Source organism: Setaria viridis, chromosome 3, assembly GCF_005286985.2.
Source record: "Setaria viridis chromosome 3, Setaria_viridis_v4.0, whole genome shotgun sequence".
In the NCBI taxonomy this organism is placed as follows: Eukaryota; Viridiplantae; Streptophyta; class Magnoliopsida; order Poales; family Poaceae; genus Setaria; species Setaria viridis.
The window spans coordinates 45,108,175-45,180,263 of NC_048265.2; the positions used below are offsets into that span (position 1 = coordinate 45,108,175).

Genomic DNA, 72,089 nt, shown 5'->3' on the forward strand with positions numbered 1-72,089 from the left:
CCTCATCCAGTGGGAGAACAGGCAAAGATGCGATCCTGAAGGTGGGCCGTACTAGCAAGCAGGACCAAACAATGAGTTCATACGATGGTACTGTGCTTCCACGAGAACTAAAGCGAAGTCATCTTGGAGTAATGTGCCCATTGAGGATGCACCGTACGACTCATCCGATGACATAGCTGACGTGTACGACACGGTGACACGCTATGGGACACAGCCTGAGCGTGCACCTCTCCATGACTATATGGTAAGATTCCAGTTTGTCTAATTCCGTTTCGAAGGAATATAATCACAGTATCGTAACATTGATAAATTATGGAATCAAAACTATGTGTACAGGGATAGCAGCTTGCAAGGCTTGCAAACGAGGTGGGCGTGGTCATGGAGCGTGCAGTCGGATCCGGTGATGGTGTGCTTCGTCAGTTCGCAGAGGTAGAAGCACAACATAGTTTGCACTGATGCCCATACTACCTTTGTAACCCTCTCAATATCATAATGGTGAATCTATGTTGCTTACATGTTGCAGAGGGTTCGAAGAAGCTGCGGGCGAATGGCCATGAAGATGAACTGCATGTCAGCCACAAATATGCACCACGGGGGCAATGGCCAGGGCACTTCTTCAGAATCACGGCGGACTCCATTGGCGACTCCCCCAAGGACTGCATCACCATCCACTGTGTAGGTCCTAGCAGGAGGTCACGAGGCAAGGCACCCGCGTCCCCTCAGGCAAGCGAGGACTTTGAAGGTTACCAGCCTGAGGATGACAACCCTACCTATGGTGAGGAATTGGAGATGTCCGGCATGTTTGATGCTCCACCTATGACTCAGACGCAGGGAGAGTCCAGCTAGGTAGATTCACCAGTTTCCCCCAATTCTATTCTGAATTGTTAAGTTTAATTCCCAAAGAGTCATACACCTTCATGCTTTCTCCTGAATTTTTTCCTAGGAACCTGCAGCTCGTACCTGGATGCCCCGCCGGCATCGTTCCCGGGACCACACCGACGTTGGCAGCGGCAATGTGCTGCCCACACATCCAAGGAGGGAGCGTCGCCTGAGAGATCCTTTTAGCCCTCCGGTTCAGCGGCGGCCACGACAATTAAATTTGCATGTCTCAAGTGTGTTGCACTAGGTGTAGAATACTGTAGGACTATGTTGCAATTTGTGCTATCTGTGTGTACAAGACTAGTACAATCATCATGTGTGTAAAAGACTAAGCTGGATTTTAGTTGGATTTCTGTCCGTATAATGATTTATGTTTGCTTGGTGACATACTTGTGCTTCCTGATCTTTTTCCTAAACATATTCCTCATTTGTAGGTCAATATATCACTAAATGCTGGTACAGGTTGGCTCACGCAACCTAGAGAAGAGAGGGAACAATTTGATGAAGCAAACAATCACATCATCTACAACTGCGTTAGAAAATATGAGAGGCAAGGCCTGCCGCGCCAGCCGGAGTGGCGCGGCTGCCCCTCTGACCTACTGAAAGTTCATTGAGTTTGGCGCGATAACACACCCATGCCGCGCCAACTAGGGTGGCGCGACAGAGCTTGCCACGCCTGCTAGAGTGGCGCGGCTACCCCTTGCTCCTTCGATCTACTGAAAGTTTGGTGCGTTTGGCACGGCAGCACAGTCCTGCTGCGCCAGCCAGGGCAGTGCGGCAGAGCTTGCCACACCAGCCGGAGTGACGCGGCGGCCCCCTCCCACATACTGAAAGTTCGGTGCATTTGGTGCGGCAGCACACCCCTGCCGCACCAGCCAGGGTGGCGCAGCAGAGCTTGACGTGCCTGCCGTGCTGGCGCGGCAGAGCTTGCCGCACCTGCTGGGCTGGCGCGGCGGCCCCCTCCCACCTACTAAAAGTTCAGTGCGCTTGGCGCGGCAGCATATCCCTGCCGCACCAGCTAGGGTGCCGCGGCAGCTGTTAGGTCCTATTAGGTATGTAACAGTACATCCTCTCAACAGTACCTCCTCTGAAGCTGTTAGGTAATGTTGCAAAGGGTTTCTAGGAGACTAATAAACCTAAGAGTGAACAAAGAAAAACCTCACTTCAATTTACACAAATCAGTTGCTTATGTCTAAATTATCAATTTTCAAAGTTGGTCGTTGATTAAGGAAGAAAATAAGGACTGCCTTGGTGGTTACTCTATTTTTGCCTTCTGTATGAGATCACAAGTGCTAAATCACACACACTTGTTGCCTTGCAGGTTTCCAATAATATCATGAAACTATTCAAGTAGTTGCAACGTAGTGTGGTATTAGCAATAGTAAGTAATTTTGTTCCCTATGTATGAACAAAGTAAGTAATCGTTAATGACTTGTGATATGGAACGAAATAGCCCTTGTAATAGTATATGCGAATAATGTACTATCAAAGTGCAAACATTGACCACGACCACGCACGCACACCCAATGCAAATAACATATTACATATTTTGTCAACAAATAATCATAATTCTCACAATAAACATAGTTCTTTCACAAATGAATATAGTGTTCACAAATAATCATAGTTCTCACAATAAACATAGTTGTCTCACAAATGAACATAGTTTTCACAACTAAAGAGAAATATGATCCAACTCAATCAACACGTTCATCTATTCGGAGTCACCTTCACATAGTAACTCATCATCATCATCATCCCCCACAATAACAACTCCCTTACTTTTTTATCGACATTAACCTTATCGAGTGGTAAATTAGTAACAAGTTCCTTCATTGCCTCCATTTGTGCCTCTTCTGCTTTTTCTTGTAACTCTTCCATTAAAATCCTTCTCTTCTTTACCCTAACCTACTGCAAATATTCTTCCCATGAACCCTTAGGGTATTTCGCATTCTAATCAACCACAAAACCTATATAATCTCTCTCCTCCCTCAACCTTTGTTTCTTCAACTTCCTCTCCTCCTGCAACTTCCTCCTATTTTCTCTCTTCTCATTTTCAGTTAAAGGTCGTGGATACTTGGTTATGTTCTGCCTCCAATACTTAATAATAGTTTCCTTCGCATAAAGTCCTTCAGGCTTCACTGCAGTCTCCCGAACCATGTCTTGGTATATTTTCCCCCAAAGCAAGTCGCCGTCAGGTATAGGCACATCATACTCCTTCCTAATCTTTTCTATCAGTTCTTGTGTTTGTCTTGACTTCCATGGTTCTGATGTACTACCCAACTTTAACAATAAACTAGAAAAGTCTTCCCAATCACATGTCCTTCTCTCCTGCAACAAGATTTTCATATTCTTACAAATTTGAAACAAGATCCAAGCTCAGTAACACAAAAGAGACAAGTAGTTACTCACCCAGTACTCGCCATGTGCATTGCCACAGAATGAACCATATCCAAGCTCAGAAGGCACCACACCTTTTGTTGCCAATATACCACACTTGCATCTGCGACTAGGAGAGAACACACATGGCCATGGTACCTTTCCACTCTCGAACTCCCGCACTTGCTCCTTCGTTGGCCACATTGCCTTTGGCCCGTAGATATACTCATTGAAATCACATAGCGGCCACCCATCCTGCATAAAACCGGTGACAAGATTAAAAGTGAGTATAAATCAATAAAACTATCACTACTTGCTACACGTCATACTAACATTCTCCTAATAAACTTACATGAGTCTTTAGCGAGCATTGAAAGAATGGAGTGAACTTAGGTGGAACCCCTAAGTTAGGACGCATAAGCTTAGCAGCAACTCTACACTTGCACATGGGAGGATCCCTCACACGCCTACAAGCAGCCTCCTGCTTCTCCTCCTCGATCATTCTAGGTGGGTTTGGTGGAGGAGGAACCCAACGCCTAAACTGATGGTATGGTTTAAGCTCTGTGCTATGGTATGGGAATAGGCGGATCCTAGGATCATATTTGTCGGGTCCATCTATCCACTGAAAGAAATCACAAGGCGCAGTAGGCATTGGATCAAAAGTTCACTTGCACACATAGAAGGCTCTTTCGACTGTCTTTGGATGCCTTGATTGTTTCACCTCAGCTTGCACGCCACATCTACAAAGAGGTACCGGAAGGGCAGGACGTCGGGAGCACCAGCATTGGACTCGCCCACGTAACGCACGTACCACCTACGCCGCCTGTATTCACAATTGGACGACGTCATCTCACCTACACATCAAGTGCCCGTAAATTAATACATAAATAAACTTTAAACATGTAATCCATCTACTTTACCACATGAATTATATACATCAATTCGACAAAATACAAATAATCCATCTACAAAATACAAACACTTAACCATATAAACTATAGCAACTATATTAAGAAATAAAAATATTGGACAAATTAATTGGACATATTGCAAAAAAAAGTACCGACGTCATGTACACTACACAATTGCATACCAACTTTCACAATCCCACCATCAAACATACAAATTAAACAATCCATCTACAAAATACAAACACTTCACCATATAAACTATAGCAACTATATTACAAACTAAACATATTGGATATTAAGTGGACATATTGCAAAAAAAACTACACATGTCATGTACACTATACAATTGGATGAATATATACCTAAATCGAAGCATTCAACAAGTTCTACATGTCAATATCGTGGGCAGAGACTCTATTGCGTATGAACTATGCATCATCTAACACATAACAACATTGCATTTCATCAAAATTTCAAATCAACAACTTAAACCTAGCTCACCTAAATATCCTCCGATCTACCAAATGGAATGCTAAACCAAGGGAAAAAGTTGTGGGATACCTTCCACACGAAGCGTTGACCAATTCTCACTCTTTTCCCCCACCAAAATCGCCGGATTTTAGGTGGATTTGGGGGTGGAGGCGACCGGCGGCGTGTGCAAGGGTTGGGCTCGAGGTTACTGGAGGAAGAAGAAAGGAGGGAGGGAGGGAGGGAGGAGGGAGCCGGCGCGGGCAAGCGCCTGCCCACGTCAGCGCCTAGCTAGCCCGCCTGCCGCGCCGCACCAGCGTGGTAGCATCCGCCGCGCTAATGCAGAGGCTTCCTGCCGCGCCAGGTGCGCTGGCATGAGCAAAAGGGTCATCGGGTACAAATAAACTTCCGGGCAGGTTATTTTTAAAATTTTATTTAAAAATAGGTTAAAAATAAAAAAAACTTTCCTTGAAATTGCGGTCCTTGAGACCTGGGTTTGAACCCCAATTGTAGCAACTTTTTAAAAATTGCCGGTCGCGGTTCGATTCCTGTGAGCCATCTTTTTTTTTTCCTTTTTTTAATTATGTTGTACACAGCTAATTTTAATATGATTTTTAGCATGCAGGTCTCTAATATCTTGCCAACGTTATAAATATTAGGTTATATGGTAGTTGTTTTTTTACCAATTCAAATATATTATTTCTTCATCCTTCAATGATTACAAATATTAGGTTCTCTTGTTGCGAATAAGTGTATCATTTCCGTTTCACATCAAAATTCATCTTTACGTGCCTATTGATGGTTATTTGATATACTTTACGACTTGTCTACATGCTATTCATGATTGAAAGCATGTCAAACTTTGTAATGAATATCAAAATTCATCTTTACAATCATGTATGCTGCTGGGACCTAGACAAAGAAAGGCCCACTAAATACATTAGTCTATAGCAACACAAAAAAATCGTGACAATAGTAACATGATATTGCGTCCATTTAGGATTGTAGTTGCAATAAGTACCTAACAATTGCAACGCCACAGAAGATTATTACAACCCCAAAAAGCCGTGGTAATAGGAACATGCTATTGCGTCCATTCAAAATTCTTGTTGCAATAACTACCTAACAACTACAACACCATGGAAGATTATTGCAACCTAGACCAACCATGTCAATAGTTACAAGCAAAAGCAACCAAATCCAATATAGTTGCAATAACACCAAGTAATTGCAATGGAAATCAATACTAATGCAACTCCAAAGTGCCATGTCAATAATACCTACTAATTGCAACACAATTCTAAATTAGTTGCAGTAGCGAATGCCTGTTGCAACAACTAATCACAAATATTGCAACACTTTTAGTCCGTTGCATTATAGGCGCATATTGCAACCATTTTACGAAATGGTTGGAATACGACCCCCCTATTGCTACCAAATTAGTGGTGTTGCAATGGTGTGGCGTGACATTAGGGGGAAAATCTTGTAGTGTATGTATTTAAGTGCACGCTATGCCTAAATACATAGTAAAAACTAAAAAAGGCAAAAGAATGAAATGTTAACCGGAGAAGCACTCTTCATTGCAGTATAATTTTCGTGTTTAATTTGATTTCTACTGAGCTGCTGATTTGCATGCTTGCAGCTGACACAAAGCACTGCGTTTATGTCCTAGAGTGCATATACGGAGTACCTCAGGAATGCCGACAACTCTGCCATGCATACCGAAGCAGGCAAGCGTGGATGGTCATGGTCCAAGCATGCTTGCCACAGGTGGCCTACTGAGTGCACCTGCACGTTTGGTTCTTGGTCACCCCCGCCACCACCGGCACCCAGAAGCGTTGTTGTTGGAATAATATAATATATATAGAGCCATGGCGGACGATGATCAGCGCTCGTGTGCCTCTATCGGCTTGCAAGTCCAGCGATCACACAAGAATAATTCGTCAAAGTTAGCATGTCTTAAGATATTTGGGATATATGAAATATATTGGAAGAATAACCCGTCAAAGTTAGCATATTTTAAGATATTTGGGATATATTAAATATATTGGAATAATAACCCGTCCAACGTTTTTAGTCCCGGATGATCTTGAGCTTGTGACTAAAGGGTCTTTAGTCTCGAGTCAAAAATCAGCACCTATGGTGTCACCCTAAAATTTTTGAATTTTAGGATGTGACTAAAAGGAATAATTAAACAATGATTTTCTCATAATTTTAAAATTTTTCCAACATTCTTTTCTTGACAAGAAATTTAGTATAGGAAAAATATTTATTTGTTTTTTGTAATTAAGTAATGTTGTTATCTGTTTATGTATTCATACCGATGCATATTGATTTTTTTAGTGCAAAAGGTTCAAAAATGTGCCTAGACGATGACCAAGTCCTTCTAAGAATTTTCTAGGTTTTTCTAAAAATTATTCTCATTTTTTCTAGAGCTAAATCTATTTGTTATAAGGCTCTACATTCTTTTTCATGGGTTCCAAGTATTTCATTTGGACTCCTCGTGTCCCAAACTATTTCTAGAATTTTTCTCGGAAATTATAGAATTTTTAGAGTATTTTTCATGACTTAAATAAATTATCTAAATTTTTATTTACATGGGAAATATTTTCTAAAAAAATAAAAACCTATCCTATCAGTTTGGGTCGAGCCCGTGAGCTCGACCCGCGTCAGGCTGCCCAGCCCATTTGGGCCCAGGCGCCGCCGCTGCCGCCGGCAGCGGTTTCCTTGGCGTGCGCGCCTATCAAGTGGAGGCCCGCGCCCGACCGCCCGCCCTCCGCGTCGCCTTGCCTTGCCGTGCGCCTCACCTGCACCGCTCGTGCCTCCCGCTCCACGCCCCAGCTCCTGCGCCGCGCCGCCACCAAAATAAATCTGAGAGCCCAAAAATTTTATACCTACTGATAAGATGATATATAATACCCTAGGTACGGAATAACTTATTCCGTACCCGGCTTCCGCTTCGTTAGAACCCAGTCGCCAGCCCACCACGCTGGTCAAGACCCAACCGAGCGGTTCTTCAAATAAAAATCGCAATCTAATTTAATTAATTCAATATTTTAGAGATCGTGGGTCTTTTCTTTAGTCAAATGAAATCGTCAGTTCGTTCCTCGGCTGCCGGTTCCCCATCTCCGCTCTGCTCCGCCGTCGAAGCCGCCGCTGGTGGCTCCGGCGCCATTCCCCATGCCTGCAGTTCGGGTATGGACACGGCACCAATGCCCTCGTTGCCGCGTGCCGCAGGTCGATGGGTCATGAACGGTTTGCGGAAGTGGTCGAGATCGCGCGCGGGATAGGCGGGGTCGCCGGACGTCTCGAGGCCCTCTCCGATCCCTTAAGCTTACTCCACATGACGCCGCTGTCCTTGACGCTACCTGTCTCCTCCAGGTTGTGATTCCGTTCTGTGCTTTTCTTTTCCCCCCTAAATGTTTTGTTCATCTAGCGCACATGTTGAAATTGCTTCCCCAAGCAGATTCACTTTGGTTCCTTCGCTGCCATCGGCAGCTTCAATGTGGCTCAGCAGATGGTCTTCTGCCCAGATCGTTCCTAAAGGATGCCGGCGACGCGGACGAGAGCGACGGCCAGGTCGAGCGACTGGAATCCGCTTGGATGCCGGCGGCGGGTGTATCTGTGCAAGATAAAGCACATGGATATCGAATCTGTATTGGTCAAATCACAGCAGGTTCTGATTTTTCATTTCCTAATCTCCCTTATTTGCTGAGTGATTAGTCAGTACACAGTCCTAATTACCCAGGTTCTCGCGGATTGGATGTTGGTGAAAGAACACTGCACACGTGTGATAGATTGACCTTGGTATTGCAGTATTCTGTCTGTTCTCCTTTCTTATGATTCTGCTGTCATGGAATTTAATTTCAGATGTGGCATAGTGGCATCAAACATATACTTCATGTTTCATTTCGTGGCCTTTTGGTCGTATAATTAGCTGTATGCCAAGGTTCAGCTCACACCGGACGTCATCTTCTCTCTGGATTGGTGGATTAGCTGCTCATGTGGTATTAGCCTGATTTTTTTAATCCAAACACATGAATATAATCTTAATCTCATCATCACTGTACTCCACTTTCAGAAGCTGACTATTAGAGTTAATCGTTATAGTTTCAATCATATACTGAAATTGAACATTGCAGTGCCTTAAAAAAGTATTGTGGCTGGCATGTATATACTGCGCGCCCCTCCGCTCTATCCAGGGTAAAAAATAAGTACCCGAGCCATTCCCCCCGAGCCGGCGAGAGCTCCCCCTAGTACCGCGCCCTCTCCTCGCGCCTGGTTTCCTCTACGCGTGCGCGATGCAACCGGTGGTGGGCTTCTCTGGTTTCCCACATCAGATGAGCACAGGCCGGTGTGGGCTTCTCTGCCCGTGGCCCAGCAACGATTCTTATGGAAAGCTCTCTCTGTTAAATTGGGTTCTGGATAGTCAAAGATGAGGGGATCTCTCTTGCTTAATCCGTTTGCTAATTCTTATTGCAAAAGTGACGATGTCATGTATGTGTAATGTACAAATCAGATCGTGTTGGCTGGCATCATATGTGTAATGTACAAACTAAGATGCATGACGTAATGAGCCACGCGCCGGCAGTTTTCTGCTCACCGAAAACAATCAGGACGTAATGAACCATGCAGAATGGATAAGCTGCCTGGTTATTTTGATCACATCATGCAGTGGTCAACCGTAAACATCGTGCCAACTTCTTCGCGTTGTAGCGAATAAAGTGTTTCTACTCCCAAATGAGTAATTTATGGTTCAACAACAAGACAACGTGGGAATGAAAATCTTATTATCCAAATTCATTCTTCAATTTATAACAAATAGGCTTGAAATGTGTTAAGACAAAACACTTGAAATGTACGCATTTTAGCATCAAGTTAATTTTCTGGTCACAATAATGATGTGCGCGCGCATAAAAATAGATTATGGGATCTAGTATCGTGTTTTTTTTTCCGGTGGCAAGTAATGACATGTAGATGCAAATTATTTGCGTCAATCTAGTGTGAAAGTAGTATTTTTTTTATCCTGAAGGAATAACATGTGGATGCAAATAGTAGTGTGCTAACAAAAAAAAACTATAGGAACCTAGATTCAATGTAGTAGCATCAGATAATTATGCATTTGCACATAGGAACTTGGATTCAGCATCACGCTCCCAAACACAAGTAATATAATTGTACAACAATTATAGCACCTAGTGATCATTACAAGGAGTGAAAAAGAGCCAGTAAGTCTTGTACATGCAATCGCTGCACTGGAATACTGGATAGACTTCCCTAAGGAATGATAAGCTTTTGACCATGGATCACAGAGTTCTCACTGTTGCAAGGCCAGAATGCCACACACAAAAAAATCTCTATAGAACTGAGCATGTAGGAACCAATTTACAGATCCTGAACCTACAATCTAGCCAATGGTTGGCATACAACTTCATCATCTGAGAGCTTGTTGTTATATCTTCCATAGTGCAAACAGAAGTCAAGCATACTCTGATGCAATATTGGAGCAGCAGGCAGATAACTGTAGTTCAGAAGAAAGCATACTTGCTAGCTAAAGATACAATAGGTTCAGCAGAGTCACACGCCCAATAAGAACATACTATAGGTTCAAACTATGCCAGTTTACAGGGCACCGCACTCTCAACTGCCACAGTATATGATTGAAACTATAAAGGTTAACTCTAACAGTCAGCTTCTGAAAGTGGAGTACACTGCTGATGAGATTAAGATTATATTCATGTGTTTGGATTAAAAAAATCAGGCTAATACCACATGTACACTATATTTAAAATATTGCATCATAATTTTAAGAAAAGGCTACCAATAGTTGATGAATGGAAGAAACAGCTAGAAAACCATTTATAGCTCTATTATATATATGTAAAAACTTACTATACAGCAGATTGAACATATTAAGTAATAAGCTATGATCAACACAAACAAAGTGCTTCATTTCTGCATATTCTTTCACCATATGGCACATACAATGATACAAAGAATGAACTCTGGAGATTTAGTTAAATATAGTGACAGTCCTAGCTGAAGAAATCCTCTTTCAACTAGACAACACATAAGAAAGAAACGTGAATATTGCTCACGTAGCAAATCAATGTTTATATACTATATTAACTAATGCACTAAAATCTCAAGGACATGTGGACATGCCTAATTTGATCAAGCAGTTATCAAGACACCAATTTTATGAATATAATTAAATAACAGAAGCATATTGTGGAAGAAAGGACCTTCTAGTTGAGCAGTCACATAGTCATGCCTGCCGAAGATGCTTTGACCCTCTCTCCAATCTGCACACAGGGAAATTAGTAATGAATAATAGAGTAATCATGTGAAAAAAGAACTTCATGATGATTACATCACTAAATTAGGTTCCTCATTGCAAATAACAAATGTACTGGCAAAGACGCCTATGCTAATGTACTCATGATCTGCACTGAGAATTGAAAAAAATATTACTAAACTGAACAATGGAAAAGAAGAAATTCAGAAACTTGAGTCAATATGCATGGTCCATAAAAAATATGAGAAGTGATACGATTATGAGAAAACTCATATAAGAGAGAACATAAGTTTTGGCTAAAAAAGTATCTACTAAAACTGCAAGAACATTGAGTAAATAAACCACGCATAACTGAAGCACATGTCTTAAATTTAACTCCGTGTAGCAGCTAGTTCATATCATCCATCCATCATGAGCAGCTATTCCACCAATCCAAATAGAGAGAAAAGAGGGACACAGCTAGTAATTCAGCACAGGTGCATTCCCTCTGGTAATGGAAGATGACGTCCGTTGTATTCATATGAGATAATACTGAAATGCATATACTGATTTCTGGATACAGAAGATAAGCACTTCTAGTTCTCAATCAAGTTTTTGTGTGCCTCTGTTAGCATATTTTCTGACCAGCATTCCAAATTCAAAATTAGAGAAAAATGTTGAATCCTGGAAACAAATAACATGTCTACAGGGTGATGGAGGTGCATTACACCAGGCGGCGAATTCTTTCACTGAATGAACTAGCATCTTTATTAATGGTATAAAAACTCTACTTCGAGGGGTACTTATGGCAGATATAATATCCTAATAGAACGTTCTGAGTCTAATACTCACACACCCCAATAATACTAGTTTCAATTCTAATGGCGTAAGAAAATTAGAATGCCTTGTGTAGGGAGCTCATACTTTTGCAACCATGTGAAACAAAAGATTCAGTTCAGTATTGTGGCTTACGTGATGCCTGCAGTTGGTCGCCAGTCATGATAACCTGCTGCAAACACACCCTAGAAAACAAAGCTAACAATCTAAACTGGTTCTTGAAATATTAAAATATATTGGTCATAGAAAACAAAGCTAGTCTGATTGCTTCTGCATCTAGCCATCACTAAATCTGGAACTGTTGTTGACTGAGAGAACCATTAGGTTTGCACACTTCTCAATTTAATTCTTTGATCTCTACTCATTATCATAATATCCTAAAGAATACAAAAGGCACACATCCATGTGCAAGCATCAAAGGTGCTGGCCTGGTACTATCAGCTCATAAAAAATAATAAAAAACACTTCAAGCTAAAGCTTCAGGTCCAGGCACCAAAACAACTCTACTGATTTATCCAATCCATCGTATTACCATTCTATGTTTTTCTTTAGGCAGGGAACCTTCACTCCACCTCTCCATCCCACGCCCGTTGTCACAGTTTATGCGGAGTGTGATGAACTAGATAAAAACATGAGCAGAAAAGGGAAAAGACAGGGACATGGACAGAGTTTGGCGGACGTTGGGTCAAGACACCCTAAATGCATCCTTCAGGAGTAATATACTCTGATTTATATGGACAAGTTCGTGGAGGTCCATGAGCAACTGGTAGAGGTGCCACTAAAGATTGTCGTAGGGACCTCCCATGCCCTCAGATGATGGACATTAACGGCTGATGATGGCTCTGGGCCTCTGGCAATGAGCTTCATGATCTTCATGGGAGCTCAGGCTGTAAACTGACATAATCCAGCTCAATCATCCGCTCCTTGTATACAGGTGAGAGATAAACTGAGAGGAGAGGAAGCAAGTCATCCCAAATCATGTATTAAATGCAGAAAACAAAGCAGGAGTAGTGAACTAGCGCCAACACTTGATGTACATATCAACTACAGAAGTTCAAATATAGACATTCTCCTCCAAACCCATTCGTACCACCTTTCAAAAATATAATTAAGAGGAAGCTACTTCAATTTCATAAACACTGAACAGAAGGAATTGCATAGCGCAATTCTATGATTAAAAGGCATGGAAACTATGAAAAAAAATGTGAACAGTTGATTCAATCAAATGATCAATATCCTTCCTACAACACCAGAAGAGAGTTGCTTGAGCTTAGAATAATTTGACTAATAAATTAATGTAAATGACCTAGTATCAAAATGATTTCTAGATCCATAAAAACAGATAACTTATTGGTAAGGCTTAAACATAGTGACAAACAATTTAATCAAAATTCTCAAACACGGAAGTTTACAATTCGTCCAAATCCAATCTATTGGAAATGAAAAATTGCTCACCGTCATGGCGTCATGAATACTGTTTATCCAAAACTCAAAAATTTGTTGATAAACAAATTTTGACAGACATACTAAAGATCTCCAAAACCAAAGCAACAGTTGGGAAAAGTTACTTTCTACTCTGGTACTAGAAAAAAAGGCGATAATGTACTTTGTTACTATGCTTCTGCGTTTACTTTTTCAGTTTTTTTTTCAACACAAGCCTATCGATCAATCGAATTATAGTTTTATTTCATATAAGACTTTCCTGAAACAAGATCAGGAACTCCTGTACTATAGAGACAATATTTACTAGTAGGCAATTAGTAAGCAATGTTTATCCAGGATAATGCATATAGGTACAGTTGGTACTGTAAAGCCATCTCACTCAAAAGATGGCTCGTGAGGTCAGACTTTCTTCAAGGATAGAACTGGAAGCCATGCCCTTGACAGCTAATCTAGGACCTCTAACAGTTGCAAGGAGAAGACGCGCGCGGCGTCGCGGGTGCCGGGCGGAGAGGCCGTGGGATCGGAATCCGCCAGCATGGTCCCGAATTGAATTTGGACCGGGTTGGTGAGGAAGTCCTTCATGCTCTCAGGAAAAACGACGTCGGGACGGGATGCCATCAAGATCACCAAACGGATCTCGCAACCACCTCTACCTGGCGCACCAACTGTCGAATTTAGTAGCCCGACAGTCCACCAGGGGGTTACCTAGGTGGTAGATTTGTAGGTGAGGGCGATTACGAAACTAAGAAGTCGAAGGTGATCGCGAGAACACAAAGGGGACACAAGGGTTTAGAGAGGTTCGGGCCTCTAGAGAGTAATACCGTACGTCCTGTATGCGTGGGTTGTATTGCTTCGTATGAGATTGGCTTGCCTCGGGAGGCGCCCTTGGCCGCCTTATATAGGCTGATGACTAAGAGTTATAAGTTGGTTTGAATCTAATCTACTCGGTAATTACATGGAAAGCAATCTGAGTTGGACTGATGGCGGCGGCGCCAGCACGCCCCTCTCCCGCACCTCTCCTCCCCTCCCTTCCCTCTCCCAGATTTGGCGCCGCCGTGGCGCCCCAGGCTCCGGCGAGGCAGCGGGGTGGCGAAGGCGGTGGTGGGGTGGCGGTGGGAGGGGGAATTTTTTTTTCTATTAATAAGGCTTCAACGGCGGTGATGGTACCCCATCACCGCCGAAAACTATTTGACGGATCTACAACCAGCGTGAAGGTGGTTTTGGAGCCGGCAGTGATGTTGCTCTATGGAGTAGTGTTGGTTGCCTTTCCCTGGATCACCTGATCAGTGCATGCGGATCTTCCAAATCTCTCATGATTGACGTCTCTGATATGTGTAGTAGTTTTCTTATTATGACTCATTATTGGAGATGTGATGCCCATAATCCACGTCTCATTGGAGTATTTTCTAAAACCCACGCCTCTCACGTGCATGCACCCATCAACCCTCTATATATGTCAATAATCAATAAACTAGATTATTTGATAATTCCGAATTCAGAAAGATAAACTGCAAATACAAATTAAGGTAATTAGATATGCTAACAATAAAAGTTCTAGAAAACATTAAGGTCCCATATAAACAAATGAAAGCTGCTATTTACCCAGGAAATATGTGCTATCGCCTAGTTATGAAAAATAAATGACTCAAGACACTTTGTGCAACCAAATCAGTTTGACAAGAATAACTCTATTGCTGCAGACGACTACTAATGAATGACAAACGCGCTAGGCCTATTGATGAATAATCTGACCTTCCGGAAGGAGTACATGTCAATTGCTTTGTCAAATAGTCATATGTAACCAGGTACAGTTCAGAAGCAGAATGCAATTGATTAATACGGACAAATTTGTGTACTGAGCTTAGCAGAGAACCTACTTTCCATCCAACCCCTTTTGTCCCGGTTAACATTGGGCCTGTGACTAAAGTAGCTTTAGTCCCGGGTCAAAAATAAGGCACCGAAAGGACAATGACGGGAGGGGCTTTAGTCCCGGTTAACCGGGACAAAAGATTTAGTTCCGGTTGGAACTACCAACCGGGACAAAATGCCCCTCCACATGCGCGACCTCTCTTTATTTCTCTCCCGCGCGTCCTGCTCACCTTATCTTCTCCCTCTCCTCCTCTCCCTCCACCTCCAGCGCCTCCTCTCCCTCTCCTCCTCTCCTTACGCCGCTGCCACCCCCTCCCCTCTACTGCCCCTCCCCTTCCCCCTCTGCTTGCCCCTCACTAGGAATGAGGAAAGGCAGCGGAGGTGGGCGTGGGCGGCGGGTGGATGCGGGAGGCGGCGGGCGGCAGGGCCCATTTTTTAGTTTTTTTTTGAAATTTTTTTAGTCCCGAATGACTCGGTACTAAAGGACACCCCCTTTATCTCGAAAAATTAGTCCCGGTTGGGCATTGGAGAGATATGCTCCTTCCCAACTGCGACTAATACTCAATTTTCTACCAGTGTACCTTTGATCTTTAATTCCATGCTGGCGATATAAGACAGTTCTCTGTATCATTGATATGTTCCAAACAGTCCCATGAATGTGACCACTTCATAATCAAATTAATCCACGAGGGGTTCAGAGTTTAACTTTGCTTCAAACGTGAAAGTTGTCACAACAGAACCACATAACCCAGACAATTTGGCATACACCGTGAGAGCACAATAAACTGAAGAAAATTAAAAACCACGCACACCAATTCAGCTAATTCTGTTCCCCTGGAAAAACATGCATTTCTTATCTTGTTCTATGGGTCTAACAAAGATTTCACCAAAGATCAGTTTGATGGATTCCCACCTGTATTATTAAATCCATCACGTGGTGCGTGGCCTCTGCACACAGTGCCTCCTGCTGTTGTAACACAAAAGTAGGAAAGGGATTTGCCACCAAACATCATTATTAGTTTTGTTTTTGTGGAACCACCTTCTTGATCAGCACATAGCAAATGACAAACACAGTACCGCACGTCGGATCAATCCGCACAAGTCGTTGGCAAGAAAGCCATGACAATCCGCAGCGCCTGGCTCTCTTTTTAGTGCCTCGAACGACGCGGAGGTGCCGTGCCTCAAATTGTTTCAGTGAAAACACGAAACAATTGGATCAAGTCTCGGGGGACTCCGTTTAAACTGATAAGGTCACGGAAGCAGATTCCGTCTCCATAGCTTGCTTTTTATCTCTGAGCTCACCACAATAGTTGTCATTATTCCCAACAGTTTTTAAAGTGGCCTACAGTGTTTAGCATGTTAGTAAGTGGCCAACAGTGTTTGTAGTATAATTTTCCATCATTCCTGATAGTTTTGATGAATTGCCAACAACTTCATCCCCCACAGTTTTAGAGTTAGGGAATCAAATATATTGGAAGTGTTGGCCATTTATAAAAGTAACTGTCGGGAAAAAGGGTGACTCTTGTAGTGGCTAGTGCACACATGTTTGCCACATAAATAGGAAGTAGGAACGGATGTCTACCAAGTTTAATTTACCTCTGGGACACATGGGCACATGGCACACCTGAACACCTAGAGGAGAGGTACCCCCAGCTGATCGAATTTAGCTACCACTCGTACTTCTAAGACATCCGAAAATATCTTCATACAACGGGTGAGAGCTGCTGCCAACGCCGGTAGGTATAGAACCCCTCATATATCCCCCACTACGTAATTGATTTTTGAGACACCTAGAGTTCCATAATTCCACTCTACATATGTGAGTTATATAACTAGCTGCTTGTTGAAAGGATTTTGTGCATCTGCTCTAAGAGGGGACGTGGTGAATTATGATAAAAAAAATAAATTTAGGCTTTGATTATACTTTGCTCAAGATAAACGTAACCATCCAAGTAGATGTAACTATGCTACCGCACAAAAAGTATTACAACCACTACTGGAAAAAGTGGCTTTGGTCCCCCCCCCCCCCAAAAAAAAACATACTGAACAGGTTAGACCTAATACTAATGCTAGCATTTCTAGTGGGTCCAAATTTTATCGTCATTGGAGGCCTTAATGTGTACCCTTTAGTATCGGTCGGTGTACCGGGTATTAATGCTTGCTTTAGTACCGGTTGGTGTTACTAACCGGTTAGTATTAAATTAGGTAGCTAAATACTATGAGGCAGCTATGCTGTTTCTTTTTCCTTAGGAATTCCTATTGTCACATGTGGTCCACATATGGAACTGGGGGTGGAAAGGAGATTACCACGGTAATCCACTCACGAAACTGCCTCTAGAAATACGACTACTATAGATAGTCTATTTTGGGCCTGCAAAAATTGTTGATTTCAAAACATATTCATATGGAACCCATGTTGCTGTGACATCCGGCTCAAATTTGGACGGCCCATTAGTGGCCGATGAGCGCAGGTACGCATATTTAGTACTGCCTTGCTAGTTGATTAAGGTGGAGCCAAGTTATAAGCCTTTGTCCTCCGGTCATAGCACATTCGGCCCCTTTTACACGAAGCGAGGATGAAAGTGTAAGCAAGGTACTATATGTATGCGTGCCCGCCCCTCGGAAGGGCTGAGCGGTGCGGCTTTGAATGATGGGGTGTTACAGGTGGAATCAAAGCCGACCCTCACGGTTTCATGTACGTGTCAGTGTGTGGACATATGGTCAATGGTGGAAAACTGAGGTGTAGTCCCAGTTGGAGAGACGCACAGGTCTTGAAAATCCAACCGGGACTAATCATTCGGGGCTCGGGTCTTTTACCAACCGAGACTAAAGGGTTTTGCACCAAAAAAATATTAGAAATTCCCGGGAGGCTCCCACACATGCGCAAGTCAGAAGTAACACGATTTTTCACATGAAATATGCGCATGTGCGGTGCGTGGGATTTGAACCCACGACCTCTTGCCTCGTATGATCCTTTCTTACCATCTCACCTACACAGCATATATGATAGAGTAGGGGATGCTATCCTTTGGTAGTCACCCATGGAAACCCCTTTTGTCCTGGTTGGTGTTACAAACCGGGACTAAATGGGTCTCCATGGACAATGAAATTTAGACCCAGGACTAAAGCCTCTTTAGTCCCGGGTCCAAATTGTTCCGACATTTTTGTTGAGGATCGAAGGTCATTTCTCTACTAGTGGGTGCATGGCGCTTGTGGGTATGGAGGGGACACACAGCATGCCATATGGAGCCAGCACTCGACGTACAGTCATGTGCTAAGAGGGAACGTTTCTGGACATTTGTCCAAGTTTGGATGAGTTGGATGGACGAGGATGTCGGATCCTTTGAGGGGAGGTGTATGTGACATCCGGCCCAAATTTGGATGGTCCATTAGTGGCCCATGAGCACATGTGTGCATGTTTAATACCACATTACTAGTTGAGCAAGGGTGAAGCCAACTTATAAGCTTTTGTTCTCCAACCATAGTACCTTCAGGTCAACCCTTTTACACGAAGCGATGATGAAAGTTTAAGCAGGGTGCTATGTGTACGCGTGCTCGCCCCGCGGAAGGGCTGGGTGGTGTAGCTTTGAATGATGAGGTGTTACTGTTGCTAAATATGTGTACCAAAGTCTAAATTGAGAGGGCTCTAGATTTAGGCTTAGCCCGAAAGCCCTCCTAATTTGGAGCGACGAGGAAGATGAGGGTTGTTGGAAGAAAAAAAGTAAAAGAGACAGAAGTAACAAAGCGCCGAAGGAAGTAACACTGGCCTACCTGCTGCTCTGTTGATCTTCTCCGTCTCCGACAAGTTGTTGGCAGGGTGGCCGGCGGGGCGTGTGTGCAGGAGGAGTTCGGGTTAGGGATTTGGGTTTCTGGGTTTGGGTGCTAGGGTTCCATAGCCGGCGGGTTTAAAGGGATGGCGAGCAGTGGTCGCGAGTTGTGGGTGGCAATGGTGCTGCTGGTCACATGGTGGAGGAGGCCAGTTAAGAGGGGCTTGTAGCGAGGCCGCCGCTTGCTTGTAACCGTAGTGGTGTTGGGGGCTGTGGGTGGCAACTCTTGCGCTGGCGCCACCGGAGTCGGACGGGCTGGCCGGGGAGGTGGGGGATCTCTGGTACAATATAAGATGAGGTGAGGGGAAATAGGAGGGAGCATACAGAGGAAGACGAGTGTGGCACATGGAGGAAGAAGAGAGAGCGACGTCACGAAGGAAATGAGAGGAGTCCTGGTGGGTTTTTTTCTTTTTTTCTTTTTGTCATGTGGCGCGTGAAGGTGGAGAGGGGTCTCGCCCAAACGTTATCTGGAGAGTGGCCTCCATATGTGTATACACTAGTAGAAAAATGACCTTCCATCCTCAACAAAAATCTTGGTTGTTTTTGGACCTAGGACTAAAGAGGCTTTAGTCCCGGTTGGTAACACCAACAGGAACTAAAGGTGATCCTCAATAAAAAAAAGCTCGTCCATAGAGATACTTTAGTCCCGGTTGGTGTTACAAACACGGACTAAAGTTGATCCTTCGGTCATTTTAGACATCTACACCGGGGGTCTTGGTCTTGGTAAACCGTTTGTTCCGATTTTTATTAGGAGAATCTGATTAGAGATAGTTTTAAACGTGTTTCGTGATGTATATGGACTCTTCATGGGGTATGACCTCCCAACCATATAAATATAAAAAGCTAAAGCCGATCAGGTATCAAATCAATCAAAAACACTATCTTTTATCTTTTTATCTTTTCATTTATCCTTGCTTTTCCAATCTTATACTTGATGTTCTTCCTTCATCTCTACAAATCGTGAGCATTCTAGGTGCCCTGCCGATCCTAAAGCAACCCAAGGTACGCTTGCACTAACGGGTCCCTCCCGACGAGCGTTTGATGGTTTTCCATCGGGCTCCTGATGAAACAAGATATTCCGGTTTTTAGAATTGGAGGTTCTGGTTTTGCGCAGCGGCGCTGCAACGAACGTCCCTACGTGCTCCACGTTCAAAGTGCTTGTACAACAGCGTGACACATTTTCAGGTCAACACTCCTCGTCACCAAGAATCTCCCAGTCACGGCTATTGGGCAACCACCACGATGGGAGACACTATGCTGGATGACAAGCTTCCCACCACCAAGGGAGGTTGCTGTGCTGCAATGAGGTGGTGAATAAGAGAGGACATAAAACAAAACATAGCTGAATCAAGGTAAGGTGAAAACGGTAACAACAATTAAAGTTAGTCTTGTATTTGTAAGAGTTGGATTTTGCAGTTTTGCACTTTACGGAAAAGATAACCTGTGATTCCAATCAAAGCTTTACCAAGTACCTTGAGCTGGACTATTTTGCTCACTACTGTACCAGTAGTTCATATGGAGCCTTCGAAATCGACCGCTTAGCAGTTTGTAAGAAGAATAATGTGGTGCATGTTTCTTAAAAACTACTCTATCTCTAATAGTCAAAATTTCAAGGGTGGTTCAATCTCGTTTCAACTCTCCGGTCAGTTTCACTCCTACTTTCTCCTCCAATGAGTTCTTTTTGGTGGCCTCCTTTGGGCGTTCAGTCATTTGTCTGAACCCTGAATCGGTGGCACTAGTAGAAAAATGACCTATGCTCGGAGTTCCTGTCCGGCGGCCCCGACTCGACGGCCACGGCGATGCAGTGGACCATGGCGAACCTCATCGCGCGACCGGAGGTCCAAGCGAAGTTCCGAGCTGAGATCAATGGTGTAGTAGCCAGCAGCAAGGGCGGGCGCGTCGACGACATGCACCTGCCGGAGATGCCGTACCTCCGGGCCGTGGTGCTGGAAGGGCTGCGCCGGCACCCGCCGGGACGCTTCATGCTGCCGCACGCGGCGGCGGAGGAGGGCGGGGCGACGCTCGACGCCTTCAGCGTGCCGAGGCACACGCCGCTGAACTTCACGCTGGGCGGCATGGCGATGGACGGGACGGTGTGGTGGGACTGGGACCCGGAGCGCTTCCGGCCGGAGCGGTTCCTTCCCGGCGGTGAGGGGAAGGACGTGGACCTCACCGGCGTCAAGGAAATCAAGATGATGCCGTTCGGCGCCGCGCGGAGGATCTGCCCAGGGATCGAGGTGTCGTTGCTGCACCTCGAGTACTTTGTGGCCAACCTGGTGGGCGTTCGAGTGGAGGGAGGTGCCCGGTGAGCCGGTGGACTTTGGCGAGAGGCTGGAGCTCACCACGGTGATGCGTCGACCACTCCGTGCCATTGTCGTCCCATGCCATTAGTTCAATCCCTGTCATGTAAACAGTACTGCATATAAAGCTGCATGTGGTGGCCTGAGTCATGCCCAAGCTAGTTCAAGGCATGGCTGGAATAATCCATGTCTGAGTTTGTTACGGCCACGATGAGACACGCTCGGATCTTTAATTAGAATGGTGTAGTGTCCATGTTTTGCATATCTATGTATCTGACCAATCTATCAATCCATCAACAGATCGATATAGCTGCTGGAGGATACAGAGTTTCAGTGTAAGGGGAACTGGTGATGACCTTTCGCCCACTGATTTGCTTTTGCCTTCGACTGGTCCGGTGGGAGTGCTTCACATTTCGAGGTGACCCTCTGTGGGGGGACAAACCCAAGCCCAGATGCAGGATGGTTTCAAAAGTATTAGGTTCATCATCCGGTAGGGTGCGGTTCACTCGGTCAACGGACTATTTGGACTTACCCCGAGCTGGATCCAGTGTACACATTCTGCAGAGTTAAAACTATACATATAGCCACGTCCTCAATCATGGACAACCCCATGATGCATTCATTCCTCATATTTTGGAAAATCCTTACCTCCCCTTTAGCTACATATGAGTGTTGTGAGATCGAAATTGCAGTCGGGAAGAGGGAAAGTTTCTCCCTTTCCCTTTAGGATCCGGTTGCAGTTGTTGAGGTGCGAAGAGAGAAGCCTTCACATCGACCCTACTGATGGAGATAGGATGATGGTGATAGGGACCCTAGGGTGCCAGGATGCTCCCGATGTGTTGAGAGATGGGATGATTGTTATGGAAGTTACTCTTTATGCTTCCTACTGCATAGGAAACGTGAGCCTATTCCTTGACTAATAGTTCTATGCCACTTTTAGCTTGCGCATATAAGGATGGTGACTGTTGACGGCAGTTAGTGTGGAAATTTGTAAACCGCAAGCGTACGAATCAGTTGTAGCTTTTCCCTTAGAGTATTCATCAAAGGTTTATCAATCCGTGGATCAGCAGCGACCTGACTAGGGTTTTCCATCTAATCTAACAGAGCGATCCTAACATGAAGCATCGATTGCATATAAAGGCAAACCTGTTGTAAAGATCAAAGGCATGAATAAGTGAAGACCACACACACACACACACACACACACACACACACACACACACATATATATATATATATATATGATATAGCACCACCAAGGTAGCAAGAGCCTATCATCTTCTTGTTGTAGTTCTAGCCAACGAACAAGTACATCATGCATCTCATCCAAAGAAATCTTTCAACTACTAACTGCGGTCAACCTCCCGAAAACCCCCACCCTACACAGAAGCAGACCTCGTCACGATCCCCCCTATCGGCGCAGGCAGTTTAAGGGCACGAGCACAGGTGAACATGTCTAGCTATCATGAAGGGTCAACATACTAGATCTAATCACCATGATCACAGAAAGCATGATATATAGTCTAAACTATAGCATTAAACTAAGGAACTAGCATATTCATGATAAATAGAAAGCATAAAAGGAAGCATTAAGTCACTAATAGATCGGATGACATGAAGAATATTGCTCACATAATAGCTGTATTAGATCATCACCTTCGAGTACATACCATCGACGATCTACTACTGGCTCTCCTGAACTACACCATGGCACAACCATGCAGGGAAACCATGGCGGCTAGGGTTTGGCCTAAGCCATCTCCCAGACAACTCCAGAGACTTGCGGCAACCGTTAGCTCCCTCTGGTGAATGCCCTAGGTTTCGTTGAATTCTGGTGGATGGATACGCATGCTGATGGAGAATGGGGATATTTATAGTCCAAAGGTGCCGTGGAGCAAAGGTAACGTTGATCGGGGCTGAAAACGGTCCAGGCCGATCGGCCTAGACCCCCGTAGGCTGATTCACCTGCCCTTTGTAGGCCTCCAATGCCCGAGCGCTTCATACGAAAGTTGTAGATCTTTTCAAGGCATGCAATTTTCTTTGCAAATTCACCCCTACTGGACTTCATGTGAGGAATATATGGCCCGTGCAAGTTCAGCTCCTCCTACGGGCTTGCAGTTCAATGTTTGTGTTTGGACCTTCCAATATCCAAAGTCCATGCCCAAATCGAACTTGTAGAAAAACCCTTCATTTATATCGTATTTCCTGTAATTTTGCAATATGGTTCAAAACACAACATATATGCGAATATGGGGTTATTTCAGGTGCCAAGTAGTGGGTTAGTATAAGAATTAGTCCAATAATACCACATAAATGACACTAAAAAGGTGTCAATAACGAGCGTCAACAGTGACATGGACCTGTCCCATTCCTTGGGGATGTTCGTGATTTTGCAAGTTACAAGAGTCTGACCACGAGTTCAACCATGACGGATGGTACGACTAAAGGTTGCAACGCTACACTTAAGTGATGCCTATAGTGGAGATCGAGAAGATGGAGTTGCTATCTTGAAGTTTAGTTATCGCTGCATTGGTTTTAGTCATGTCATCCTCTCAAATTTTGGGATGTAATAAATATTGATGTGCAATTATCGTGGTATGGATGTGATATTATGCTGGAATGAGTTTTGTACGTGATAGCTACTGATCTAGGTACTATCACGAAGATATAGGGAGTCGGATTCTCTGCCACGAGAACCCAGTTTTTTCAGTGCTTCTTTATGTCCTTGTCTGCAAAAAGCAATCGGAACGGAGTTAATTTGGTGAAAATTGTTACTGGTGTCCAAATTGTTTGTTTCACTCTAAAACTAGAAACTGATTTGAGTTATCCATGCTCAAGTACCCATGTGTGCAAATCAGATTGGGGCCTACACATATGAACCCAACTGATCGATATACTCAAATACTGGAGAGCTTCTACATTTGTTAGCAGGACTGACAAGTGTCAGTGACGGAAAGCAGAAGAGAAAGCTAAATAAATCATTAGCTTACCTCGAAATGTGGATCTTCTAAAACTACCCTTAACTTTCCAACCAGCGACCTGAGCGTATCCTGCGCTCACGTGCATAATATCTCCAAACCCTATCTGCATACATCCAATTTGATATATTATCACGAGTGAACAATGTTTACTTACTGCGTAAGAAACCATACATTAGTGACAGATAAAATTTATATTAGTGACGGATATTTCTCGCATCACTAAAATATCATCACGAATGTGATTCACATTACTGACGGAAAATCAAATTGCCATTTATAAATATTTACCAGTGACGGTTTTGATTTAACTCACGTCACTAATATGTATCAATAGTGACATGTTTTATAAATTTTCACGTCACTAATGTCAATAGCAATGACGCGTTTTGTAGTAAACCACGTCACTAATGTGACCTATAAGTGATGGATTTTTTACAATCCACATCACTAATATGTATTAATAGTAACATGTTTTATGAACGTTCGCGTCACTAATGCCTAAATCTTTAAATCTGTGAAGTTTGAAAGTCTTTTAAGAAGTAATAAAGGAAATTGGTGCTGCCATGTACCACTTGTGGGAGTACAAGTACAGACTCAGCGATTGGAGTGTAGAACTCTAGAGACTGAGTGATTGGAGCGTAGAACTCTAGAATCAGGATACTGACCGCTGTTAGCCATGTTGTCGTCGTGTTGGCTTTTGTAGCCATGTTGTCGTCGTGTTGGCTTTTGCTTGCTCACGGAGCGCCGGGCAAGAAGAAGCGCCGGCGATGAGGATGAGCCCACGAGGTGGTGGAGGATTGGACTACTCACTAAATAGAGCCCACGAGCCCATGAAGGCGTGGAGGTGAAGCACCCAGCCGGCAACCGCAGCCCGCCGACCCCGCGAAAGCCAGTCCACGCAGTTGCTGCCGATTGCCGCCCGCTGATGTACACCAGCCCCCATGGCAGCTGTTGACTGCCGGTGAAGAATGAGCAAGGGACGAGCCAACCTGCACCCTACCCCTGCACCACGCCCGCCGCCGCCGCAATCCTGTGCCTAGCCACTTGCGGCCCTGACCCTATCAGCCATGTGCTACCCCACCTACCACTATGGCCCCGCGAGGCCGCGACTAGCCGCCTGCCCCCTCTACGCAAGCCGCCATGGCGCCACGCCATCAGCCCTCCACACAGGAGGCTTGCCTCACCCGCCTCCAGTCGGTTGCCACCACACCTGTCCTAGTTCGTGGTTGAAGATGGGGGAGTGCCGCCGCTACAGGGTGATGGGGGAGCAAGCCTAACGGGCTGAGGGATAGGAGACTACAAATTGGACCGGGCATTGGGCTGTTTAGCCCATTTAGATCTATGTTAGCCCAAGCTTAAGTATGTTCAATCATATTAGTGGCCCGATATCTGTCACCATTAGCTTACACCAATTATTGGTGACATGTCTCAACAGTAGCTGTCACTCATATGTCCGAGGTAATGACATTAATGACACGTTTCTACAACCCGCGTTACTAATTCGGCATGCAACAAAATAAGGAATAAACACCAAGCATTTGTGATGTGGGTAGAGAGAAGCCACGTCAGTGATGACGTTTAACATTGGTGACGCAGGTTAAAACGTGTCACTGATATATATTTGGGCATATTAGTGGCGCAAGTAATGAAAACACGTCATTGATGAGGGAACACATTGGTGACACGTCTCAACAAGAACTGTCACTAAGGATTGGTCACCCATCATTAGTGACGCGACTCAACAAGGGCCATCACTAATACTTCAATGCACTTGCTCAGACGAAGATATTAGTGACCCATAGAAAAATCTATATTATTAAGACCACACTAGTGACGTGTTTTTATTTTCCGTCACTAAATAGAGTGTCACTTATGTTGGATTCTTACGTTGTGACTCTAGCAAATGATGCGTCATAACCTCCCAAGCCTTAAAGCCGCTTGGAAGCAAAATACCTCTCCCATTTATATTTTTTCTCCACAATTTAACATGGTGTATTTTAATAATCCCATCTACTTAGATGACATCCGTATCACCTATTTATAAGGTAAAACAACAGTTCAATAATCCCAGTTATATTTTCGTGCTCAATCTGTCAGGTCTTTCAGAACTATAAATTAAAGGGTGTGATATCTGGAAACACGCTGAGGGATCACGCCGCTTCTATGGGTTGTTACTTGTTACTCGTGAGCCATGCAGAGCTTCCATACCGCTTGACATGTTGACCTTTGGAGCAGTAGTGAACAACAAAGTATACAAGAATGCTCGTGCGTTGCTACGGGTCAATGATAAAATGGAACTCACTCGATTTTTAAAATCAAACATCAAATTTGATCCCTATTATGAAATCCAACATTTTTAACTCTTTTATGCTTCCGGTAAGAAATTATTGCTTTAACAATATAATTCTGCGGTCACTTGAATTATTCTAACTGCTATTTTATTGATAAAAGATTGTAACTGCTATTTAATTTGGTTTTAGAAAAGAAACTAACTTATTTGTAACAAAAATTAAGATTAGAACTAAATTATTTTGGCCCAAAATATGGCCCATTTAGATTCAACCAAGACCTTATGCCACTAATTAATCTCCAATTTACCCCTTAAGCCCCTGCTCTTCTCCCTCACATCGCCAGCAGTCTCTCTCATCTTCTCCAACATTGCAGTAAGCCAGTAAGACAACCAGCTCCTCTTTCTCTTTCTCTCCTCTGCCTAACTGCCTACGTGAAGCAGAGCACCAACACTAACTCTTTCCCGGTCCCCATATTGACAAAACCAAGCATCAGCCACGCACACCATGATGTCACCATCATGGCATCGCATATGGCAAGCTGGGAGCCACCGTCCAGGGCAGGCGCTAACCACCAAGCGAGCGCCGCTGGTCGTCGGCAAGGTGCTCCTCTGTCACCGCCACTACCACCAGACGGTGAACAGTAGTGGGGAGAGGTACGCCGTCCTTCAAGCCATGGCTCTTCGAGCCGCATTCCTCCTCGTGCTCCTCACCACTTGTTTGACGGGATCGTCGAAGGCGGCTGCCGGTTCCTCCTCAGCTATGGATGCACCCGACACATGTGCTCTAGCGTAGGCAGTCGGGCACCATCGCAGCCAATGATACATTCGCGGGGAATCTCCGACCCCTTATGTCCCACCTCGAGAGTTGTTGTGATATCGATTGCACAAGCGGAAGCGATTCGGTTCTGGATCGAAGGAGGCGAGGAGCCAGAGAGAGCACGACCACACTAGAGATACGAGATTTGGTAACAGAGTTCGAACGAGGCTTACATCTTCGAAGCTTGCTTACGAGCGCTCCTCCCCGACCACAGCGACACCGGCCACCCCAGGTGCCGGCCAAGCCGGCCAGCACACCCTGCGAGCCTGTCTCTCTGCTTCTCTTTCTTGTGGTTCACATAGTTACAAGGGTGGCCCTCTCCTTTTATAGAGAGGATAGGTACAAATCTACCACCAACTCTACCCTCAAGGCTCGCAGGGTGCGCTGGCCGGCTTGGCCGGCGCCCGGGGTGGCTGGCGTCGCTGTGGTCGGGAAGGAGCGCCCGTAAGCAAGCCCCAAAGATGTAGGCCTCTGCCGAACTCCATTACCAAATCTCATATCTCCAGTGTGGTCGTGCTCTCTCCGACTCCCTACCTCCGTCAATCCAGAACCGAATCGCTTTCGCTTTTTTTGAACCGAACAGCAGGGGAGGCCCCTACTGTTTTTTTTATATATAAAAGGGATATTTACAAATTACAAGACCATAGGTACAAAGAAGATCCTAACTACTAGAGGGGAAAGCACTATGTTAGATTACATAACCAAATGTTCAACTCTTGTTTCAAAGAAGGTTTAGCCCTATGCATAATCAGAGAAAGTTCCTCCTTGAAACCCATCTTCCATCTATCCAGAGAGAGGGCTGCACCATCAAAGATAATGCCATTTCTATGCAACCATATGCACCAGCAAGCAACCATCAAGATTTCCATGAATATTTTGGATCCAAACTTCTGGCGAGCATCAATGATCAATCCCACTGTTGAGAGGGAAAGATCCTAGGTAACCCCAAGCCAGTTCCAACACCAAATACTGAAAAGGCAAGTGAAGAAGAGGTGGTACAGGGTTTCTTCATGTCCGGAAGTGCAAAGTACACAAGTATAATCATCCAGTACCATGTGTTTCCCGCGGAGGAGATTGCGAGTGTTCAAACGATCTTTGAGTAGCAGCTAAAAGAAGAACTTGTGTTTACCTTGTGGACTAGATTTCCACATCCATTTAAAAATCAGCGAGGCAGCAGCATTTCCTTTGAGCACAGTATAAGCTTTTCTGGAGGAATAGATATCCTTACCCCAGATATAGGACCAAGAGTCCGATCCATTTCTGTTAACACCTACACCCAGAACTCTAAGACTGAGTACTTGCAATTGTTCTGAAGCAATCATTGAGAGGGGAGTATAGAAATTTTGATGAGCATCCTGCCTCAAACAGAGCGCAACCGAGATGTTTTGATTTTTGACAAAGGAAAAGAGTTGAGGATATTGCCATTGTAGAACACCCAAATCCCAAAGCTCTTTCCAGAACATAGCTGTGAGACCGTCCTTCACCTTGCAAGCTGCAATCAGCCTGAAGCTATTAGAGAGTGACACGACATCTCTCCACCAGAAGGATCCTACCGGGGATCTGACATGTGGCACAATCGGTCTTTTGTAGAAACACTTCCAAGTCAAGTGAACCCAAGGCAGATCATCTCTGTTATAAAATTTGTGCATGAACTTCAGAAGGAGGGCAGTATTATGAGTTTTAAGATCAATGATGCCGAGACCCCTTGCTGTTTGGACAGACAAGCCTTTTTCCATGCAACTAGACAGCCACCTCTACGGTTAATGTCACATTTTCCCATTAGTAATGTTTTCTATACTTATCAATGTGCTCAATAACCCCAACAGGAAATTTTAGAGAGCAAAGATAAAATGTAGAAAGGGAGCTGAGTATAGAGTTCACCACTACCAATCTTCCAGCATAAGAGAGAAAGGTATTCAAACCCATCAGCCTTCTCTCAATTCTATTGAGTAAGGGAAGGAATTCCTGAAATGTTGGCCTTGTTGTTCCCAGGGGCAGCCCTAAATAGGTAAATGGCATGGAACCTATTTGGCATCCAAGAGTGTTGGCTAGAAGCTGTGCTTTGGCATCATCAATATTGATTGGAATAAAAAAAGACTTGCTAAAGTTGAGCTTGAGGCCTGTAGATAGAGCAAATGTATGGAGCAGGTCTATCAAACAAAGCAGCTGTGGCACATCTGTTGGCAGAACGATCAGTGTGTCATCTGCATACTGAACAATTGGATAATCTCCACCAAAAGTCTAACCAAGAGGGTGTTGAAGCTGTCCTAATGAGCAAGCATTATTAACCACAGACTGAAGTAAATCAGTTAGAACAAATAGCAATGGTGATAGAGGATCACCCTGCCTAACACCCCTCTTGCACTTGAAGGGTTTACTAGGGACACCATTCAGTAGAACTGATGAGGAGCCAAAACCCATAATAGACTGAATCCACCCAATCCATTTGTCTATGAATCCTTTATGTTTGAGCATACTAAGGATGACATGGTGTTCCACTTTATCAAAAGCCCTTTCAAAGTCTAATTTGAGAAGGATTATTTCTTTCTTTGACTGCTGACAAATGTGCAAGAATTGGAAGTCCCAAGCCAGGCAATCTTGTATGGTGCATCCCTTGATGAAGCCATATTGATTAGTGTGAACAATCCTCAAAATCACACACTGCAATATGTTGGCAACCAATTTGGTTAACATTTTAAGGGAATAATTCAGAAGGGAGACGAGTCTAAAGTCATTGTCCTTCTTAGGGATGAGAGTGATCAATTAACTATTAATGCAGGAGAGGTCCATATTGCCATATGTGAATGCAGCACAAAGCCTGTAAAAGTCTTCATATATTATGTTCCAACATTTCTTCACGAAAAAACCATTAAAACCGTCCGGGCCTGGGGCATGATCAGAGGGTAGATCCTTAATAGCTTGATCAATTTCCTCTTTTTAGAATGAATCATCTAGCACAAGAAGGTTAACACTTTGCACCAGGTTAGCTAGATCAAAAAGAACTATATCTTATTCTGAAACTCCAAGTCTCTCCTTAAAAACAGTCCAAAGAATACCATCCTTAAGATTATGATCAGAGACCGAAGTACCATCCTCTAGTTGCAAATGAGCAATATAGTTTCTCCAGAAAGAGATAGTGGCAATAGCTTGAAAAAGACTTGTGTTTTCATCTCCAAATTTCACTCATCTAATTGTGGCCCGTTGTTTCCAGTAAATTCTTTTATAGCTTCCAAAAGATTTGCCAAATGAAATTTAACAGCTTTTCTGAAATTCCTCTCTACTCTACACAGAAATTGTTGTTCCTCAAGACCATCTAGCATGGACAATACCCAGTTGCAATTGTTGATCAACTTCCCTAGTCTAGAAATCTCTTTAGCCCATAGTTTGAGACCTCTCATGAGTTGTACGAATTTTCCAAAGATTGTCTTGGCCATATTTGAGTAGAACGGATTATTATGCCAATATAGAGCAATTGTATCTGAGAAACCCTGTAGATCCACCCAATAATTTTCAAATCTAAACTGAGCAAACCTTGGTATATCAGAACCAATGATAATAGAATAAGGAGTATGATCAAAGATGGATCTGGCCAAGGACTGAACTTTTGTTGCTGGGAAAGACAAAAGCCAAGAAGATGAAATAAGCACCCAATCAATCTTCTCCAGTAAAGGATCAGGTTGCATGTTGCTCCATGTGAAGTGCCCGCTTTCAAATGGAACATCCACAAGGTTCTAGTCCTATATCAGATCATTGAACATGAGCATATCACTAGCAGAGCCACTAGGCTTATTTCTATTTTCTGGGCATCAAATTAAGTTAAAGTCCCCAACCAGCATCCATTCTTCAAATTCAGAAACATCAAAATTATAAAGCCAATTAGAGAACTCAGCCTTCTCAGCAAGAGAGGATGGACCATAAATATTGGTAAGGTGGAAACTTTTGTCAGTCGACAGGGATCTCAATTTAAGAGTAATCAAAGAAGCATTCACACAGACTACTGATCCATCAAAACCATTACCATTCCACATAGTTAGCAGCCCCCCAGAAGCACCAACTAATGGAGAGAAGCAAAATTTATTTAGATGTCTCAGGAAAACTTGGAGATATAGGCACCATCAAAGGATTCTCATTTTGTTTCCCGAATACAAACGATAGATGTTGCACTTTCTGAAATCTTATCTCGAATGCAATCCCATTTTTGTTGTGAGTTAATACCACGAACATTCCACACAAGCACATTCCAGGTTTTTGTACTACTCATTGATAAACCAAAATAGAGCAACCAATAGGAGCCAATATCTCGTAGAGAAAGGCCAGCAACAACACATAATGAGCAACACTAACTATCATTAGGGTAAACCAAATAGTCTGGTACATAGCAAAAGGATACTGACACTGGGGGAAGTTCAAACAGCTAGAGAAGCAAAGGTTCGATGAAAGATAGATAAAAGATAACGGCACAGCAGTCTGACGATCATAATCGCTTCCTCTTGTGTGCTCGATATCACAACAATTGGTATCAGAGCTGTATGGTTGGTTTTGGATCGTGAGGAGGCGTGGAGAGAGGTGGAGATGTGAGGTTCATGCCTCACAGGTGCCGGGAAGCTGCTCGGTGTGGCGCAAGGTGGAGCATGGCGGTGGTTAGCAATCCGACCAGTGGTGTTGGACACGCTAGGAGGGTGGCCTAGCTTGTCCGATGGGCTGCAGTTGGCGAGGATCGGCGAGACGTGGTGGTCGGGCCAACACAGTGGCCGGTGAAGACAATGCCGGGTTGGGGCATCAGCATCGGCTCGCGATCCAGACCGGCAGGGGCCAGACGTGGCTGGTGGCTGGGTCGACTGGAGTGCAGGAGCACCACGGTGGAGGTGGTGTGATCGGGTGTTGCACGGGTGGCGGCATCACGACACGACGAGCAGAGGGTGTCGTAGCAAGCTCCAAATCTGATTTTTGCATCTCAAAGTCCTCTGATGATGGCATAGCTAATTCCCTTAGCGACATTTCTTCATTTTCCAATGGTGAGACGAACAGATCCATCTAGGCACTGAAAAGAAAAATAAAAATAAAAAGATTCTACACAAAAATTAAGTATTAGTGGGTTAGCAAAATCAATACAAAGATCAAACACAGCAAACTGACTTGTTCCCTTGCAATGGCGCCAAAAAAGCTTGTTGACGGCAGTTAGCATGCCAATTCATGAACCGCAAGCGCACGGATCAGATGTAGCTTTTCCCTTAGAGTATTCCCTCAAGGTTATCAATCCGTGGAACAAGTAGGATTCTGGCTCTCACTTTATAGTAATCTTACTAACAGAATTAGGCAATATGAGTTGTGTAGAGAGACAAACTAATCTAAACTAACAAAGAGCAAAGGGTGATACAAGATAGAAAACAAAGATAGATTTGTGTTCCCTCCCTAGGATCTAGCTTCACATGAATATATATCTACTATACAAAAGGGGTGTTGCCTTCACTAGCTTCACAGCAGTTATGTGCTTGCTCCGCTCTTTCCCTCCTGCATACCATCACTACTCAGGGATACTCAACAACCTCGCTCACACATCTATATCAAAGTGTCCGCAGAGTTAAACTAATCACCACGATTACCACAAACTCTACTAAGAATATGTGCTGATCAGAACACATATGAATGAAGCATTGCAATGACATAGACCATGAAGAATTGATAGGCATAAAGTACATGTACCAGTTACATATCAAGGATCCAAACTATCCTAGGGATGAATAGAGGCTTTACCCCATCATTTTATAGAGATTGATGTACAAAGGGGTCGAGGAGACTCTGGAGAACGTCGTCACCGAAGATGGCGGCGAGAGGAGGTAGGAACCCCCTAGGCCGATCATCCTAGGGCTCCTCAGGCCGATCGGCCTAAGGTCTTCTTCGCGCCTCCTAGCCTCCACCGACGTTGGTCATCGCGGTGATCTGATCTAATCCTTGTTTTTCATTTTGTGGCGGTGGTGGCTAGGTCTAAACTCGTCGGGATTGTTCCTCCTTTTCGAATGTCCTTGTATCTATAGTTGTCGGTGTCGGTTGGGGTGCCTTCGTGGTCAAGTATCTAGAAAATAACCCTAGGATCATCGAGGGTTTCATTCTGGTGAAAGGGGGGCATCGAATGGGGCTGAAAACGGGCCAGGCCGATCGGCCTGAACCCCCATGGGCCGATTTTCCTACCCTATGTTGGCCTTCAATGCACAAGAGCTTCATACGAAAGTTGTAGATCTCATCGAGCCATGCAATTTTCCCTATAAATTCGCCCTAATTGGATTTCGGATGAGGAAGATATGGCCCGTGCAAGTTCAGCTTCTTCTGCGGGCCTACAGTTCAATGTTCATGATTTGGGCCTTCCAATTCCAATTCGGGCCAAAGTACAACTTGTAGAAAAATCCTTCATTTATGTCGTATTTCCTGTGATTTTCCAATATGGTCCAAAACACAACACATATGCAATAATGGGGTTATTTCAAGTACCAAGTGGCGGGTTAGCATAAGAATATGCATGAAAACACTATTCAAATGGCACTAAAAGTGTATTAATAACGAGCATCAACAATGTGAAGAAGGACTGTCTAGGGGAAAAAGGAGGCAAGTGATAATGTTGCAGGGTCATCGTGTGACTCGGATAATGACAGTAATCTTCTCTCGGTATCAAGTGAAAAACAGTCATATAAATTATGGTTGTTAGATTTAGCTAGCTCCTTTCATGCGACGAACAAGGTGGAGTGGTTCTCTTCGTACATGTGATGAACAAGGTGGAGTGGTTCTCTTCGTACAAGGCTTGTGATTTGGCATAGCCTACTTGAGTGATGACACAGGACACCGTGTTGTTGGACTAGGTGACATCAAGATCAAAATGAAGGATGAAGATGAGCTAGTGCTCCAAGGTGTATAGCATGTGCCAGGCTTGCGGAGGAATCTGATTTCGCTTGGTGCTCTATATGGTGATGGTCTGATGTTCCGGGCTGAACCGGATAAGGTGACTATGATGATCATTAAGGGCAGTGTGACTGTGATGGTGGGAGAGAGGATGGCATCACAGCTTTACAAGTTGCGAGGGTGTGTTGTTGCAGGTGGAGTCATCGGGAAGTTGCAATTGCAAGGATATATAGCAGGGCTTCCTGAAGGCGGCGGGCTTGAGGCCAAGTCAGACTTGTCAAGCTGCTCTTTATGAGCGGCAAAGGCAACAACTCAAGTCTGGAGTACATGGTGGTTCGTGCATGACAACTTCAAGGTGGTGAAATATTCGCCAAGGTGGAGATTGTTGAAAATGTGTCGAATATTTATTTGTATTAAGAGGTTACATAGATTTGATGTTGCAATTAGTGGTAGAGGGTACAGTTGGTGATATACGTGTACCCGGCCTCTCTATAAAAGGAGGGCCACCCTTGTAACTATGTGAACCACAAGAAAGAGAAGCAGAGAGACAAGCTCGCAGGGTGCGTCAGCCGGCTGGGCCGGCGCTCAGGGTGGCCGGTGTCGCTGTGGTCGGGGAGGAGCGCCCGTAAGCAAGCTCCGGAGATGTTGGTCTTGGCCTCGGCCGAACTCCGTTACCAAATCTCGTGTCTCCAGTGTGGTCGTGCTCTCTTCGACTTCCTACCTCCAACGATCTAGAACCGAATTGCTTCCACTTATGCGTTCGATATCACAACAAAAGTCGAGACCAAGACCCCACCGTGGGGTTGGAGGTCGGCACGGTGGGCGACGGTGGCAAGCGTGTGCATAGCGTGGCGCTCTGCCGCGGCTACGTGGCGCGCGGCATGCGCCGAGTGCGTCCGCACCGCAGCGTCGCAGCCCTCCACCTGTGCGTGTCCAAGAACTGGACGTCGCCGGCATACTGAAGCGGCAGACAATTACAGCGTACCTCTCCCGCTGTTGGTCACCGCTACTACAAGACGGAGACCATTACTTCTATATTTTCTTGCCTTTTCCTCTCCTCTGTCACACAGTGCTTTGTCTCCTCGTGCTCGATTGAGTCTGGCGCTGGCTGCTATGTATGATATTTTTTATTGTACCAGGAGTTTGTTCAATCGGAACCGTTTTGGACTCTTCGAGTCGCAGCACACCTCGTTAGAGCAAGTACGTGGTTACAATAGCAGTTTCATAGATCATCTCATAAAGTGCCATATAGAATTTTTTATAATATGGAGGAGAGAGAGGAGAGAGAAAGAGATTGTTGTTTCGCAAAATAACCATCTCATGAGCTAAATTTTAGGACGAGATAATTCAACAACTATTGTACGAGTTGTTGTTGCCATGCAACTCATAATATTTATTTTTTCCATATGCATAAATTAAGAAATTATATAACTCTACCAAACAATCCATAAGACAACCCATTGTATGGGTTGTCTGTTGAGTCATCTCAAGATTACGTGTCAATGCATGACGATACCAATAACTTCTCTTAGACTTTGGATCAAATGCGTAATGCAAACGGGAAGAATTGGATGAGCGGGACAGAGGCCTCACCTTGTCGGTGAGATAATGTCGGTGAGATAAGTTGGACCAAACCAAAATTAGAGGGCAAGAGACTTACTTACTTTACCTATTTAATAATAGGTAAGAAAAGCAAAACTATAATAGCGGTCCAGATTTGAATCGATCCGATATGAAGTCGGATTGCAAAAGTTATCTCAATCGAAGGTGCTCAAATGTTGGGAAATTGGGTCTTCCGTTTTGGAACCTCGGCTTTATCTGGACAAGTTATAATTGTACTTGTTTAGGTTTGTTTAATGTGTATTAGAAGATTTGCGATTTCTAACTGAGGCAAACCTTCCCCTACCCCGTAATAGGACCAGAATTGGACCACATCCTCATGGAATCGAATTCAAATAGCAAATTTTACCACATTTAAACTTGAACAAGAATACAGATTCAGATATTCTAGAATATGAATATAAAACGGATAGCTCAAATTCGGATTCGTATTCAGATATCTACTTATTTTTTGATAGCAATTAGCAAGTATCCATTCATTTTATTGATAGTTTTTAAAGAACAAAATGATTATAAAACATACATGTAGAATTAAACATTACACGTGAAAAAATCACTTCTTAAAACTATTTTCTAAAATATTTTTAATAAATGAATATGAATATTTTGGTGAGATTAAACACAGTAGTTTTTTTCTGTCATGTCCTTTTGCTAAGAAGTCTCCCACTTTTCTTAAATCAACCCACGGTCCTATCGCCCTCGCCCATCTGAGATCGCTCATTTTTGTAAAAAAAATCACTCACCTTTTCTAATATATTTATTAATACTTCATATTAAACATATGATTATTTATTATCTGTCACGCTATCTTGTAAAAACCATTTCCTTCAATCAACCTGTGGTCCTATAGCCCTCATCCACCTCCATTTTGCCAAAAAAAAAAAACCTTGCATCAAGCCAAGGCCCTCTTGTCGGGGCTCTCCATCGCCATCATGCGCCCATTAAGCCATTTCTCCTGAAGAGTTTTGCACCACCGCCTAGGCTAGCCTCCCTCCAAGCCCTCATTCCCGTTGTCCCTCTTTCTGCCGGTCTCAGCTACCCTTTCCATCCCACCCGTTGGCGGCTTGGCGCTCGATGGACGGCGCCGACCACCCTTCACTCCGTCTCTCTCCGTCCACCCACCCCTCTGAGACCGAAGAGCCTTCATAGGAGCACCTGCTAGCGATGGAGAACATGGTGGCTATCGCAGCGGCGCTACTGTTTGTCACGATGAGGAAGAAGAATGGAGAGAGCGAGGAAGGTGGAAAGAAGTCATGCGGCGAGGGTTTAGGCTTTCAGGCCGATTGGGTGCTGGAGTACATCACGTTGTATAACTGGATTTGGATTTTAGATTAATAACATTTCTGAGCGTATATTTTTTATATTAATAACATTAGTAAAATAAAGTAGGTGAAAGTAACTTGCATCAATAACTATATTAATTTTTAACCTAAAATCAAAATAATAAATTTATAGCATAGTTTAGAGAGGTGTTTATTATATACAAATACAGATAATATCGTATATTTCGTCCATATCCATATTTATTTCGAATATGAATCAAAATCAAATCTAGAAAAAACGAATTTGGATACATTCATTTTAGTTACCACACAATTTTCTAATCGGATAATTTAGATAATCGTGTGCTACTTTTACCTCGAAGCCATCACGGTTGATACCCTTATTTTTTATTAAAATATAATTAAAAGAAACTGGTGACCAAAATATATTGATTGATAGACCATTCTCTAGAAAGAGGCAGAGGCAACTGATTAATCTAATCAAACAACAACGAACCTGATCCGAAAGTATTAAAAGTCCACCGCATTCAACAAATATTAGATAGCCTTTCTTAATGGGTTTGTAATCTGAATCCCTGATTTAATTATTCAATCACGGAGTCAGCATTTTTCGCATTTTCGAGTCCTGGAGCAGATCTCAAGAACTCGAATGAATCTTTTATCCAATATAACAGAGTCTATACAGCATCATCTCCATTGTCAGGTCAACATGCTTGCTTGAATGCTTGACCAGATCTGGCAGAGATCTCCCTGCAGTTCTTCGCTTCTTGTCCCTCGCCATCGGCAGAGATGCCCATCTCCGTGGACGACAGAGGCGGCGCCATCGCGCTCATGCTGGCGTCCCTCTTCCTCCTGGGCACCTGGCCGGCTCTCCTGACGCTGCTGGAGCGCAGAGGACGGCTGCCCCAGCACACCTACCTCGACTACTCCATCACCAACCTCCTCGCCGCCGTCGTGATCGCTATCAAATTTGGGCAGGCTGGAGAAACCAGCCCAGGCGAGCCAGACTTCTTCACGCAGCTCGGCCAGGTTAGTGTCTTGCAAGTTTCCAGTTTCTGAAGTCACTGCTGTTTAAGCTAATGCAACCTGAATGTCTCAATTGTGACCCTGTCAGATGAAAAAGGTTTTTCTTTTTTTACCCAGAAGCATTCATTTTTTTTGGTTTATCTGCAGCAAATACTTTCTTAGATTGGAAATGTGATGGCAGATGAAGGATAACTGGCCTTCAGTGCTGATGGCAATGGCTGGCGGCCTCGCTATCGGTCTCGGAAACCTGGCCTCGCAGTACGCATGGGCGTTTGCTGGTTTGTCAGTGACAAACATCATCTGCTCAAGCATGACGGTACTTCTAGGTGCATTCAGGCATATCTGAATATTTTGTCATCACTGTAAAAACTCAGGCTCTTGAAAGTTGTGGACCTTAGCTATTCAGAATGCACTCATCTGCAGGCACAACAATCAACTATGTTCTTGATGGTCGCATAAATCGAGCCGATATACTCTTCCCCGGTGTCCTGTGCTTCCTCATAGCAGTGTTCCTTGGCGCCGCGGTCCATTCTTCCAACGCCAAGGATGATGAACGGAAGCAAAGCATGTCAGGCAGCCATTTCTGAACAAACAATATGTTTTTTTCATTCAAAAGCATCTCCTTGGTGTCAAGAAGCTCTAAATATTTGCACGAAGAATGCGAGCTCAGTATGGCCTGCTAACGGGGGAATTCTACCAACCCCCCCCCCCCCCCCCCCCCCCCCCCCCACCCACCCATGAATATACTACTTCTACCCACCCCGTCCTGCCCCACAAGAGCCGGCTTACCCTGACGCATGCCACAACACCATTGCATGCATAGATTCATTACAAATGCATTAACAAATATACGTTACATCACAGGCACAAGTAGTTAGCATCAGGAACCAACCAATTTTATACAGTCCACCTGTCAGTACACTGAGTAAGTAAATAAACATCATGATCAAAAGGCACAATTTTCCTCAAGTTCTCAATATCTTCGGGAACAACTAGATCAACATACTGCAATTCATAAATATTCTCTGCAATGATAAGTGAGATTGGAAGGCACGGTCTCTAAACCATGCATGGTCCCTTCCAGGTCAGTTTCCTCGGAAGATAAAATAAAGAGGCACAGATCGTACACCAGTCAAGAACAGAAGCTCAATCCATCCTGACAAAAGCTGCAGTCAAAAACCACATCAATCAGAAAGGTATGCACCGGTCATGAACAGAAGCTGCAGCCAGTCAGGAACATAAGCACAAGTTACTACCCTAAATCATCATGAAAAATTGTTTTGCAGATTTCAATTCAAGTAGGAAAAAGAAACAAAGAGACTGAAACAACAAACAACAAATTTTTATTGAGTTAATAAAAATAATTGATTGTAGCAATGCTGTGGCAATACCTTCACTGATCCAGCCAGAAACTAATGCATGTCACCACACACTACTTGTTACAAAATGGCTAAAATCTCCGCCAGCCATGTCAGGTGGAGACATCAGTGAACCCACCCCACCGATTCTAACGAACCCCGAGTGAGGACCCACCCATTCTAACGAACCCTGCGTGAGTACCCAACCTGAAATACCCATTTCGCCCTGCAGTTCTCATGGCTTCAGCAGGGTATAGGAAAGCAATTAATGCCAACGCTAAGTTCATTCTAACGAGATTGCAACACACACTTTAGCAATTTCAACATATCAAGCATCAATTCATTGTAGCATGCACAGAATATAACAAAGGAATATGATAATATTCCAGTCTCCGCTGCCAATATAATAAAACATAAAAAGAAATAGAGGAATCTTCTTCCAAAGCTTGCTACGGGAGAAGATGCCAAGTTGGTAGAGGGATCTTCCAAGCATTCAGGGTATTCCGAATTGTTTCTTTAGCCTGCGGATAAGCTGCCAATTTTCATCACTCATCTCATCCTGCAACAAACAAATTTACATGTGTTATGCTTACATCTGAAGAGAAGAAGACTCACTCCAAGCTTACTGACAGCAGCAGCATTAGCTACATACCCGGTAGTACTCTTTCAGCACATCAATAGATTTCCTAGAGATTTGGCTTAGCAGTTCGTTGTCGGCGTTAAAATGCCGTCCATACAATCGGGACCTCTCCTGAGGATTCTCCCCAATAATCTGGCAGTGGAGATGAAATTTGTTAGCGTTTTGTTTCATGTTTTCACTTGTCATAACTACAAAATTGTAGTCAATGCACATACCTTTATCGACACGACTCCTCTCTTGGTAGAATCAATCTGCATGCCATTGGATGTCTCCATCGAGATGATCCTCCCAAGGCTATGAATCACGTCTGCACCTCTGTCCTTGCTTGGAACAGAGACAAAAATTGGGGTTCCCACCTGAAATACAAGTCATTCATTAACTGGTATCGGTTTTATAGACTTATTCTTATGCATGGTAGCAAAGTCTATCATTATGAATAAACGAACTTCAGAACAAAAGACCCATTGATGTACCTTGACAATGCCTTCCAGAACTTCAACATCACAAACAATTGGATCCTTTTTATGGTAGACACGGTTTGGCAGAATCTTAAGGGTGCATGGGAACACTGCCTCAGCTGCATATTGCTTCTTCTTGTCTTCCTTCAGTTTCTTAATGTGATCAGTAAATCTGCCAACAAGCTTGTACACGGTATCAGCCATAAAAATCTTTACCCCTGACTCAGCAGCAAGGTCAAAAGCCTCAGGCATCACTTTGACATCAAAGGCCAAGATGGCTGCATACTCTTCTTTCCTCTTCAGCATAGCAGTTGCTTTCATGACATCCTGCTTGTGGACTGGGCCTAAGTTGCAACCACTAACAGGGATGTCCAAAGAAAGGGTCTTCAAATGCTCAATAATGGCTTCCAAAGTTCCAAGACTGGATGCTTGCACATAGACACCCTCAGTGCATGTTTTGACCCTACTTATTGCTTGTATTGCTCTTCCATCATCACTCTCACCCCTTTCATCCTCATTGATCAGGTTGTTGACCTTATTGATTTCTTGCACTGCAGCTACTTCAGCTTGTTCCAGATCATCCCCTTGCTTCACCACAATGAGAGCAGTGCCAGCAATAGCATGGCGCAGTCCCTGAAAGGATAAACTAAGCATATGAGTACTTCGAAATTTGGATTTAGATTTTTTTCATAAAGAAATGAGAATAAAAAATAAACTTACTCGCACTGCAATTTTTGCCCCTTGGGCAGCTTTAAGCTCCTCGTGGTGCTTATATACTCCCTGATTGTAAAGTTACAGGGATATGTTAGTAAGAACACCCAAAACACTTATTGCCAAAATGCCAATTCAGTGTGAAAACATTGAAGTCATGTTTCCTCATCCACCCAATTCAAATCAAAACCTGAGGCAAACAAACTACAAAAGATAGTTTAAATAATAGCTTTGAATTTGAATCTGCCAGCAAGGACTACTTAAAAGTTAAAACACACACCTTTCATAATCAGACTTTACAGAGTTCAAAATCAGGTACAGGGAAGAACATGAATGGAAACATAGAATTCCAGACGTGTTGGGATTAAGTTATTGTTTCAAACCAGACATCAGCTGTAGCCGATAATTATTCAACCACATGAAGAACCGATGAATCAACTTATGCAAACTATTCTTTACAATTAGCAATCATGTATTCATGGCAGTTAATTACATTATATATTTTCGGCCCTTTGATTCCTTTGCTTTAATGACTTCATTATCTATTCAGTTTCATGTTTAGGTGATACAAATGCCTGTCTGCTGCACTGACAGTAGGGCATGGATGTTGTGGCAAACTATAGATTAATGGTCTCAGCAGCACACCAGCCTACTTAAACTACTCCAAAACAAAGAAACATCAAAGCACCAATGTCTGATGATCCTGTAAAATTACTCCAAACAAAGAGGCAAACAGGATACAGATTACACATAGCTTGATATACACATTGCTGATGAACCATAAATAAAAGTTAGTATTGATGTCCTCAAGTTCTTTAAAATAAAAATTCTTAAAAAATTATTTAACCTTCCTGTTATGACTGATTGGGTTACTTAATATGTTTTAACATCAAGCTATTAACTTGATACAAGAATCAAACACACATGATTGTGGAATATGCATTAGCTATGTGGTATGCGAACAAAGTCGTATCCTCAATCCTTGTTCCCAGATGGGTATATGTAAACAAATAAAATCCTAGAGCAAATATATCCGTCATAAGAAAATTACTGATGGTTATAGGTTGTATCTGATTCCTTTTTATATCTTATGATTAAAATATGAGGCGTCCTGACATTTGGAAGGAAGGATTTAGGGTAGAACTGCATTCGCAGCAAGCACCACATGACTAGTGCATACATGTAAAGATTCTAGAGTCTGTACATTAGAGTAAATTGTTGATGCTAACTGTTACTGGATAAGTGTTAATGCTGATGTCCAGAAGATTTTGTAGGTCTTTGCAACAAGGTACAGACTAATATTGTAGTTCTGGATAACATGATACATACAAAGCTGATAATTAAGACATCAATATATGAAATATTGACACCCACATAAGTTACTATTTCCAGGTAACCTCATAAAAAAAACATGAACAAAAGAAAATGATTTCATCATTTACTCACCTTAGCTTTCAGTTCTTTCATGGGATAAGGAGTCAACAAATATCTTATGTTGGTTGTGACAAGCCCCTGTAGATGAAAATGTGGTACTAAAATAAGATGAGGCAATATTCAAGTTTGCGTGTTCAATTTTTTAACTCAATAAATTTTAACATACCTGTTTGGTGCAAACAACTATTCGATCACCTTTCCGAAGTACACCATTAATCAGCACTACATCAATAGTAGTTCCAAAGTCTTTATCTTCATTGACTTCCAGCACAGTACACTGACAAATAAACACAGTTGGCAACAAAATCACATTTACATCACCTTACAATGAATACTGATCTATGTAACAAAATCAGACGCTGAAGTATGAAAAAAAGTATTCCAGTAGTCATAATTCAACAAAAAATTTACTAACTGGAGAGTAAAAAGTGTAATTGCTCAAGAACAAACCTCCACATTATCGACGTATGTCAGTCTCTCCATCATTATTTCTGGAACCCATCGCACAAGCAGAAGAAGAAGGTCTGGAATGCCTTCAGCACTGGAGGATATTATGGTACAAGTTAGACATAAGAAATTGTATAAGCATATTGAAAACTGTAACCTAAATATAAACGTGCAACAAAGAATATAGGTAACACACCTTACAGAGCTGGTTGGGACAATATTGACTACTTCTTTAACCTTCTTGTTCTCATAATACAGGGAAGCGTTGAAGCCACTTCCCTTCAGTTGTGTTACAACCTATTAAATAAACAATATTACGAAAAAAGATCAAATCAATAATTTGTGATTCAATTCATTTGGTCAGTAGCAGTAAATCAATGCACAGGGTGGCATGCACATACCTCAGTTAATCTCCATTTGAATTCCCTTTGGACATCTTCAGATTGGTTCTTGAGCGCTTTTGCTATTGGTGCATTGGGACAAGTCTTCCACCCATATAGCCGATCAACCTTGTTCAGGGCAACAATAAACCTCACATTGCGTTGTTTCAAAAGATCAAGGGACTCGATGGTCTGCTTCTCAAGCCCACGTGTAATATCGACAACCACTACAGCAACGTCACACAAACTTGATCCCCTCAAGCGCATGTTACTGAATGACTGATGGCCAGGGGTGTCAATTACAAGCAATCCAGGAACTTTGATGGTGGCCTCAGCTTTCAGGGAGGTCCTCTCCCTGATATTCTCAACTGGTAAGTAGGTCGCACCAATCTGCTGCGTGATGCCCCCAGCCTCCCCACCCTGCACATTGCTTCGCCGGATGCAATCAAGGAGCTTTGTCTTTCCAGCATCCACATGACCGAGGATGCAACATATCGGTGCTCGAAGCTCCCTGTCAAACCTATTGCCTGCACCTTCATCCTTAAGGATAGAGACCACATCTTCCCCAATTACTTCAGATAAACTCACTGAGTTAGCAATTGGAGCAGCAGACGCCACATGCTTCTCCTCTGTTTGGTCAAATTCATCAAAGCTCTTGTTCTCCCAAGCATCATCATCGTCGATTCCATTGCTCTCTTCCGATGATGGCTGGGAAATTTGTTCCTCCCCCAATTCCAGAGCATCAACCATCACACCATCAGTATCCTCCAGGGACCCATTGCTCTGCAAATCTTCCAATTGCTGCTCAAATACCTGAGTTTCTCCCAAATTGGCTTCAGATTGGACATTCTCATGACGCTTAGGCTGCGATTTAGACTTCTTCGACTCATACACGGGCCTTCTCTGCGCACCACTGCCTCCATCACCGCTGGAAGCATCAGGGACCGCGATACCGAGACGCCTCCGCACATCCTCCATCCGTCGCCTCTCCTCCCGCTCCCCGCGCTTCTTCACCTCCTCCTGCCTCCTCCGCCGCTTCTCCTCCCGCACCCTCCTCTCCTCCTCGACGCGCCTTTCCGCCTCCTCCCTGGCCCTGCGCTCCTCCTCCGCGCGCCTCTCCTCCTCCTCCCGGCGCCTCTCCTCCGCTCGTCGCTCCTCCTCGTGCGCGCGCGCCAGCTGCTCCTGGATCATCCGGACGTGCTGCCTCGGCGCCGGCTTCGCGCCACTAGCCGCCGCCTTCCTCCGGCCTCCGCCGCCGCCAGCGGCGGCGCGGGACCCCGCCTGGGGCGTCCTCGACGACATTGGGGCGTAGACGGGTACGGTGCCGGCGGTCCAGGTTGGCGAAGGGGCGGACGCACATACGGCGGCGGGGAACACGCGCGGAGGCGCCGGCGCGAGTAGATCGGACGGCGGCGGCGGCGGAAACCCTAGATGGGCGGCGGCGAAGACGGCGAGTGGGAAACGTAGTGTACGTACGGAATACGTGAGGGTGAAGGGGTTGGCCGCGCGTGAGGGTATATAGGATCCGGTGCGGGACCCACCTGAAGCGACCGTGACGGGGGCGCTACGAACTTACAAGTACGCGTGATGAAGGGTGGTGGATGACAGACCGGTGGGACCGGAATATGGATTGAGGCCGTGTTTTTCGTGGCTCGCAGTACGTGTCGCATCTGGCCCGTTAACCTTGGAAAAATGGGCCACAAGAGAGGCTCGGCTGGATGGATTTTGTTAGCCCATCTCAGTATAGGCCTTTATCATTTTCTCGGCCAGAGCACGTAAGGTCCGTAACGTTTCGTTTGCGGGACCGATGGTCTACACGGATTTTCGTAGGAAAAAAGAAGCGGGAAAGAATAGAGAGCAGCAATCTTTCTTTTTTGGCAGCAAATGTTCTTTTTACCGCAACTCCGAGAGTTTTTCTAAAAAAATTTCCCCAAAATATGTAGTGGTGATTCTTATAAATTTGTTTCCCAAAATCATACTATCCCACAGTAGATCTCCAATAATAATCTCCCCACCATGTCATCCCACAATACATCTTCAATAACAACCTCCCCAATATTTAAAGGGAAAATTGGTTACAGTACCGAAAGAATAGTATTTCTAGAAAATACTACCAAAACAACGATTCGTTACCTTAAATTAACATTCTGTCACGTTTTCTGTCGTCCATCCCGTCCGAACGAAATGCCTTAGAGCGTGTTTGGTTAGGATGTGACTTTTGGAAAATCTGTTGTGAGTTGTACACTATGGAAAAGCAGTTGTAAGAAAGCAGCTGTGGGAAAAGTAGATGGCCGTTTTGCTGTAAAACTGTAGGCTGTGTATGAGCAGTCAACAGTTTGTTTTGCCTAATCCAATCCAAGACCAGTGGCACAATTCTTGAACTCCATAAACGTTGAATACTCTTTTTCAGAATATCTAACTTGTTCTTCAATTATTTTTTCTCCTATCACCGGATTTTTCTGCAAACTTGGAAATAATATTCTTCCAACCGATAGTAGTGAAAATTCCCAAAGGACTATTCCCGGCTCAATCTCTTCTTTGCATGCATCAATCAAATACCTTAAAAAAGCATCACCCCAATCTGCCTTATTACCCATTCTTCAATCACCTAAAAATATTGTTTGATTCAATTCATAAGACTAATGAAAGATATTGTGACTTTAATAAATCATAAGAATTAGAACCAAAGTGCTATGAAGAACAAGCAAACAGCAGGCAGTATCTCTAAAATTTCAGCAAACGACCAGGAGAATCTACAAAGTAGACACAATGTATTCACATGAAGTTTGGATATTGTTAGTTTGATGGACGCCATGGGCCGTGCATGCCCTAACTTAAACAAAATGCACATATCATCAAATCAATAATCCAATGAAGTTGTATTTGCTCTAGAGAGTGCTAATCTCATGTAATTTTCTGTCCTACTCTTTCTATCCAACTCTATTCGGTTGCCAGCAACAAAGAATGCGTTAAACAAGAACAAGCAACTGAAGATTCGGTCTACAAATGAGAAATCTCACCCGGATGGTTGGGGCGGGCGGCCAGGGGATGGGGTTGGTAGGCGGTGAACGGCGGGCGTCTGAGGGCGGGCGGCGTCCCGGTGGCAGGAGGAGAGGCGGACGGTTTGGCTTTGCGGGAGGAGGCGGACGGTTTGGCTTCGTGGGAGGAGGCGGAGAAGAAATAGAACGAGGAGGAAACGAACCGGTATGTTCATAACCAGTGACAGGTGGGTAATTTTTTGCCCCAAAAGCACTTGAAAGTGTGCTTTTGGTTTTGTACTAGAGCAAAAGTAGCTTTTGGCCTAAAGCATCTGTGGCTTTTAGACCTTTTGATTGGCTTTTGGCTTTTGCAAAAGCAAAAGCAGGTTGAAAATCCCAACCAAACACACCCTTACTCCTCTTCCGTCCGCTCTTACGAACGACGTGCGGCAGCAGCATGGTCCCTAGCGACTTGAGCCGCGTTGAAGCCACACCAGAGCGCCCAAGTCGCCGCGCCACGCGCCTACCCAGTTTTGCCACCACCATATGCGTCGAGGAGGATGTCGCGGCCGCGTCCATAGTTGTGCACGTGACGGGTAGTTTGTGACGCTTGCGGCCACCGTCGCCGGCTCTACGATGACGGCGGAAAGGACGATGCACTACTAGAAATATAACCTCTTGTCCCTAGCGTTTGTACCGATCATTACTACCGGTTCCAATGGGTATTGCCTGAAACGCGCCCCGAGAACCCCTTTAGTACGGGTTGGGGGCAACAACTGGTACTAAAGGGTGCGCATTAGTACCGGTTGGTGCCCCCAACCGGTACTAATTCCCCACCCACCCTCTAGTACCGGGTGGTGGCAACAACTTGTACTAAAAGGGGCACCCTCTAGTACGGGTTGCTGCCCCAACCCGGTATTAGTGTGGCACACCCCCTCAAGTACCAGTTGAGGGCAACAACTGGTACTAGAGAGCACCTCTTTAGTATCAGTTGATTTTCTTTCTCTAAATACCCTCCTTCCTCCAACCCAAGCCTGATCCTCCAGCTCAAGCTTCACCCTATCCATGGCGAAATAGGGGGAGGTTTTGCCGGATTTGTGACCATTTCTTTGGGATTTCACTCATTCAAGTATTCTAAAGGTTAGAAAATTCATCCTCCCTTGATACATGGTTCGTATACTAAGTTTTATGCTTTATAGCTAGAGTAATTTGTGATTTTTAGAATAAGGTACAATGGAGGAATTTTTTATTTATATGAATGTGTTATTTAGAACTCATAAGCTACAAAATTTTGGATGCTATTATTCGTACTAGTCAAAGAAATTGATACGAGGTTACAGGAATAATTTCATAGTTTATTACTTTTCAAATGTGCTTCAAATAAATTATGGCTAATGTGAGCGAAATATTGGTACATAGAGATAATTATGTTGTCCAATTGTAAGAAATAATGTTCATTTCTCGCTAATTCAATAATTTTTCTATATTCTCTAACTAATTAACCACAGCTCGAGCTTCACCCTATCCATAGCGCCATAAGGGAGTTGTTGTCAGATTTGTGACCATTTCTTGAGGATTTCAATCATTCAAGTGTTCTAAAGGTTAGAAACTTCATACTCCGTGTCCTTCAATTCATATGCTTATACTTTAAAAACCGATCCATGTGTATATACTTAGAAAAATTAGGTTAAATATTTCAATTCATATACTTATACTTTAAAAAACAAATCCATGTGTATGTACTTAGAAAAATTAGATTAAGTATTTTAATTCATTTGCTTATACTTCAAAAACCGATCAATGTGTATATACTTAGAAAAATTAGATTAAGTATTTCAATTCATATGCTTATACTTTAAAAACCAATCCATGTGTATATACTGAGAAATATTAGATTAAGTATTTCAATTCATATGCTTATACTTCAAAAACTAATCCATGTGTACATACTTAGAAAAATTAGATTACGTATTTTAATTCATTTGCTTCTACTTCAAAAACCAATCCATGTGTATATACTTACAAAAAATAGATTAAGTATTTCAATTCATTTGCTTATACTTCAAAAACCGATCCATGTGTATATACTTAGAAAAATTATATTAAGTATTTCAATTCATATGCTTATACTTAAAAAACTAATCCATGTGTATATACTTAAAAAAATTAGATTAAATATTTCAATTCATTTGCTTATACTACGTTCGTCCTTAAATATATGACGTTTAGCACAAGCTAGTTAGTTCAAAATTGAACTAATTTGCTTGTCCTAAACCTCATATATTTAAGAATGGAGGGAGTACTTAAAAAACTAATCCATGTGTATATACCTAGAAAAATTAGATTAAGTATTTCAATTCATATGCTTATACTTCAAAAACCGATGCATGTGTATATACTCAGAAAAATTAGATTAAGTATTTCAATTCATACGCTTCTACTTCAAATACCAATCCATGTGTATATACTTCAAAAAAAAAATAGATTAAGTATTTTAATTTATTTGCTTATACTTCAAAAACCGATCCATGTGTATATACTTAGAAAAATTAGATTAAGTATTTCAATTCATTTGCTTATACTTCAAAAACCAATCCATGTGTAATATTTTGTAGATGGATTGGCAATGGATGTACAATGTAGACAAACATTCTATGAAGTACTTTAATGGCTTGCAAGGTTTTCTCGATCAGGTAGAATCCAATAAATTGACGTCCAGTTTCATTTGTTGTCCATGCAAAAATTGCAAAAATAAGAAGGATCACTCATCCAAAAAGACTATTCAAGCCCACATATACAGTTCTAGATTCATGCCTAACTATTTTGTTTGAACCAAGCACGAGGAAAGAGGAGTTATGATGGATGATGATGATGAAGAAGAAGATGACAACATTCCTGACTATATTCCAGGAAGTGCCTTTGCAGATGCTCCAATGGGCGAGGCTGAAGAAGAGATGGGTGAGGCATAAGGTCCTCTCGATGATCTAGGTTAGGTGTTGCGAGATGCAAAGAAAGACTGCGAGAATGTGAAGGAGTCAAAACTATTCGAGAGTATTGTTGACACTGTTTTTTGACATACGTCAAGGATGGTGTCAAAAGGAAGCAGAGATGCTAATGCATAGTGGAAAGATAATGGCTAGTGAAATCGGCCGATGAGGTTGCAGAGGGCTCAGCCGATGAAGTTGTAAGAGATCGGCCGATGATGGTGAAAGCAATGCCGATAGAGGAAGACAGAAGCCTAGCCGATGGGATCACAGGGGTGCAGTTGATGGAAGATGATGGAGGCATAGCCAATAGAGTCAGCTAATGCGAGCAGAAGGGCTCCAGCCGATTGGAAATGTTGGAGGTTCGGCCGATGAAGAGTAGGTTTTGGCCGATAAAGGCCAAGTTCGTTTCCGACTCCTGCACGAGTCATTTTTATTTTATTTAGAGAGTTTGTTTCTTTAGAGATAGATCTTATGTTTTATCGTAATTGACTAGGACTAGAAGTCTTGATGTTTAGGGTATAAATAGGGGTCTTGCGAGGTCTAGGAGAACATACACATCATAATCAATACAAAATCTACTATTTTCCCAATTTACTTTGAAGTCGGTGATTTCGCCATTGTTTTCTTTTCTTCACGAGTTCTTCCAAGCTAGTTGGACTGCATCGCTTCGATCTCCGGCTAGACTGTAAGTTCCACATTTATTGAATACTTTTTCGGCTTTAACTTCGGGCACATCGCTGTCGTTTCGTCTAGATTTATTCACAAGTTATCGATATTTGCTAGATCTGCAAGCTGTATTCGTTAAATCTTGTTGTTTTAGTTTTTATCACAGTTCTCCAGCTTGGAACACGTTTCGACCGGCTTTTACTTTATTTTCTCATATCAATCTACTATCACATAGCCGATAGATCTGTTTTGAGTGTTGTTCATGTAGTACTATTTAGGTTGAGTTCTATGCTTCCTTTACATCTACTACAACCACATCGGCTGACTTAGCCGATTGTCTTTTGTTCGTGTCGGCAGTCCTGCCGATACACCCTGTGGAGCGATTCGGAACACCAGCCGTTTTGTTATTGTATTTGAAATTTTACTTGTCCTTGTCAATCAACAGGTCAGATTGACTGGCACGCCGCGGATCGATAGGGCTACAACCCGAACAGGAGCGAAGCAGATTCTCCCGGGTTTCCTGTGTTAGTGCACAAGGGTCGTCTCTTGATTTTTGCATCAACATTCTTTAAAGAAACAAACTCTCTAAACAAAATAAAACAAAAACGACTTGTACAGGAGTCGGAAACGAACTTGGCCTCTATTGGCCAAAACCTACTCTTCATCGGCCGACCCTCCAACATTTCCAATCGGCTGGAATCCTTCTGCTCGAATCGGCTAACCCTATCGGCTATGTCTCTGTCATCTTCCATCGGCTGCACCCTTACGTTTCCATCAGCTAGGCTTCTATCTTCCTCCATCGGCAAGGCTTTCGTCATCATCGGCCGATCTCTTATAGCTTCATTGGTTGAGCCCCCTGCAACCCCATCGGTTGATTCCACTAGCCGTTGTCTTTCCACTATGCATCGGCATCTCTACTCCCTTTTGATGCCATCTTTGACGTATGTCAAAAACCGGTGTCAACACATGCCCCCCAGTTTCGGAGTGAAACATATCTTTTGCTCCGAAATTATCTCAACCATGATTTTCACCTTCCCTCAGAAAACGCTGATTTTTACTAATCACCAAGTAACAACATCTTTTGTCCCGAAATCTCCTCAGTCATGATTGCCTGAAAAAAGCGTCTGGGGGTAATAGCTCTTCGGGTTTCGCGCAGGCGGCGGATGAGATACCATTTTTACCCTCTCGGGTGAGTTTATGAATTTACAACCTTCATCTTCTTCTTCCCCATCGGTTCATCTTCCCGCATAAGCGACCTCATTTTCCTTTATTCCTCCGAACGAAAGGCGATCTTCGGCAATCTCCGGTGACCATCGGCGATTCATCTGCTCGCCACTTCAAGCCCCAAGTCTCAAACAACCACCTCCATGGCTACTCTCTCTGCTGTCCTCGAGGTACACTCTCCCCCTTTCGCCATTTTCTCAATGTCTTTATCTTCCCCTTTCGATTTAGCCATTTTCGTAGCTTCAGGAACTTAGGGATAGGATTACCATTCCTCTGGTTGACAACCCCGGGTTCATCACCTTAGGCCCTATGGGAAATCCTGACCCAACAGACTTGATTAACTAGAAACCAACATGATCTCAGCCTTTAAGCTTGCATTAATGGACTTGGCCGAGTGGAGCACAATTTTCAGATCTTAGCCTAGCCACACACCTGGATGGAAAAATTGGTATCTCGGAGTAGCAGATTCCAAAAGGTTTTTGTGGTAGGATCTCAACATCAGCCAATATACAACCCTTTCTCTATCAGATACAGCCAGAAATGAATCCATGCTCATTGCCGCCTCATATTTCTAGTCAGATACCTTAAATGCCTTCTTATTTAGTCACAGGCCGATGACTCCAACCTTAGCTGATGTCTTGATGCTGACTGGTTTGGATATAACTTCTGCTGATACTCCATTCAGATTTCCAGCCAAGGCCTCCCATTGGCTAGAAACGAAAGCTATCGGCAGATGGAAGGGTTACATCGGCCTTCACATGAAAATTGGTCCTATCGACAACAGAGAACATACGGCCTTCCTGAACATGTGGCTGGACGAATTTGTTTTCTGTGGGAGAACAGCTGGTCCAACCTCCAACTTTCAAGTTTTGGCCAAAGCACTAGCATTAGGAAGTTCAGTCCCTTTGGGAAAACACCTCCTTGGATCGGTTTATCATCTACTGCACCAAGTGTCAGTTAAACTCTCGGCTGAAGAACCCATTGACAACCTGAGCGGCCCTTGGTGGTTCATCAACTTGTGGCTCAATCTTCACTTGCAGCATGTCTTAGAGAAGGACATCATGAGAATGGTCTTCCCCAAAGATCAGCCGGAAGGAGAACCTCTTGCAACTCGCCGATGCATGTCCTATGACGAAGCCATTTCTGTCTTTCCCGGCAACAAATCGACTCCTTCCCTGGTAGCCAAGGCTTTTAGTTGCTTTTACAACGGTCTTACCAAAGGAGCCACCGTGTGGTATGCTTATCATAATGAAGACCCTATTTTTGAGCTACCACACTGCTTCAACTTTACTACCTGTACTTTTGATGAGGAAGTCCTAGAGGTCATTATCAAGCCTGGAATTCTTCCAGCAAACTTTTTCGCTGGGAAAAATCAACATCCGACGTATGAATTCTATCACCCATTAGCAGTGTCTTGTCAACTCGGCTTTGGACAGTTGCCGATAAGACCCTTCTTTGTCGATCTCGTGAGACCTCGGGAGAAACTTTCTAGAGGACTTGAGTACGATAGACTCAACAATCTGATCCCGGACACCAGCACCATTAATCTGGAATCATGGACGGCTGCCTCCTTTGCTGTTAAACAATTCAAGTTGTGGTGGAAAGAATGGAAGAATCATCTCTTCTGCGTGGTGACAGGGATGTACTATTGGAAGTTCAACCCAAACTTCGCTGATCCTGAAAGAGAGGTAATCACTGCCGATTTTCTTAATCCTCCTCGTCCCTCTCGTCATAATGGTTCCTTTCTTGCTAATGTTTCTTCTTTTACAGGGTATCAGTTTGACACCTCCAACTGTTAGCCAGAGCTGCAAGCCAATTTCTTACGCTCCCCCATCGGCAAACCCTCTTATCAGCTACGACGCGCCGTCTTTGCAAGATATAGCCATGGGTCAAAAGTGTAAAGCTCCAGCGTCTAAGAAGATATCTCGTAAGAGGTGGCTTCGGATGGAATCATCGTCGGCCCAGGCAACTTATTCATCAGCGGCGGCATGAACCCAACCGATCAACCCATCGGCAGCATCTCCAACTCAAGCAGTTGACTCGTTGGTACCCCCGGCCCAAGCTATTGATCCAATTGGCACTAGAGGAACCTATCCCAGTATCGGCCATGCCTCCGCCCCCTTCATGGGTTGATTCATAGGTTGAAGATACTCAAGAGACTGCGCTGGCCATCACCCCAATACTTGAGGTAAAACGCATGCTCTACACCAGCCCTTTCAACCCTTGTTGCTAAGAATCAGCCGTTTTCTATACAGACTACCCCAGATGCGTCGGCCGCTCCCCTTGAATCACTGGCAACCAATACGTCCTTTGAGAACATGCCACCTTCCACTGGACCAGTTCATCAAGAGCTTCTAGTAGAGTCATCAACACAAGCTAAAGAGACTCAATTGAAGATGGTAAGCACTTTTTCGCATATTAGCCGATTTCCCATCAACTAGCTTCGTCATCTTATACTTTACTGATCCTTGTAGGCTCAGGACACTCTGGACAATAGCTCTTCTCCTTCCAGATTGGGGAAATCCATGAGGAAGAAGAAGTTTTGTCACACCTTCCGGTTCCAGGATCTATTCCTGATGACGTAAAGGCCAAACTTCAAGATATACTAGATTTCCTTCAGCAAGACATCGGCTAATTAGTTAAAGATGCACATCCAATGCGCGACATCCTCTGTAACCTCAAAGGCCAGATCCTAGAAGATCGTAAGAAGCCATCCTCCCCGCGGCCTACATAGAGAGTCACTAAGTCACGGTGTTAAGGGCTCTACGCCGCATAGCCAATCGCATCAAACGGGAACAATGCATAAGGACAAGGAATTCCATAAGCTTCAAGCTGACAAAATCCATCATAAGATCTGCTTTCTTAGAGATTCTCCCCGCAATATTGTTGGTGAAATTGATCCGCTTAAAGCGAGGAGAGCAGAACTGGTGAAGGAATTGGAAAGCATCGGTGATGTCATCACCGTCGAAGAAACCAAGCTTGCTCAGCTTCCAGAAGTCCTCAAGCAGTTAGAGTAGGAAAAGCAAATACATGCCCATCAGGCTATTCGGCTACATCGGAGCATAACTGACATACCCGGTTCAACCGATGATGACCGTAGGGAAATAGAGGCTGCTGATTAGATCCGCCTGCGTGCGATAGACGCTATCCAGACTCTTCTGGAATAGTTGTAATGAATGTTATTGGCCCCTATGTATTCTGGCACTTGATACATTCCTCTCGTGATGTCAATATTCAATGTCCATCTTGAATGTGAATTGGCCAATTCTTCGTAGCTTTCTTTGACGCGCCAATGGCTATTTTATTCAATGCGCCTCTTCTACCCGACCAATGCGCCTCTTCTACCCGACCATTGCTCAACATCCGAAGCCTTCAATGCCGTTCTATAAATAGGAGCATCAATTGTTCCCCTTAGATGCATTCGCACAACTGCACTAGCCTTCGCCTCTACAAGCACTTGATTCGAACCAAAATCCTCACGTCTAAGATATCGTCTTCTTCATCGATCAATCAGGTATCGTTATGCTTTCTCAATTCTGAATTGGTTATCGTGAACCAAACCTTGACTCTTTGTTCTCTTTTTTTTAGCCAAATCAAGTGGACGAACAGCTTGAACGAGTCATCCAGATCCTCCATTCCAACGAGCCTCTCACCCAAATAGACAAAGCTTTGATCCAAGCTCATCATGACCGAATCAGAGACCATCTGCCTGTGGACGTCAAATCGATCTTGTCCTCAATTGAAGCCGCAGGCTCAAACCAGTAGGTGCAGTAGCCAACCCTTTGAAGCCATCAGCCTCCCCCTCGCGTATTGCTTGAAGACAAATTGACTAGTTTGGAAGCAAGGAGGACCCAAATTCTAAGGGAACTGGGCCAAGTTGACAGGGAAATCGGCACTACTGAGACCCAATTGGGGCGTCTCCCAAGCGTACCTTGCCAAAGGGAATAGGTATTTGCCGATACCAATATAGAGCTAGCTAGATTTTCCTGCGATAAAATATCTTGGCCATGATACGTCAATGACTTCGATGTAATAACCTTTTGTACCCCAAACGTAGCAAGTATTATTTGTTCTAAGGGCGACTTGTATTGCGTCGGCCGTGTCACAGCCGATGTACCAAACTGTGATCAGTTTATGTCTCATCGGCTATCCGTATGTCTGCCTCTTTCTTCTTCTTTCTTTTATGCTAAAGGCGATATCCTCGATATCGGTTATCTTAACCCGAAGCATTACGCCGTCAGCTATGCATCCACCCATATACTGGGGTAGTAGTTCTTTAAGTATTTTTCATTCAGAGCCTTTGTGAACTCTTCTCCTTCAGGTGTCTCCAAAATATACGCGTTGCTTCGAGCACACCGGCTTATCCAATATGGTCCCTCCCACGTAGGCGACCACTTTCCAAATTTAGGATCTTTAGACCCAATCGGCAACACGAGCTTCCAGACCAGATCCCCCTAGGAAAACTCTTTGACCTTGACCTTTTTGTCGTACCATCTAGCCACCCTTTTCTTATTTTCTTCGATACTGATCAAAGCCCTTAGCCGATGACCCACTAAGTCTTCTAACTCCCCTCTCATCAAGGTGGAGTATTCCTTGGTTGTTAACTAATCTTGCAACGACACACGTCTAGACCCAATCTTTAACTCCCAAGGTAGTATTTCTTCATGCCCATAAACCAACTGATAAGGGGATACTTTTGTGGCTCCGTGACAAGCCATTCGATATGCCCACAAGGATTCGTTCAATGTAGTATGCTAGCTTCTTGACTGCTCTTCGATCTTTCTCTTAATTAGTTTAATGATCCCCTTGTTAGATGATTCTGCTTGGCCATTTGCCTGGGCATAATACGGAGAAGAATTCAACAATTTAATTCCCATGCTAGTAGCAAATTCTTCAAACTTTCCTGAAGTGAACATCGTCCCTTGGTCAGTTGTGATAGTTTGAGGAATACCAAATCGGTAGATAATGTGTTCTCTGACAAAATCAACCATGCTTGCTGATGTCACATTCTTCAGGGGAATTGCTTCGACCCACTTAGTAAAATAATCTGTTGCTACCAATATGAACTTATGACCCTTGTTTGAAGGTGGATAAATTTGCCCGATCAAATCAATACCCCAACCCCTAAACGGTCACGGCTTTATTATAGGATTCATAGCCGATGCCGGGGCTCTTTGCACATTGCCAAACTTCTGACAATCTTGACAACCCTTATAGTATTTAAAGCAATCTTCAAGTATCATCAGCCAATAATACCCATTGTTTCTAATCATCCATTTCATCTTGAAAGTCGATTGATGAGCTCCGTAAACCCCTTCATGGATTTCACCCATCAGATTCTTGGCTTCTTTGACCCCGAGGCATTTAAGCAAGACTCCATCAACCGTTCGATAATAAAGGTCATCCTCAAGCAATACATATTTCAAAGCCTGAAATCGAACTTGCCTATTGACTTTCTTGGAAGGATCCTTTAAGTAATCTGCTATCTCTTTCCTCTAATCATCAACCATCAACTCTATGGCCATAACGCCACAAATCGGCCGATAACCAGAAGCATGCTGAGCGAGTTTGTTAGCATCCTCCCTGTAATCTCTAGGATTATGCTCAATAACCACACTTTTGAACTTTTAAGTAACTGAAGGCATTGCTCATAGTAAATTCTCAAAATATCATCTCTGCATTCACATCCTCTAGTCAGCTGATTGATAATAAGCATAGAGTCCCCAAATATCTCAATGGCATCAGCTTTGATTTCTCTCAGCAATTGGATCCCCTTCAAAACGGCTCGATACTCAACCTGATTGTTGGTAGTAGAAGCCTTAATCAGCAGCGAGAACTCGTAGTTTGCCCCTAAGGCGATATGAGGATTATGCCGATTCCTGATCCAGTCCCACATGAAGATCCATCAAAGAATAAAGTCCATGGGGCTACTTCAACAATAGCAATCTCTGGCCCACAATGTTGAGCAACGAAATCGGCCATGACTTGCCCTTTGACAGCTTTAGTTGATTCGTACTTTAGATCAAAGTCCGACAAAGCCAGAATCCACTTGCCAATCCTTCCATTTAAAATCAGCAATGACAACATGTATTTGACCACATCATCTTTGCATGCCACAACGCACTTGGCAGATAATAAATAGTGTCTAAGCTTAGTGCAGGAGAAATATAAGCACAGACACAATCTCTCAACTGGAGAATACCTGGTCTCCGCATCCAATAGTCTTCTGCTCACATACTAAATTACTCGTTCCTTCCCTTCAAATTCTTGGACAAGAACCGACCCGATAGCACATTCATCGACTGATAGGTACAACCTGAATGGCTTGTTAGCTTGTGGAGGAACCAACACAGGATGTGACACCAGGTATTGTTTGATATCATCCAACACCTTTTGCTGTTATGCCCCCAAAACAAACTCCTTATCGGCTTTTAGTTTAAGCAACGGGCTGAAAGTTTGAATCCTTCCAGACAGGTTTGATATGAATCTTCGTCAAGGACCCTTGCATTGGTCCTTTCCTCCAGTCTGCTGGGTACATTAAACCTGCCCCCAGTCGATCGTGTATACTGCTCTACCCCCTAGCTGATCACGCGCTGGGATGCGTCTGTCATCATGGTAAGGTCCATCCCTGTTGATCGGCTTTGGATGCCTATCATCAAATCACGGCCTTTTGGAGGATCGGTTGTCTTGGTATGATCCGTTGCACTCAAGTTAGTTGTCAATCGATGGTAGCTTGATTTCCTCCTCCCAGCAGTATATGAAGAACAGATATCTCCAGTGGTCTTCATGGCGGCGTATCATCTCTTCCCGGCGCCTTGCCTGTTCTTGTTGTCTTTGGAACTTGTTGAGCAACTCTTGGGAGGTGATCGGCCGGCGAGGCCTTTCTGAGCTTTCCCCTTCTTGCAACTGACTCTTTCCTTTGACGTCGTTGGCCGACATCTGTACTTTAGGGTCCACAACGCCACTCCTCCTGGCCGATTTTGATGTCAGCACCTTCGTGGGAGGCGCGCTTTTGCCCCCAACTTCCACCATATTGGTTGGGAAGGGATGTTGGTCGATTTTCATCGACTTTGTTGGTTTGGAGGGAACTTCAAACTTGAACTTTCCTTGCTCAATAGCCGATTGGATCTGTTGGCGGAAAACCTTGCACTCGTTGGTGTCATGAGATGTGGCATTGTGCCACTTTCAATACTTGATCTTCTTAAGTTCTTCTGCCATTGGGATTGTATGGTATGGTGAGAGCTTGATCTGCCCTTCTTGCAGTAGCAAGTCGAAAATCTTATCAGCCTTGGAGATATCGAACCCGAATTCTTAGGTTCCTTCTTGCTGTATGGGCATGAGATCAGCTTTTTGGTCTTAACCCATTCTGCCAAACCGATCTCTACCTCTTCCTCTGAGTCCAAACATTCTACGTACGCCACTTTCTTCTGAAAGTTCTTCCTTTGATCAAACAGGCGCACGTCTTGGTTCGACAACCGATGTACAATCTGGCTCGGACTCTCGAACTCCTGCGAAGCATACTTTTCTTTGATGTGCGGTAGGAGCCCTTGAAAAGCCGCGTCAGCTAGTTGGCTGTCGCTCAAGACCAAGCTGTAGCACTTGTTCCTGACCTCTTTGAATCACTGGATGAAGCTGGCCACCGACTCATCACTTCTCTGCCTAAGACTGGTTAGATCTGTCAGCTTCATCTCATGAACCCCAGCAAAGAAGTATTTTTGGAACTATTTTTCTAGATCGGCCCAGGTGATGATGGAGTTAGGTGGAAGCGTCGTGAACCACGGGTAGGCCGACCCGGATAGGGATGACAAGAGTAGCCAAACTCTGAGAGCATCTTCCGCAGCTGCTTCCTCACACTGAATGAAGAACCTGTTGATGTGCTCCACCGTAGATGTGTCGTCTTGGCCTGATAACTTGGTGAAATCGGGCACCTTGTAGCGGTGAGGGAACGACAACATATCATAGGCCGACGGGTACGGTGTCCTGTACGTGTAGGTCTGCAGTTTAGGTTTTATCCCGAACTGATCTTGCATCACCTCGGCTATCTTTGCGGCCCAATCAACCTGTTGCGGCTACTGCTGGACAATAGGTTGGAGCATTGGCTGAACTGCCGGCACCTGCTGCTGAATCTGTGGCACTACGATCGGCTGTTGGATAGCCGATGTCTATTGTAGAGGCTGCGACTGGATCATCAGTTGAGCAGCCAACGCTTGCTGACGAGGAGGATCAACATGCCGCAACACGCCGGTTGTCTCATCGTACACCACTATTGGTGACCCATCTTTGTGAAGATCCGGAACACCTTCCTCCCTGCTGATTTCTGGTGGATTCTGCTGATAACGTTGGATCGTTGGCTGTGGAGCCGATGGTGATGGTGATTGTATTGGAGACCTCATGGCTGGAACAAATGATCCTGGAAGCATCCCATATCCAACGACCAGATTCCAGACAGGTCCGAATGGCATCCCTGTTACCCCGCATGGTGCCGATGCTAGCAATGGCGATGGCACGGAGTATGCTGGAGCAGGCTGGTTTGTCGTCTGAGTGAGTGAGGGTGTCGCAACATTGGTGTTCTAAATTCGTGCAGCACCACAACCCCCACTTGACAACTGGATCAGCTGAGAAGCCGACTGACGCACCACAGGTGGAGTGATCACGCTTCCGACCGGAACGCTCCTAGGTGGCCCGTACGCTGGACTGTGAAACCCCTGAGAGCTTCCACCATAGAGAGTCCTGAGGACGGCGCTGTGCATGGTGTTGGTCATTACTACAGCTTGGTTGATCAGCACGTGATTGAGAGCCTGATCAATCATCTCCTGCATCTTCCCTGTGTCTTCAGCAATGGTGATCTAGCAAGGAGTTGGAAGGGCGTGCTTCTTGACAAGTTCCCCTATCCTAGTATGGCTGAAGGACTTCAGGCACAACAATCTGAATTCTTCTACAACCCTTGCCACCTTGCTCTTCTGATCGTCCTGGAGCTCATTCTCAGTAACTTTGATGATGTTGTCATCCGAACTTCAACAGTATTCGGCGCAGACATGTTGAGGCTTTGTATGGTCCCACTGGGCGTGCCAAAAGTGTGTTGACGCAAAAATCAAGGGACAGCCTTCGCGCACTAACACACGAAACCCGGGAGAATCTGCTTCGCTCCCGTTTGGGTTGTAGCCCTATCGATCCGCGGTGTGCCAGTCAATCTGACCTGCTGATTGACAAGCACAAGTAAAATGTCAAATACAAGAGCAAATCGGCTGGTATTCCGAATCGCTCCACAGGACGTATCGGCAGGACTGCCGACACGAGCAAAAGATAATCGGCTAGATCAGCCGATGTGGACATAAAAGATGCAAAGGAAGAGTAAAACACAACCTAAACAGTACTATGTGAACAACACTCAAAACATATCTAATCGGCTATGTGACAGTAGATTGATACAAGAAAATAAAGTAACAGCCAATCGGAACGGGTTTTGAGCTGGATAACTGTGATAAAAGCTAAAACAACAAGATTTAACAAATAAAGCTTGCAGATCTAGCAAATATCGATAACTTGTGAATAAACCTAGACGAAACAACAGCGATGCGCCCGAAGTTAAAGCTTAGAAAGTATTTGGTAAATGTGGAACTTACTGTCTAGCCGGAGATCGAAGCGATGCAGCCCAACTAGCTTGGAAGAACTCGTGAAGAAAAGAAAACAATGGCAAAGTCGCCGACATGAAAGAAAATTGCGAAAATAGTAGATTTGTATTGATTATGATGTGTATGTCCTCCCAGACCTTGCAGGGCCCCTATTTAGACCCCAAACATCAAGACTTCTAGTCCTAGTCGATTACGACAAAACATAAGATCTATCTTTAAAGAAACAAACTCTCTAAACAAAATAAAACAAAAATGACTCGTACAGGAGTCGAAGTTGGCCTCTATCGGCCAAAACCTGCTCTTCATCGGCCGACCCTCCAACATTTCCAATCGGTTGGAATCCTTTTGCTCACATCGGCTAACCCTATCGGCTATGCCTCTGTCATCTTCCATCGGTTGCACCCTTACAATTCCATCGGCTAGGCTTCTGTCTTCCTCCATCGGCAAGGCTTTCGTCATCATCGGCCGATCTCTTATAACTTCATCGGCTGAGCCTCCTGCAACCCCACCGGTTGATTCCACTAGCCATTGTCTTTCCACTATGCATCAGCATCTCTACTCCCTTTTGATGCCATATTTGACGTATGTCAAAAAATGGTGTCAACACCTCCCAACACTTGGCTCCCTTTCTGGGCTCTGCCTCTCCAAGGGCTCATACACCCCCTTCTTCCTCCTCTCATTTGTACCCCCACTGTAAACTTTGAGCACCTGGGCTCAGGAATAAAGTCAACAACCGACCCGCAAACTGGACGTAGGGAATGTTGCCTGAACCAGTATAAATCCTATGTCATTGAGTGCTAGGCTATATCCGGTATAACGCATGGCAAAACTACGTACATTTACTTGTCGGCTAGATTTCACGTCGACAGTTGGCACTGTCCGTGGGGAAGATGCCATCGCGTTCATATTTTTCAGGTCATCGGATGGTCCATATCACCGTCACCGCTGTCCCGACGGGCACCAGCGATACAATCCGTTTCGGCTCGCTGGAGTTCCCCGCTCCTGTTCTTGGTGGGGCGTGGGTTCCACCGGTGTTCACACTGCTCCAGGCCTTCCACTTCGGAAGCATGGACTTAATCGCTGTCCAGCTCAGCGTACTCCACCTTCACGAGGAGGCGAACCCCCTAGCATCTCCATAAAAAGTGGCTCGCATCTTCACCAGCAAGCGGCTCGATAACCTCGACGTGGAAGCCCTCACGCTCCGCATCAAGTCTGTGCTAGGAGGCAGCTCCACAACCTACGATGTGGAAGCCGTGATGCGTTCGCTCGTCAGCACCTTCAGCTAGCTCTCTCGAGGACCTACGCTGTTCTTGCCACGCCTGCCGTGAGGATTCTTTCCTTTCGGCCTGTCATCCCCAGCGGATGCCCACGAGCGGGACATCCGTAGGGCCATGGCACCGTCTCTTCCCCCATGCGAGTACGTGGGGAAGGTGGACTATGCCCCTGCATCATTTCTTGAGCTCCTCTACGATGAGACTCTTGAGAGCGAAAGCTCCACCGATGGCGATGCAATGTCGCTCGATCATCCTCCGTCTTGGGAGTGCACCATGGAGGACGCCCCGGAACCGATCCTCGAGGTAGCAGAGTCCGCTGAGACTCACACCCCACCGGACCATCGTGCGGAAGCGCAGGTGCAGGCTTAGGCCCACGGCGACGTGCTTCGGCGATGCCCGCCGGATGTGCAGCCGCCACCACTACCAGCGCGCCCAGCACACCATGTCACACGTGTGCAACCCAGGAAGCGGGGCCCGGGACCGCACTCATCAAGTCCAATGCGATATCATGGCTGGAGGGACGAACCCGCGTAGTTCGTTCGGGCTGGGTAGAACATCGCCGCTGACGTGGTGCTTCTGCGTAGCCTTCTAGAGCCAACTAACCCAAAGGAGCAGGCCATCCACCAGAACCTCCGGGCGCTGGTGGAAACTGCCACCGTACAACAGGTGGAGAGTTCTGCCTCGCGTCAGCGGCACGTGGTCTCTTGCCCCACAGGGGTGATGGGGGGCCACCAGCCAAACTGTTCGGTTCACTTTCCCTCGCAGCCACGTTGCGCCATGCGTAGCGCCACAGCGGCTCCTATGCCTGCTCCTACGCCGGCACCGGCGCTGCAGTTTCAGCCAGTACGTTGTTGAGTTGGGCCAAACCGCGATGCACGTAGTGTCATTCACACGCGACGTCTCGCGCAGCACGAGACCAACGTCGACAAGATGGCGGTCAGGGTGGTGGTCGAGGAGCACGACTGCTCCGCCGAGGAGTGCGAGGCCGCGCACCCCAGGCGCGCCCGCCGTGATGCACAAAGTCCTAGCCCGGACAGAACTGGGCTAGGCCTTCGAGCGGGCCATCCGGAAAGCACCCTTTCCGCAGCGCTTCCGGCTACCCACCAACACCGTCAAGTACACCGAGGAGACGAACCCCAGTTTGTGGCTCGAAGACTACTAACTCACCTGTCGAGCCGGTGGCGCCAACGACGATCTCTTTATCATCCAGTATCTTCCCATCCGCCTGGGGGAGTTTGTCCAGGTCTGGCTTGAGTTCCTTCCACCCGACAGCATCCGTGACTAGGCGGACCTCAAGAAGGTCTTTGTAGGGAACCTCCAGGGGACCTATGTATATCCGAGCAACACCTGGGACCTCAAGAGTTGCAAGCAAGAGCTCAATGAGTCCCTGCAGGATTATATTCGTAGGTTCTCTAAGCAGTGCAATTCTCTCCCCGACGTCGTTGTTGCAAACGTCGTCAGCGCTTTATCAAGTCTCTGGTCCACAAGCTCGACTCTATCAAGCGCTAGACAACATGCGACTTATTGGATATCGCCACCAACCATGCCTCTGGTGAGGAGGCGGTCGGAGTGGTCTTCAGTAAGGGATGGGACAAGGGTAAGGCCAAACACAAGGACCGAGATGCGGGCCCCTCATCTCAACAGGGGAAAAAGAGCAAGAAGGAGCGACACCGCACGGTTCACTCAACCGAGGTTGCAACGGCCAACCAACCAAGTAGGCTACCTCAACAAGGGCGCAACAAGCACTTCAAGAAGCTGATGGAGAGTCCATGTACCAACCACCCCTTCCCCATCAAGCACCTCTACAAGGACTGCGATCTGCTGAAGTGCTTCCTACAACAAGCCGGCAAGCAAAGGGACCGCAGGAGCAGGAAGGACACAGTCGGCAAGGAGGGCATGATGGGCAAGGATGGAGAAGGCTTCCCCGAGCCTGAGACATGCCTCATGATCTTCGGCGGAGCCGACACCGACCACTCCAAGCGCCAGCGCAAGTTGCGCCAGCAAGAAGTATGTGCCGTGGACTTGTCCTTTTCAAAATTCTTACGTTGGTCATGCCATCCTATTACTTTCGACTAGAGGGATCATCCCCAAGCGTCCCCAGACCGAGGCAGTACCCGCTCGTTGTTGATCCCATCATCGAGAAGAAGTGTCTTAGTCGCGTGCTTATGGACGAGGGCAGCAATCTCAACATCCTGTATGCTGAGACCCTGGACCTGATGCGGATCCCCCGCTCCGGGCTCCAACTAAAGATTGCTTCCTTCCACGATGTGATCCTAGGGATGTGGGACTATCTGCTCGGGCAGATAGACTTTCCCATCACGTTTAGGGACCGTGCGAACTTTCGCACGGAGATCTTGACTTTCGACATGGTAGACTTTGAGGGGTACTACCATGCCATTCTCAGGCGACCATGCTGCACATAGTTCATGGTTGTTCCGAACTACACCTACCTCAAGCTGAAGATGCCGAGCTCGAACGGCATCATCACAGGGAGCAGTCCTTTCCCGCACACCTACACATGCGACCGACAGAACCTTGAGCATGCCACCGGTCTCGCCAACTCCAAGGAGCTCCAACAGCTCCAGAAGGAGGTAGTCCCGGCCATACCCAACTACAATGAGCTGACCACCGCAAGCGTGTTCAGCCCGACCGACAAGACCAAGGCGATGGAGGTCAACCCGGTCAACCCGTCCAAGACCATGCAGATCGGGACCAAGCTCCTGACCAAATAGGAAGGTGAGCTCGTCGACTTCCTATGCGCCAACAGGGACATATTTGCATGGAAGCCAGCTGACATGCCTGGAATCTTGAGGAAAGTCACCGAGCACGCACTTTGCATTGATCCAAGCTCCAAACCCGTCAAGCAGCGCCTACGCTGCTTCAATGATGAAAGGTGTAGGACCATCGGTGAAGAGATTGCCAAGCTCCTGGCGGCCGGCTTTATCAAGGAGGTATACCACTCTGATTGGCTCGCTAACCCAGTCCTTATAAAAAAGAAGAACAGGAAATGGAGGATGTGTGTTGACTACAGTGGCTTGAACAAGGCGTTCCCAAAGGATCATTTTCCTTTGCCATGCATAGATCAAATAATCGACTCCACCTCGGGTTGCAAAATCCTTTGCTTCCTAGATGCCTACTCGAGCTACCATCAGATCGCGATGAAGGAGTCTGACCAGCTCGCGACTTCCTTCATCACCCCCTATGGTTTGTATTGCTACGTGACCATACAGTTCGGTCTAAGGAACGTTGGTGCGACCTATCAGTGGTGCATGCAGTGATGCTTCACCGATTAGATCGATCCGCCCAACCCGCCTAACGGGTCAAAGCGCCCAAAGGGAAGCATCGCCATCTATGTGGACGACATAGTCGTGAAGTCCGCCCAAACGGACGACCTAATCGCGGACCTGTCCGCGCCATTCGCAAACCTCCGGAGGTTCAGCGTCAAGCTAAACCCCGAAAAGTGTGTATTCAGGGTCCTGAAAGGGAAGTTGCTCGGTTACATCATCTCCAAGCGAGGTATCGAGGCTAACCCCGAGAAGATCACGGCCATCTCTAACATGGGACCGATCCGCAATGTCAAGGGCGTTCAGAGGCTCACGGGGTGTTTGGCCGCCCTAAGCCGTTTCATCTCTCAGCTCGGAGAGAAGGGAATGCTACTCTACAAGCTTCTTAAAAAGTCTGGCACGTTTGTCTGGATAGGAAGAGGCCCAAAAGGCTCTAGAGAGCCTCAAATCATTCCTAACCTCAGCCCTAGTCCTCATTGCTCCTAAGCGACAGGAGCCCCTCCTCCTTTACATCATGGTGAGCGACCATGTCGTGACCGTCGTCCTTGTCGTGGAAAGGGAGGAGCCCGGACACGTGCTGAAGGTCCAGCGACCAGTGTACTTGGTCAGCGAGGTACTCACCAACGCCAAAGTAACTACCCTCAAGTGCAGAAGCTTTTGTGTGCTGTGTTGATGGCTAACCAAAAACTCCTGCACTACTTCACCGAGCACGAGGTTACCATCGTCACCTCAATCCCGCTTGGAAAAATCGTTCGAAATCGCGATGCTGTGGGTCAAATTTTTGAGTGGGCACTCGAGTTAGTGGGCTACAACATTAAGTACGCCCCCTGAACCGCGATTAAGTCTCAGGCCCTGGCCAACTTCATCGCCGAGTGGACAGAAATCCAAACCCCGACCCAGACGTCGTCCACAAGTACTGGATAATGTAGTGACATTAATTTGGAGGAGGTTATGCAACATTTTCAATGTCCTGTGAAATCATGTTCGTGCACTTACCTTGGGCTGCCTTTACACCTGAGAGCACTTAGAAGAGTAGACATTCAACCTCTCATAGCTAAAGTAGCAAGCATGCTACCTACATGGAAGGGTAGGTTGCTAAATAAGGCAGGAAGGTTAACACTGGTCAACTCAGTTCTATCATCAATTCCAACATATTTCCTTACTGTATTTGTCCCAAAAAAAATGGACAATCAAGCATATTGACAAGCTTAGAAGAAGCTTTTTTGGAAAGGAACAGAAGAAGCCAATGGAGGCCATTGTTTAGTAAGATGAGTGAGAGTGCTTAAACCAAAGCAGCTTGGAGGACTTGGCCTGCCTGATCTAGAATTGTTCAGTAGAGCCCTAAGACTCAGATGGGTATGGTACCAATAGAAGCAGCCAAACCGCTCATGTCTAGAACGTGAAGCACCTGTCAATGACACTGATATGCAACTCTTCAGAGCTAGCACAGGGGTTCATATTGGAAATGGTCTTACAGCTGAATTTTCGAACTCCACTTGGCTAGAGGGCAAAGCACCCAGAGATATTCCTCCTAATCTATACAAACTAGCATGGAGAAAGCACAGAAAGGTGCAGGAGGAGGTAACTGACCAGAACTGGACAAGGGGTCTTTGGAGAATGAGCTCCATCACTGAAATGGTTGAATTTGTGACTTTATGGCCTCTAGTTCAGACCATATCCTTTACTGATTCGCCTGATGAGATTGTGTGGCGATGGACCACAGATGGCAACTATTCTGCTAAATCAGATTATTTGATCCAGTTCAAGAGCACCTTTTGTTCGTTCTAAGCCAAGGAAGTTTGGAAGGCTCAGATGGAGGGAAAACACAATTTTTTTTGCAAAGCAAGATCCTGACTGCAGATAGATTGATGGCAAGAAACTGGCCGTGTAATATAGTGTGTTCTCTTTGCCAAGGGGCTCTAGAAATAGCCATGCATCTTTCTATCCAGTGTCCTTTTGCTTTGCAGGTTTGGAGATTGATCTATAATTGGGTGACAGACGTGGCTGTCATGCCCATGGCCAATTTCAGCATTCAGGAATGGTGGTCACTCTCCCTATGTGCGATCACAAAAGAAAAATGAAGAACAGCTGCAGGCATCCTAACATACACTGCTTGGAATCTGTGGAAGGAGAGAAATAGAAGAATTTTTGAGGGCACCAGGTGCACTCCTATGCAGGTCTTCCACCTGATCAAGGAAGAAGTAGGCATGTGACGAAGGGCTTGTGGTGCGCCTAGTTTGGGTTAGATTTTCAGAGTGCAAAATGTTGTCATGAGCAATGAGCCTGATTTTCATCATCTAATCTCCTAATTGTAAAATTTTGACACACTCTCTCTCTTCTTATATGTTATGTCAGTGCTCCTACCCTAAGTATGGCAGCGGATCGGGTTTGGGGTGGATATCCGCGGGTTTTGGGTCCGCGTGTTTCAGTTTCGATTTCTGGATTTCGCCCACGGTTTTTGGGTTCGGATACCCAAAATACCGCGGATTTGGGATGGGTTTTTAACATCACCCACGGAGCTCCATCGAGGCCCCAAAACAATGCGGCCCACTAAAGGCCCATTAGAAACTCTAGGTATATAACCACAATATACACCACCAACTCACCCAGGCGAGGCGTCTAGGCACCCCGCATGGCCGCAACCGGCACCCCCCACACGCCGCAGTCGCATCCCCTATCCCCCACCCCACCACTGTCGCTCATCGGCAGCCCCGAATGGCCTCGCCTCTCCCGCACGCGTCCAGCGTCCCGCCGCCCGCGAGTATGCGCCCCACCACCGGATCCACTGCCGACCGCGCCTCGACACTGTGCACCGTCCCGTGAACACGACTACGCGCCCCACCGCCGGATCCACTACCGGGCGCGTCCCGCCACCTTGCGCCATCCCACGACCGCGAGTACGCGCCCCGCTGCCGGATCTACTGCCGGCCACGCCCCACCGCCGTGCGCTGTCCCACGACCGCGAGGCCCTGCTGTCCCGCGAGGAGGCCGCGCCCCGCTGCCGTCCCACGTGGCCGCACCCTGCAGCCGTCCTAGCACCCCGCTCGCAGGTCAGTGGCTTAGTGCTGCTTGTTTTGGTACTTTTTGTCAGAACTGTTGTGGTATAACAGATTCCACTGAAAGTTAGCTTGCAATTTTCCATGCTTGGTTATATCTGCTGCAATGATTGGAAGTTTGATCCATGTGTTCCATCTGAAGATGATTGGAAGTTTGCTAGAGAGCTTTGTGACAGGTTAAATATGTTCTATGATGTAACTAAGCTACTATCAGGCACTAGATATTTCACAGCCAACCTTTTCTTCCCCGAAATATGCAACATTTTTTTTGCAATTAGGAAGTGGCAAAGCAGCGATACTCCTAAGGTAGAAGAAATGTCTATTAAAATGAAAGAAAAATTCAACAAGTATTGGTCAGATGTTCATGGTTTGATGGCTGTTATTGCTATCCTAGATCCTAGGTTTAAATTGCAACTGTTGAATGATCTTTTTCTCAAAATTCATGGGTTAGAAAGTGTAGCTATGGAAGCTATCAACAAAGTGAAAGACTTGTTGTAGAGTCTGATTTTGGATTATCAAGGTGCTATGGAGGATGTTTCCACAACAGATGGTGCTCAAACTAGACCTAGTTCTCCTACTCAGATGGACTATGAGGATTGGATGGACACTTTTGATGATTACATGTCCAAGAAGCTAGTTGTGACCTCCACTTATGTGCATACAGAGTTAGATTTGTACTTGGAAGAGCCACTGCTGCCTGGGACACAAGAGTTGGATATCATTTAGTGGTGGCAACATGCAGGGCTGAAATACCCAACGTTACAAAAAATTGCACGTGATGTCCTTGCTATTCCTATGATAACGGTGGCATCCGAGTCAGTCTTTAGTATAGGTGGGAGAATAATTAGTCCACATCATAGTAGGCTTGCACCATCAATGATAGAAGAAATTATGTGCATGCAAGCATGGTCTCATATCGACATGTTGGGTAAGTCAGAAAGTGCAATTTCTATAAGTATGTGTTCTTCATTCCGGATAAGCAATAAAACTAATTTGTGAATACTATATCAATCAGGTTCTCAGTCCACTTTTGTTGATGCTTTGATGACTTGTCTTGATGAAAAAGATGAAAAAATGGTATTGTTGTTTGCTTCTATTTTCAACTCGTGAATTTACACTGCGTTCAACATTTTAGTAATGAGCTATTCTCTCTATTTTTATTTCACAGGATGAAAATGATTCCACAATAATGAATGAATGAGGAACTGATCAAGTGAAGTTTAAATTCCCAAGTTGGCATCGTTGTATTGCTATCTCTGAAATAATTGTAATTTCAATTGTCCTAGAACTTGTCCCTGAACTGAACTTGTAATTTCAGTTGTTACTGTACTGGTACTCTACTCAAATTGTTGTTGTACTGGTATTGTTAACTCTGGTATTGTTGCTGTACTCAGAATCGTTTAAGACTGGTATTGTTACTGTACTAATACTCAAATTATCCCTGAACTTGGTATTGTATTGCTACAGTTATATTGTACTGTTCATGTTCGGGTTTTCGGTTAATCCGTCAGGTTTCAGGATCTGCGGGTTTTGGTTTCGGGGATGGATTTTCACCCGAAACGGTTTTCGGTTCGGATTCGGGTTTTAGGTTCGGGTTTCGATTTTGAGTGCCTAGGCACTCCACCCGATTCGAACCCGCCCCGTTGCCATCCCTTTCCTGCCCTTTAACGTTTCAAAAAAAAATGCCCCTGCTTCTCACAATCTTCTATGGGTATTTGGTGCAACTCAAAGATTTTAATTTTTGTGGGCACAATTATAGCATCATTCAACTACCAAGGCATCATCCTCCATAGGCAAATTGTAGCATCATACTGATCCACATTATTAGAGATGGTTACCTCAATACAGTAAAGTGGATAGCCGAAATAATGCCAGATAGCCACCTCTCAAGTTTGATCAATCGGTTCTAAAGGATAATGCGTGACACACGTTGCATGTTTTAGCCATTTCCATCTTGCGCAAGTAGTACACCGCATTTGCACCGATTCAATTTTCATCGATCGTGCATGCCTGTCCAAGGCAGAGAAAACAACTCCTGTGGAAATCGCTAGGCAGAGCTCCGGGTCCGAGCCCGACGGAAAGAGATTAGATTAGAACCCAAGAATACTGCAAAGCCTCCTGTAGACTTACGATCATCTATACTGCCAGCCCAGTCAGCATATGAGAAAGCACTCACCAATGTAGACAGCGACTTATGTATTTTTAGACCCAGTTTCGTACACTAATTTATATATCTTAGAATTCTTTTGACAGCTTCCCAATGAACAGTAGTAGGCGCACGAAGGAATTGACATACCTTATTGACCGAGAAAGCAATGTCCGGTCTTGTGAGAGTTAAATATTACAAGGCTCCAACAATACTTCTATACCTTGTAGCATCATTAGCGCCTAATAGTGTTCCTTCATACATATACAATTTTCACTAGTAGACAAAGGAGTACTAACCGGCTTACAATCTGCCATCCCAACTTTCTTTAATAAATCCGAAGTATATTTATCTTGAGTAAGCACAATTCCATCACGCACCTTGTTTACTTCAATGCCAAGAAAATAGTGCAAATTACCGAGATCCTTGAGAGCAAATTCTTCCTTCAGATCACTAGGCAGAGCAGACGTGGCCTTTTCTGTTGAGCTTGCAACAATTATATCATCCACAGAAATCAGGACAAACATAATGATGCCTCCCTTTCTAAAATAAAACAATGATGTATCTGCCTTTGAAGCCTGGAACCCAAGCCTAATCAATTTGTCACTCAGGCGAGAATACCATGCCTTGTCGAGTTTGCACACATAACCTGGCCTTTCTGGATCTTCAAAGCAAGGAGGTTGATGCATATAAACTTCTTCTTCTAATAGCCCATGTAAGAAAGCATTTTGCACATCAAGCTGCCTAAGCGACCAACCACACGAGATAGCCAGAGACAACACAATACGTATGGTTGCAGCTTTGATAATTGGATTGAAAGTATCTTTATAGTCAATACCATACCTTTGTTTGAATCCCTTTGCTACAAGCCGAGCCTTGTATCTAACCAAGCTGCCATCCGATTTCCTTTTAATTTTATACACCCATTTACACCCTATGATATTCCTTCCTTTCTGAGGTGGAACCAAATGCCACATTTTATTTCTCATCAAGGCTTCATATTCAGAATTCATAGCATCTTTCCAGTGTTTATTACGCAAGGCATCATCAAGATCTTGAGGCTCACCAGTAGAAGTCAATAAGCTATACCTGATTGTACCATCTGTATATGTTTTATTTTTGCGGATGCCTCGTTGCAATCTGGTGACCGGTCTTATGCTCTCAGCAGCCGGCACAGGAGAACCAGGGGAGTCAGGTGGAAGCTCTGCTGCAGATAATCCGGGCGACAGAATCTGCTCCAAAGTGCGGGCGGCAGAAGCTCGTGCAGCGTCGTCGTCTGGACCTAGTGCAGGTGCTGGCGGGCACGCAGCGGAGTC

At 44.8% G+C, this 72,089-nt stretch overlaps 3 protein-coding genes and 1 long non-coding RNA gene across 5 annotated transcripts; 3 read left to right on the forward strand and 1 right to left on the reverse strand.

The window, feature by feature from the left end:
* Positions 1 to 7,606: 7,606 nt before the first annotated feature.
* LOC117850773 (uncharacterized) lies at positions 7,607 to 8,455 on the forward strand. Its single transcript, XR_004639359.2, has 2 exons — positions 7,607 to 8,018; positions 8,104 to 8,455. It is a non-coding gene; the product is annotated as an uncharacterized lncRNA (long non-coding RNA).
* Positions 8,456 to 19,495: 11,040 nt separating this feature from the next.
* On the forward strand, positions 19,496 to 21,513 carry LOC140222128 (cytochrome P450 89A2-like). Of its 2 annotated transcripts, none has more exons than XM_072292323.1 (2): positions 19,496 to 19,892; positions 20,005 to 21,513. In XM_072292323.1, exon 2 carries the CDS (start codon positions 20,690 to 20,692, stop codon positions 21,197 to 21,199), a length of 510 nt encoding a protein of 169 aa, XP_072148424.1. In that variant the 5' UTR covers positions 19,496 to 19,892; positions 20,005 to 20,689; the 3' UTR covers positions 21,200 to 21,513. The 2 variants fall into 2 exon arrangements, with proteins under 2 accessions (XP_072148424.1, XP_072148425.1); XM_072292324.1 differs by having other exon boundaries at positions 20,076 to 21,513.
* Positions 21,514 to 37,738: 16,225 nt separating this feature from the next.
* LOC117850596 (ureide permease 2) lies at positions 37,739 to 38,575 on the forward strand. Its single transcript, XM_072292325.1, has 2 exons — positions 37,739 to 38,101; positions 38,246 to 38,575. Exons 1-2 carry the CDS (start codon positions 37,862 to 37,864, stop codon positions 38,258 to 38,260), a joined length of 255 nt encoding a protein of 84 aa, XP_072148426.1. The 5' UTR covers positions 37,739 to 37,861; the 3' UTR covers positions 38,261 to 38,575.
* Positions 38,576 to 39,753: 1,178 nt separating this feature from the next.
* Positions 39,754 to 45,004, reverse strand: LOC117849598 (eukaryotic translation initiation factor 5B). Its single transcript, XM_034731203.2, has 10 exons — positions 43,548 to 45,004; positions 43,343 to 43,443; positions 43,150 to 43,240; positions 42,866 to 42,976; positions 42,712 to 42,777; positions 41,275 to 41,334; positions 40,570 to 41,187; positions 40,312 to 40,452; positions 40,109 to 40,228; positions 39,754 to 40,015 (listed from the first exon to the last, which is right to left on the reverse strand). Exons 1-10 carry the CDS (start codon positions 44,826 to 44,828, stop codon positions 39,950 to 39,952), a joined length of 2,655 nt encoding a protein of 884 aa, XP_034587094.1. The 5' UTR covers positions 44,829 to 45,004; the 3' UTR covers positions 39,754 to 39,949.
* Between the last annotated feature and the right edge of the window lie 27,085 nt (positions 45,005 to 72,089).

What these genes read in the sequence shown, in the direction of transcription:
- LOC117849598 (XM_034731203.2), bottom strand. Translation starts at nt 44,828, where the DNA reads ATGTCGTCGAGGACGCCCCAGGCGGGGTCCCGCGCCGCCGCTGGCGGC. An exon ending in CATACGTCGATAATGTGGAG is followed by an intron (nt 42,977 to 43,149) that starts GTTTGTTCTTGA and finishes TTTATTTGTCAG; the next exon opens with TGTACTGTGCTGGAAGTCAA. An exon ending in TGAAAGAACTGAAAGCTAAG is followed by an intron (nt 41,335 to 42,711) that starts GTGAGTAAATGA and finishes CTTTACAATCAG; the next exon opens with GGAGTATATAAGCACCACGA.
- LOC140222128 (XM_072292323.1), top strand. Translation starts at nt 20,690, where the DNA reads ATGCAGTGGACCATGGCGAACCTCATCGCGCGACCGGAGGTCCAAGCG.
- LOC117850596 (XM_072292325.1), top strand. Translation starts at nt 37,862, where the DNA reads ATGCCCATCTCCGTGGACGACAGAGGCGGCGCCATCGCGCTCATGCTG.